This window comes from Cupressus sempervirens, chromosome 1, assembly GCF_028749045.1.
Source record: "Cupressus sempervirens isolate cs-2001-9-10 chromosome 1, ASM2874904v1, whole genome shotgun sequence".
NCBI lineage: Eukaryota > Viridiplantae > Streptophyta > Pinopsida > Cupressales > Cupressaceae > Cupressus > Cupressus sempervirens.
In genome coordinates this window covers 174,060,367-174,122,252 of record NC_143118.1, presented here as the reverse complement: position 1 = coordinate 174,122,252, position 61,886 = coordinate 174,060,367, and the positions used below count along the sequence as shown (strand labels likewise).

General features: G+C 33.7%; 2 pseudogenes; one reads left to right on the top strand and one right to left on the bottom strand.

Moving 5' to 3' along the window:
* The first annotated feature begins 6,232 nt into the window (after positions 1-6,232).
* Positions 6,233-47,641, top strand: LOC149576701 (linoleate 9S-lipoxygenase-like; annotated as a pseudogene).
* LOC149576702 (putative sugar phosphate/phosphate translocator At2g25520 pseudogene) lies at positions 19,429-20,294 on the bottom strand (annotated as a pseudogene).
* Positions 47,642-61,886: the final 14,245 nt, after the last annotated feature.

Sequence of the window (61,886 nt, the reverse complement as noted above, 5' to 3'; positions counted from 1 at the left end):
CTTAGGCTAAATACTATTGTAATCACTTATACTTAATTGGTGATTAGTCTTTTCTATCTAGACAAATTAGATGTAAGTATTTTTCTTTTTAATTTTAACTTTTAATTTTTGTAATGCTTATTTATCAATTTTCAATTTCTAAAATTTCTAAAATTATTTTACTTGAACTTCATTGGCTCATATATTTGGAGTCTTATTGGAATAGATTTTGAGGGAGAATTACCCAATTTTTTAAGATAAATAAAATAAAGCATATTAACTTTTATAATGTGAAAGAGAGATATATTTTAGTTTTAAATATTTATTTTAGTATATATACTTACTTTATATTATTCTTTTTTCTAAAGAGTATTAATATTTTATTATATATAAATGTTATATGAATAATATAATTTTGTTATGTTCTATATAATAAATTTTAATTTAAAAATAATATTAATACTCTTTGATACAACTTAGTTATAATAGTAGCATGTCATTTATATAATTAATGAAAAATTATGTTTAATTATAAATCTTGTACAAAAAATACATAATTGTTTAAATATTCAAAATAGAATGAGGACTTTTTAATCTTTTTAATTTTTTTTTCTTTAATGTTAAAGTACCATCTAAAATGTTAAGGATTAATCAACTATAAAAATGTTAATAAAATTTTATTAAATGTTGTCAATTTCTTAACTTAACTAGTCTATCTAATTAAACTAGTACAACTTAGCAAATACATGCCACTATGTGTCACTTGTTTATTTTACCACATTCAATGACTAAATTGCTCCTAACAGTCTCACAATAAATGATATTTACCAAAAAGAGTAAAATTAGATGAAAAATTTGTTCAATAAATTACATTAAAAAATAATGATTCATAAAATAAATATAAATAAATACTAGTACAAATAACCACTTATTTTTCCTCATTAAAAAGATACACTATTCATTTAGTTGAAAATCAATGAATTTTAAAATATCTATTTTTGAGATATTAATAAATAAATAAAAACTAAGTGTTCAAGAGTTGTTTGCAATGAGGAGTCAACACTACAATAAATTTTATTCTTGATGGCACAAACAACCCTTGCTTAAATATTTTTCAACTTGATTTAATTCTTAGTTTCAGTTTAAACTTAAGAAAAATAATAGTGTCTACATTACAACAACTAGCACTATACATAAATGTTGGGCAAGTGCCTTAAAAGTTGACAGAATATTTGGAGAGACATGTTTCTTACAAAAAAATCCATGTGTATAAGACTTCAACTTTATCAGGCAATATAACTCTTAACTAATTTGATTTATTTATAAATGTAAGGAATGTGCATCTCTACTATATAAATATTAATTATATAAAATTATTAATTTTGATTGGTAGATATTAGAAAGTTTAATCACTAATTAAGAGAAAGTGATTTCAATAGTACTATGTCTAAAACAAGTACTAATAATTATATTTACAAAAAAAATTGTATATATTTTTAAGTATTATTAATCTCTCTCTCTCTCTCTCTCTCTCTCTCTCTCTCTCTCTCTCTCTCTCTCTCTGTGTGTGTGTGTGTGTGTGTGTGTGTGTGTGTGTGTGTGTGTGTGTGTGTGTGTAAACATCCTGAGATACACACATAAATATTTAGATCCTTATAAAATATAATTTGTATGATAGTGTAATTATTATGAAAATAAAACTAAACTTAACCACATTAATAAAAAATGACATGAAATTTATCATTCATATATTATAATATTAATGATATTTAAAATAAGTGAAGAAATAAACCAAAAATATATATTTTATTTTTAAATGGTTGGTAATATCGCTTTTGATTAGAACATTAAACTAGTAGGGAAACAGTGCATGACCCCATCTCCATGGTTTGAGGTTGAGCACCTCCATGATAGGACATGTGTTAATGGATTCTTCTTGCATTACATCTTCCAATCACTCTCCATATCATTCCATTCTCCTTATATTTCCCTGAGCTTCTTATCACTTGATTATCCTTATGTCTCCCAATTTACCGTCTTATCTCTCCATTCTCCCTATGTAGTGCTAAGATCCTTATCACTCCATTCACCTTGTGTCTCTCGAAGCTCCTTGTCACATCATTCACCACCATGGAATAAAATTCATTTTAACTCCCCTTATGTCTCCCTTGACAACAAGCACCTTTTATCTCCCCTATCATCCATGATTATCATTAAATTGTTAAGATATAAAGTTCACACCTCATAATAAAGGGGGACAGGGTGTGTGAATTAGTTGTGAATAAATATGACTAATTCAAAACATATAAATTCATCACCAATAATAACAATAAAAATTCACTATAAGAAGTAACCATGTTCCATAACACATTGATTTTTGTTCTAGAGGAGAACCCTTGATTAGATGCAAAAAACCCAATGGTAATGACACCCACAAAATTATGTACTAATATATGCAAAAGGACATGATCTTGTTAGTAGTAAAATGAAACAAATTTAGTAAAATTATCCTTATTACACATCCCTAGTAGGAGATCTTGAATCTTTTTTAGAAGGTTCCAACCTTATTAGGAGATGATGATAACAAAAGGCTTGAACTATTTGAGAACACTTCTCAAGGGATGAAAGGTTAAGCCACATTTACCTTAGAATTACAAATCTAAGAAATTTGAACTGAGTAATATGCAAGTTACTTTCCAAAATAATTCATTTAAAATCCACTAGGAATTATAGATTCCACATATACCTCTTCTCAAAATATATCATATCTTCTTTGACAATATAAAATTGATTTTTGCATCTATACTTATCATTCCATTCCTTACAAATGAAAAAAATCACTGTCCTCTATGCTTGTATGAATAATTAATTTGGTTAATTCATTAGGACTTACTAATGCATAATTATATGTTAAAGTATACATGCTTTCTTATGAAACTATACAAACATTACATAAAATGTTTCACATGTTAATAGTGTTGCACTAACCACGAGCCTTCCCCTTCAGGATTTGTGACATGGCTCAACTACCTCCTGTATTATATAATTCTAGTGGTTGTATTGGGCATTAATAGGTCAATCTTTTGGTGCAACTATAATTCTAGCTTATAACAAGTGGTGTCAGAGCTTGGTCACAGATTTGAATCCCCTCAAGTAATGTTGAGGGGGGAATTGTTGGACTAACTGCTAGCCTTCCCCTTCGGGATTCATGACATGGCTTAATCACCTCCTATGTTCTAGAAGTCTGGTGGTTGTATTGGGCATTAACATGTCGATCTTTTGGTGTAGTGACAATTCTAGCTTATAAAAAATAGATTGTTAAGTATATTGCACACATCAGCAACCATTCTAGAGTTCATAAAATTACTCACAAATCCAAAAATAAATACACAAAGAATTATAAGGAAGAAACTACAATGGGAGAATTTGTAGAAATATCTAAAAAAGGATGATAAGAAATAAGAGTTAGATATGAAGAACGCAACACAAGGAAATATAACATACAAGAAGGATCGTTAAAAGAAGAACTAGTAGTTGTAATTGCAAAGGTTGGTGTAGTATGAATCAGAGTAGAAAAAGCTATAGAGATGGAAGTGGAAGGATGTGGATCAACTTAAAAAGTGATCGAATTGATGGGCCCAATTTGTAGCAATAAAGGAATAATGGATGGAGAAACTTAAAGACATAGATAGTCATGGAATAAAATATAAATAAACAAAATGATCTTTTATCACTTTTATTAACTACTAACTTGAAGAGTGATTAGAAAATATGTTGGATGAGTTTAAGAATGAAGATGAAATGGAAGGTGAAAATGTGGTAACTTTTGATGATAGAGAAATGTAGATGTATATGGTGAATAGATTTGAAGATGTGCAAAACTTTGAATTTCATTAAAATTGTCCTAGTGTATTGTATGAGAATGATCAAATGAGTACAGATTGGGGTGGAATGATAGAAAATAGACATAGTATCATACAAGTAGAGAGAGATAATAATAATAATTTTGGTTTAGTATGGTAGATAAACTAGAGAAATTGTAGAAGAAACAAAAGAAGTGTATTGATAATTGATTTTGAATGCATCACCTCATGTGATGAAGTGCATAATCTTCTTATCCCCTCAAGAATTTGATGAAGGGGCATTGGATGAAGCATTAGATCTTTCCTCATTGTAAGATAAAAGTCTAAATTTTGTGAGTTTCCTATCCAACAATAATAAGAAGTATGAATAGAAAATTTGTTATGTCTGGTCTCACCAAATAAGTATTTGCTGATGAATACTCAACCATAGGTGAAGTTGACTTCATCAATTAGGAAGAAGTTAAATATTCAAGTGTACCATAAATTAAGAAAATTAAGGGTCAAATTCTGGAAGGTGAACTAATAAAGGAAGAGGAGAGTAATATGTAAAAGAGTGATTGAATTGTTTAAATGGGTGGAATGAGAAGAAAATATTGTGATATGAATAAGAAGACAATGAGGGAGAATAGAGTGTCGATGAGACATGGTAGAGGAATGAAAACCCAATGATGTAAGACAGAAGAGGAGTTGCATGGCTATTAGCCACAAGAAAAATATATGGAGGAATTGGTGCCAACATATGATAAGAGACTTGAGAAATAGTGATGTGGGAATTAAGACTAGACGTTGGTTTCTAGAAAGCCAAAAAATTAAAATGTATCAAGTAGATTAGATGAACAAACTTAGAGATTGAGTAATAGTAAAATTGAACATATAATTTTATCTTTTGTTTTACTACATTAATTGCTCCATCATTGATTAATCAACATACATTATTTTGAGATTGGCCATTCAAATCTTAATTTCCAACATTTTTTTCAAATTGATTTTCCAACCTATAAATTATTCATTAATGAACAACCCAACACATTTTTTGTCTATCATTTTCTATAACAATGTGGATGTTGTATGTATTGTGTTATTTGAATCTATTTGTATGAATCTAGAACATTTGTAACACTTGTATATATTTTTATCTCTCTTACCTTTGTTATGAGTGTGACAACTTACTCTAGTAGAACTTGTAGATTCAAATGCTTTTTCTCTTCTTCTTAACATTGTTTAAATGAAAAATATCAAGCTAGACCACCATATCAAATGGGAGAAAATTACTTCCATCATATTAGACATCAGGTATAAAACACTTAAGTTTGAGTCTCTCATTTTTGTTTTTAGCAACTTGAAAATATTTTTTATAAAATCTTCACTATTATCAAAGATATTTTCTTCTAATTCTTTTTTTAGATATCCTTTTTATTTCTTTAACATATACAATAATTTGTTAGTTAATTGAGTTACAATTGTAATGGTTAGTGTGAATACGTCAATAACAATGCACCTAATATCACTTTAAATGGTGTGAATAAGTTGCTTGTAATTCACTTATTATCACTTTCAACAGTGTGAACAAGATACTAATAGCACACTTAATGTCAATTTATTTTACTCCTCTGGTCAATAATATTCTCATATTATAATTAGCTATACATACAAGAGTTGTATTAATGATTACTATAAGAAATATGACAACAATATTTTAGTTGTCTTACTTGTCTAATCATCGTAGTTGGTCTAAATGACTCCATGATGATAAACTTAGAGTCACTTTATTTAAACATCACCCTCTTCAAGAAATCCCATGCAGTGTAAATAGATATAATTATATACTAGAAATTATCGTTTTTTAATATCAATATATTATCATTGTTCAAAAAATAAAAAATTCACAATAATATTTAAATCTTCCTTTTCGTAAACGTGATTGTTGTTGTGAATACGTCTGTAACGATACACATAATGTGATTTTTTGTCAGCGTCACTTTTTAAACTACGACCCTAATAATAATCGTACTTTTGTAGTTTAGGAAATATGTCGACAATAAAATTGAAGTTTCCATTCTAACAGATGGTGCAAACTAATGAAGAAAAACGACACTTTCTTCTTTGAAATGTAAATATATAATTTATTTGTTTTAATCCATGCTCATATGCAGTGTTAGGAAAAGACCACAATAATAATGTCTAAGTGACCGGCATTTCATTATCATGTGATACAACAGATACCGACCTAATCAAAATCGATATCTTAAATGCCATATTATTGAAAACCCAATCATATAAAAAATAGCTATATAGAGAGCCATAACGATAAAAGAAAACCAATAATATTTCTATTGTTTATCAAAGGCAAATGGTTGAGTTTTGGGCACGAGCGGGTTGGAGAAAGAAAAATGGATTCGGTGATGATACTGGGCAGCAAATGTTTGTTATCAGAAAGGAATGCTAAACCAGGTAGCCATGGATTTCAGTCCTCCAATTTACCTGTGCCAGTTTTACGGAATGATAGAAGAAGTCAAGTTGGCTTTCGTCCTCTCGTGGGATATTGGCAGTAATTGTTCTTTCATTGCATTGCGAAGAGGGTGGATACAATCCCAGGCTCACCTTAATGGTGGGATATTGAGATCTAAGAAAGCAAGTAGGAAGTGTACTTCAAAAACGAGAAGGGCTGAAGCAGAAAGCACCACGCGAGAGTTAGATAGAATGTCTAGGAATAGTTATTCCAGAATATTTATTCTGGAATAGAAAATGGGGGTACTGCATATTGCTATTTTCTGTTTGGTTCAGTCATAATTTGATGGGGAATTTGCAGACTCAAAAATTTATGTTTTTTAAAATAAATAAAATAAGAATAAGAATATGTATTCCAATTCCACCTATTTAGTTACAATTGCAAAATCTCATTTTTGGACTAAAATTGAAATACGTATTCAAAATTTTAAGAATTTACATATGCCTATTCCGCTTGCATTAACTATTATAAAATTAAGGACAAAGTAATATTGGATAAAAGTTGATTGATGGGACCGAAAATTTCTCTCGAGCTTGTCAGCAGCGACCAAGTTTATTCTGGTATTAATCTCTACCCACAAGCTTTGGATTTAGAACTAATTATTATTATTATTAAATTATTAATGGAAAGAGCCTTTGTAATTTAAGTTGCCCCCCTCCACCCGAGGCACTGGCCTTTGTTTTGTTTGAGTATTGCTGCGTTCAAAAAATAAGAACCAACATTGATATACGTAATTTAATTTATTTAACTTTTTATAAAGACAACGCAATGGATAGATATCACAAGGACTCCGTTGAATGATCTTCAAAATTAATTGTTAAAAGAATAGGGTTAGCCAGAAGGATAAATATTTGTCTTCAATCTTTAGAGCTTACACACGAAGGCCACTTGTGCTGACGTGTTGCGTGTAAAGACGGGAATGGGGAAAACTGCCCGGCAACTTTCTTACTTAAGCCACGGGTTTGACGACACAGTCTCAATCAAGTTGAAATGGAACTCTGCCCTTGGATTTCCGGGTGCATTTCGCATTAAAAATATGCACTCCAAGGAGTTCCTTTTAAAATCTCTCACCATAAAAGACCCAGGCCTGGGTGAAATTCATTTCCATTGTAGTTCATGGATTTTCCCCTCTACTCTTCAACCGATTGATCGTGTTTTCTTCGCCAATCAGGTGTGCTGTATCCTGCCATTAGGAAACCCTGTGGGTATTTCAAGGATATAATTCATATGTGTTTGACATAAATGTGTTTGCCAGAGCTTTCTTCCCGAGGAAACACCAGTGGGTTTGAAGAAACTGAGAGAAATCGAGTTGGAGAGCCTGCGACGAGATGGAACGGGAGAAAGGAAGAAGTCTGATTTCATATGCGATTATGATGTATACAACGATATTGGAGAACCAGACAGATCCAGAGCTGCGGAGGAAAGTGCTTGGTGGATCACACGAGTTCCCATATCCGAGGAGATGTAGAACAGGTCGTCCAACAATGGAAATCGGTAATGCATATTCAAAACATTTAAGACTCCAATGGGCTTATAAATATATTTTCTCTACTCGAAATTAATTTTCGTTGGCCATTCTTTTGAAGCTCCCGAATTCGAGGCCCGGACAAAATCGATCTTTATTCCTCCGGACGAAAATCCTCGCCACTCTTCCGACTTTGGAGCTCGCCTCATAAAGAATGTCGTTGGATCGGTTATTACCTAAGTCCGTGACGCCTTCAAATCCTTCGACGAGATCAGCGAGCTATATGAGCGGGGACTGAAAAGCACCTATTATATCCCACAGTTCGATAACATGGATGATGGGGAACGACATACCTCTCATAACTTTCAGCCGCCCACAAGTTTGTGAAGGTAAGATTGAGAAAGGTAGTTTACTAGTCCTATTTTTGGGGATACAATCTATTGGCCTAGTAAACTACCTTTCTCAATAGGACTAGATTGAGAAAGGTAGTTTAAGTGTGGAGATTGAGTTGACTTTTGGTATTGGTTCAGCATGTAGAACATCAAGCATCATCTGTCATGGCTAGACGGTTGCATCGCCCGTGTTGCATGATTGTTGCTTTCAACAAGGTCAATCTGAATGTTGCAATATCAATCTTGCTCTAAACGCCTTCGTCTACTATTCTACCTACTAATTCTTCAAGAGAAGTCTAGATGTGGTGCAGAGGAAACAGGAAATGAATTTCTCATTCTAATTAGGGTATTTCATAAATAGATCCTATTCGTATGGACACTGATTTCCGTGATTCAATATTCAAAGCTCTCCTCTCGGAAGAGGTTTCAAGGTATTTCTAAAAAAATACATCATTGTTGTCGTGTTGGTACAAACTGAAAGTTGCCTGAGAGGAGAGAGACCTGTTGGAAGGAATTTTCAGTAGAATTGTAAAATTTGTAGAGTATGAGGGATATTTATTCTGGCAAGTATTGTAAATTTGATTTTGTTGTTTAAGCGTATGGTGATTTTGGATTAAAATGCTTTCTGTTATGATGAAACGATTTCTGTTATGAATTTCAGTCTTGATCTTCAAGAGAATGACTGTTTTGATCCATTGGGTGCCTATTGTGTTCGGATCCCCTGTTATATACTGGAGATGCATCACACAAGTGGTTTATTACCCAAAAGGATTAGAATGGAGGTTTTCTACTTTTTCACATTATTTTCAAATCGAGGAGTTTTTGAAGTGTTATTTGTTGAGGTTGATGCGTAGCTCCAGAAGTCATGACAAGCTGGACGAGGTTGTCTATTAGGGATGATCTTAAAGTTGTGTGGGATTATAAGATTGCATAAGTTATCATATGTGCTTATTTGACTTCAGATGTTTTCCATTCTGTTTAGCAAATTTAGATTTTTGTTATTTCAATTGCTGCTCTCCAACAAAACTTCAGCATACCTAGAATTCTCAACTTTATACAGACACAAGCTTTAAAAAAAATAATCATCCTCTTTCCTGTATCTGTTTTAAATTTTTGAAATGTGAATCTATCTTTACTGCCCTTCATACAACCTAACTAGGTTCTTGACAGTGGAACCAATATTGACAAGAAAATTGAGGGACATAGACCAAGGTTTCACAGGCCCCAAGTATTTTTTGTATGTTGTAATTATACCCCAGACTTACTTATACAAAGCGAGCAAGGATTTAATCAGGGCAATGCTTTAACTTGTAAACAAAATAATAAAACATAAGGCATTCATAAGACGTAGTACATTATAAATGAGGCTCCAGTATATTTTTATTATTAAATATCATTCATATGTTTTCAATCGATCTGTTTGTCTCCCTATTTAAATCGTCTATCTTTAACTTATCACATATTTTATCTTTTCTTCACATATCTTCTGTTATCTCTTTTTTACCTTATACATTCCCTTCTCTTACATTTTTGTGCTTGCAAGTTTAAATGCTTCTTTTTTGAAATTTATTGTGAATCTCTCTACTTCAATTCATTTCTAGTGATCAACTTTCTGTGTGATTGTGGTATCTATTTTAAAAGTGTTCATTTTCTTTTTAATGCAGCAAAATTCTTTCCATTTCTCAATTTCTGCTCCTTTGTTGTAAAATTTGAATGCATTTATTCCATAGTTATGAATAATTTTAAATGTCTTTCTTTATTTTCTATTAAAGCATACCTCAGTTTTGATGAATTCAGAAACAATATAAACATCTTTACAAAATAGAAACTATATGTCATCGTGAGAGCACATGCCCTCAATCTTCTAATACTCACATTTAGAATCAAGTTCCACAACCTATTACATCTTGACTCTTGAGATCACATTCCTGTCCCAAGCCTAATTCCTGCAACAATCATCTTACCATTCATTGTTCCATGGTCCTGCCCTTACCATTGTCCATCTATTTCCATATCATGTCATTGTTCTGCACACAAACTTATGATCAGTTTTGATTAAGAAACCACATATGTTCCTTTATCTTCGAGTCCACCTTTTACCAAAGTACGATATCTATTTTCAATGAGGGAAGAAACTAATAGTTGGCTGGGTTATATCTATTACGTTCTGCACAAAAGAAACAGATGAAACATAAGTTGGTTTTGTTATATCTACCAGACTATGATATCACTTGTCGTCTTTACTTAGATTTTTTAAGAATAGACATGTTAGTTATATCCATCTATTTGATTTTGCTGAAAAGAAAAGAGAGGGGAACTTCATATTTTGGTTTGTATGCATCTGATTATGAACATTGATTATGCACTGACAGAGTTCTCTAACAATGAGAGTGATTGAGACTGATTCTTAGAAGTTTATATAGCTGTACAATTTTCATAGTACATGAGGATGTACAGTAGATTATGTTGTTGAACTTCATACTGACCTTTATAAGTTTGTCAAGGTGAATGAACTAGATCATCACCATCACACATTGCAACACAAAACACAAATACCTATAGACAATGTGAACACGTGAATTAATGTTTCTTCAGTCCATTACTATTCACTCGATTCATTTCATTGCTTGATCAAAAACGGTTTTACATCCATCTGTCTGATTCTAGACAAAAGAAAAGATAGAGTTTCATAGTTTGGTTACATGAAATCTGATCGTATTGCACTAAAGATTTTTATAACAATGAGACTTATTCTAAGAGAGTTTATACTAAAGTAAATCATTTAACTTTCACAGCCAATGAGGATATATAGTAGATAATCTATTGATGGGTTTCATGATGAGCCTTATAAGTTGGCCACTATTTCAATTCTAGTTTACTGTCATCGTGATTGATATTTCTTGACCTTTTTATTTTTGTGTTTAGAGTGGAACTACTCCTGAAGTGGTGGCACTTTCGGATGAGATGATTGAGGGCAACATGAATGGGAGAATGTCTCTGACTCTGCGATAGGAGCAGATCCTGAGCTAAATCATTTCATGTTGATTTTTAAATAAGTTTTTGAGTTCTTGTATTGCCAAAGTAGGTGGAAATGAAATTGGAGAAATGGAGGAGAACCCTAGTTTCTTAGGTTGCAAGCTTTTTTCTTTAATAGGAAGCCTATTACAAAATGTTGGGGATATGCCGATTAGAAGTCTCCAAGACCTGCAAAGAAGCCATGGTGTTTATAAACAATATGGAAAGTCAGCTCAATTCATTAGCCATAACTCTTCCTCCAGGTATGCCTTCCTCTTCTTTATTTTTCTTTAATGAGTGAATGCGTAGAAGTATTTTAATTCTTGAGGTCAGGTCAAGCATTCTGCAATCTTAATGCATCTCTAAATTCCAAACATTAGATTTTCTACCATGAAGAAATCAACAACAACAAAATTGTGCACCCAAATAACTCATTGAGACTGCACACCTGTAGAGGTTATTTTAAAATAGTCCAATAATACATGTAGAATCTCTTCTCTTATTCTTACAATCCCTACATTTTGATCAACCACTGACAGAATCATACCAAAATACTATTTTAACAAAAGCCTTATTGCACAATCCACTTTCAAATGGATTTATTACTGGGTATGGCCATTAACTGACCATGCAAAAGGATGAACTTCTATAGGAACCTCTACATTAAGAATACATGTATTATTGAAAGAATAAGAGAAGAGATTCTACATGTATTATTGGACTATTTTAAAATAACCTCTACAAGTGTGCAGTCTTGAGGATAAATCCATTAGATTGCATGGTTAGTTAATGGCCATACCCAGTAATAAATCCATTTGAAAGTGGATTGTGCAATAAGGCTTGTGTTAAAATAGTATTTTGGTATGATTCTGTTAGGGGTTGATCAAAATGTAGGGATTGTAAGAATAAGAGAAGAGATTCTACATTAACTAACCATGCAAAAGGACGAACTTCTTTAATGAGTGAATGCATGGAAGTATTTTAATTCTTGAGGTCGGGTCAAGCATTCTGCAATCTTAATGCATCTCTAAATTCCAGACATTAGATTTTCTACCATGAAGAAATCAACAACAAAAAAATTGTGCACCCAAATAACTCATTGAGACTACACACCTGTAGAGGTTATTTTAAAATAGTCCAATAATATATGTAGAATCTCTTCTCTTATTCTTACAATCCCTACATTTTGATCAACTCCTGACAAAATCATACCAAAATACTATTTTAACACAAGCCTTATTGCACAATCCACTTTCAAATGGTTTGTTGCTTGTAGAAACTCGTGATACCAACAGTGTTTGCCAATTCATTTTAAGATATATACTATATTCCTTTAGTCTTCTTCCCTAAACTCTAAACCCCATAAGAATATGTTGGAAATCATTTATCTATTATACTGATTTGAGAGTTCTATCCAACTACTAATTTTATTTTAATTTCTTGTGAAGCCCAAAGATCTCTTTGGCTATGGTATTATAAATTTTGATGTTGCCATGATGTATAGCAGGATGACAATTCATTTTCCTAATGAACAAGAGAACAAGATGCGTTGGTTAACAGAGATTTTCTATGGGTACATATGAACAGAAAGAATGAAATATACATTAGTAATAAAGTTAAAGTAGGATTAATTGAAAGATGGAGGGCTAGTCATTATCTTGAGCCACTTCAAGTAAAAGGAAAAAATAAACTATAATAATAGTTATATATTACCAATATTTACTCACTGTTGCATGAACTTGAAGTATTTTTTTCCACTTCCTTGGCATGAAATCCCTAATGCTAGATGAGCTTGAGCTGAATCAGATCTTTTAATTGAAATAGTGATCAACAATTTAGTCTGCAGAAATGGCTATCTAGTCCTAAACATTTGCAAATGCATAAATCACCTGTTTATATCATAATTTATACATTAGCACATCCTTAAGACTTGATAATCACTTACCCATTCTATAAATTAGAGAAAGAAAGATCCAAGCACTTTGACAGTGCCTTTTATTCCAAATATTCGTAGCATATTGTAATAAAAAATTGTTTCATTAGGTCTTCCCAAGGACGGAGCTTCATAACTCTTTTAATAAAAAATATTTGCATCCCTTCGTCAAATAGAGAAAGTTGAAATTATAGCTATTGAAGACTGTTAAATTTGTTAAAATAGAGCTATTGAAAATTGTGAGTAGCAGGTGCACAATAATGGTTGTTATGTAAATCATAGGTAATTGCAGGTCGAGGGACCATGGAAAAGAAGGGACCCTTGCCCTGTCTTATTCAAGGGTTTGGGCTCATATTGTGACTACCTCACATGCATTTAGTGCATTAAAAGCATAAATATCTCTTCTCTCTCCCAATGCTGAGCCATGGGATTTCACTTTATGCTTATTTTTCTTCCACAAGTAACGCTCATGCAATTAAATTCACAATAAAGTAGGTGCCCACCTTCCTATTTAAGGTTAGGGTTACCATTTCCCTTTTTTTTTTTTGCTTTCTAGGGACTAGTTTGAAATCCCACTTCGAGGTTGAGTATACTCTATCAAGAGAGGAGAGAATCGTAGTCTAGCTTGCAGCTTTTCATCTGCACATAGATTATAGTGTGCTTGTAAGTTGTATTCCAACTGAGCTTGTGGGTGTGTGGATTTGTTATTGCTAGATATGAATGATTTTCTTTTTATGGTAATATTGGATAGGTACTTGACTTTTGTTAGCTTTTTAGTTTTTTAATTTGATCTTGTAAATATCCTGTGTATGAATGTAATGTTGTAAACTATATTTCGTTTGATTAGGCTAATGCCATATGAATGATTTCAAATTTCCTTAGAACTGATTATTGAAGAGAATGTTTGGAAATGATACTACAAAAGATTCCAAACCATACTCTATGAGAGAGAAGAGAATGGTGAGAAATATTGATAGAAAATATTAGACCATACTCTATGAAAGTAAAAAAAAAGACAACATCAAGAATATTTCAAAGATTGCTCTGGTGAGAATATCACCAATTAGGTTTCCAACAACATATCCAAATATCAATAAGATCCAACCATAAACTTTTGAGTTATGACCTCTTCATAGAGACTGTTTATGCTATCATAAAAAATCAGTAAGTTTCATGGTTTGCTATGAAACATGTCCCACATCTCTAAATCAATATATATCAATACATGTCCATATGATGCCTTGTAATTGCCATCATAACCCATGCAATGAGGTTGCAGTTAAAGCTATGGGAATTGATTTCCACACCAACTAATCACATATTCTTGGATGTTACTAAAGATTCTAATTAATTTTGTGAGGTGACATGTCTTTTGAGGTATTCTTGTAAACTGCCCTGCTATGTTGTATGTGATTACTTCATCTATTCTTTGAGAATAAATATCTTTGACAGATTTACTAGAACAATCTACATGTCACCTATTTTTATGAGAACAATATAGGGAGCATAATGTGTCTTTCCTAATATCCTCTTAACTATAAAAACAATGAAATTTTATTTTGGAATTTATCTACAGGTTCCAATGGTTGTTTTAAATAGGCTCAACTCCTATCTACATTTGTGGTTAAAATCATGTAGCTAGAAAAAAATTGGCAAACCCAAATTTTAACAAACTTGGGCAATCTTGGAAACATTAGACAAAAGTAGTTTTTCATTTATTCATATATATAAAAATTCAATACTTATGACTGTCTCAGTTTGATAGTAAATTGTTATTGTGTTTAGGAAGGGTAGAAGTTGTATTGGTTCCAGATATTTTGAGAGATGTAGACTGCAGTATTTGAAGAGTCTCCACATTCATCTGATGGATATTTGAATAATTATTTAACACACATTTTAATAGATTTTGTATTTATCCTACACTCTTTGGAGGTTTGGCAATTGTGCATATTTTCATGTTTAGGTGGCCTTTATTCAAATGCTGAAAGCTCTTATTATGTATTTATCTTATGTTACAACCCTTTCTAAAATTTATATTTTATTCCATGTAATTTCCATTTAACTTTAAAAATTCTTAATTTAACCATTTTCAGTGCCAATTGCAACCTACATGATGGTTGTGATTTGTCATACTAACAACCAAGATGTGACTTGTTTCTCAACATATTGCTGGGTCAGTATTGGAGTCCCCATTTCTTCTTATGGGGATACATATTTCAATATAGTTGGTACAATTTATCAGGTTACAAGTATATTTACAGAAGTTCTTTGTTTGGTATTAATTCAAGTCCTACTTCAGAAAAAATGCTTGACTCTAAATCATGTCACTAGTTTATACTAAATAGCTCCTTCCAGGCATTATCTTTCTGCTGAGAACCCAATTGTTTGGAGTTTGAAACTTTGGCATTCCTTTGTTCTACCATTGTAGTCTTTTCTGAATATATAGTTTTCTTTCCTTAGTGATATACATACATACTTACTAATAATAAATTAATGAGTTGACTGTCTTCATTACTTGAGTAGTTTTTTAAATATATTTTATCTTTGTAGATGGGGAGTTCTAATTTGTGCAAATTTGTAAATCCCTCCACGGGCTATGAAATGCTCAATAACTGTCTCTTTGATAGATTGTCCTCCAATAAAACTCTATTCTATTTTGAAAAATGATTAGCGTAGATGATGAATGAAACTCAAATGGCATTGTCTTGCATGTCCATGGTCTTGTAATATCAAGAAATAGTGAATGTCTTCACTTTTGGTTACAATTTTAGGTGCACCCTGATGTAAGAATGCTAGTATATTTCAATGATAGTTAGTAACAAGTGATGGGTTATACTCCGAGTAGAGTTGGAAGTGGTGATAGGGTAGCTTGAATTTTTTTGGGTTCTATCTAGTAGCATACTTGGTAGAACCTTGATATGTATTGAGGGCTTGCTGAAACATTTGGACACCCTATAGCAGATTTAGGAAAATCTAATATATCATATTTATCAGCAACATATCTAGATCTGCTATACGAGTAACTCCTCAGCGACATCTGATTTCTTGAAGGGTTGGAATTCTGTAAATGTAGGCTATAAGGGAAAGATAGATTTTGAAAGAATCAAAAGACAAATTTTAGATGTGTGTTAAGGATAGATGATAGATCTGTTTTCAAATGAAAAAATGGAGATTATAAAACATAAAATAATTATGCACTGAATGCTATTAAACTTCATCTTCCCACACTTCAATAATTCCATTTATTACTGACATTAGAACACATAGCTTTAGAATTTCAGTTTGAGCTCTTGGTCAATTATTTTCAGCACCAAAATTAGGCCAATGGACAATTGTCTTATTTTAATTTAGATTATTTTAATTGTGATTTGATTTGAAAAATCATTTTACAGGACCCCATGTTGCAGCGGCCATTACCCATGATAGTGCAGTTGAGTTTGGCTAGAAGGGACAGACACTCCACGAATGCTGGTGGTGTATAGAGAGAGCTTTGGACTAGGGTACCGGTGGTGGCCAAGATCTGATTGTTGATGATGAAGGGGATACCACCCTTCTAATTCATGAGGGGTCAAGGTTAAGGAATAGTTTGCTAAAATTGGCAAGATTTCTAATTCTACTTCAACTACCATTCTTGAGTTTTAGATTATTTAGGGATTGATGAAGGATAGTCTCAAGGAAGATCCCCTAAAATATCACAAAATAAAGGATAGGTTGGTTGGTGCATTTGAGGAAACCACTACAGGGGTGCACAGACTGTATCAGATGTAGGCTAGTGCCTCTCTATTGTTCCCTTCCACCAATGGTAATGACTTTGTTATGAAGAGCTAGGTATATATATCTGAATCTATGATCTTTTCTATTTAGATTTAGGTTTTGAAGTGTTTTTAGGTTATGATTGATACAAAAAGTTGGTGTTAGCTTTTATTGATGCAGGAAGTGGGTGTTAGCTTTGATCCAGTTCTGATTTCAGAGAGTTCATTTTGAACTAAATGATATGCAATGCTTTGTTTTATAAATTTTTGAGCTTAGTAGGCATCTAAATATAGATGATATATTGCATGCGAAGAACGTGTGGCTTTATATTTAAACTTGATAACATAGCGTGACTGCGTAGTTTATTTTTCTTGCTAAATTCTAGATATTTATATTTCATGGGTGCCAGCTAACTTGATAATGTGACAGAAAATGCTTCTGGAAACCATTAAGTGTGTCTAAAAGCAATATTATTCAATTGTTATAAGTACAACACTGTCAATTAATTATTTATCATTTACTAATTTGAGGTTTATTCTTTTTCAGTTTTTCCATTGCACAATTTACAACAAGGATTGCAAAGAAACCCATGTTCACTTAGGTATGGATTCTCCATCTTTCATATTTAAGAACCATTTTAGAGAGTGTGAATGGTCACACATGTTAATTGAGTTGTCTGCTCATATTTTAAATTCATTTTGTGTGATTGAAGAGTTGTAAGAATCCTTAAGGCCTTCATATTTAACAAAATATAGGTTGTGTTTATTTGGAAGGAAACTGTGTGATGCTCCAATGTTTATTTGTGAATCTTTGGTACCATTAACTTTTTTGTTCCTCATCTAATTGCAAGACTTAGACATTCTAACATGACCAGTAATTTATCTTCATTATTTCATACTATCAAGGGTTTAATATATTCTGTTGTAGTCAGAGATCCATTATAGAAAATGTGAATATACAAAAGACTATGACATGAAAAAGGATCAATTCCCTGTTTACATTAATAATCAAAATATTGGAAGATGGATTAACTATTGAGAAGTTTCTTGCTAATTACTAATAGTCAAAAGTTTTTAAGAACATGTTCCTTAAAATACCAACACCCAGACCCAAATAGGTGTAAGAGCTACCTGTTAGTGTTTGATTCTTTATTCATGGTCAATGAACAATGATTATTTTTGTTCATCTTGATGACAAAGCAATGCACTGTAATTGTTTTTCATTCTAAAAGTTGCTAAGGTTGAAGCCTTTTCACCTTGGTGGTGAATCCTCTGACAACTTGGAATTTGTTTATTAAATTTGATACAAAAGCATATCGAGGAACCTTTATTAGTGGAGATGGTAGAGTATCTGTTAAGGGACAAATTTGGGTTCACCTTTTTCTAGAGGTTATAGTCAATTGTGATTATTGAGTTGAAGTTTTATGAAGTTCTTAAAGAGCACTGTTGTGCTAATAGTGTTTCTTAACTTTGAGAATATAAAATGGCTTAAATTTATAGAGGATTGAAGACCAAAACTGTGAGGATAAAATAGATAAGCGTAAAATTACTCATCTTCTTCCACCCTAATTCATAATGATCTTTAAATGACTGCCTTCTATACATATCTTCTAGTGATTTTAATTAATTTATTAATATAACATAACCGTGCCTTTGTTGATTTCTTATTGTACCCTGATTCAAAGTGATGTTATTATGTAGGTATCCTATATTTGTGCACATCTAGGGGACTATGGGTTAAAACTTCATGTAGATGTCAAGCTTTCATATTGTGTATGCAATCTACATTAATGCACCTCTAGGTGACTTTGGAGTATAGTTTCTTATAAACATTCAGCTGTTGTTATTTATTGAGATTGTGTCAAGAATTTTCTATAATATTTTGTATAATGTAGTCCCCAATTAGTGAGATCCTACTATCATTGCAGTCCAAATAATAACATCTTGTCAAAGGGCCCTTGGTCTACTAGTGAAGTTGAAAGGCTCACAAGGAGCCCACCAGGGATCCAGTCTTGCTGAGTTCAAGGCCCCCAACATCTAAAAGGGATGAGGCTGAGATCATGCCCTGAGGGAATTTGGCAGGATCAGTTCTTGGTTCTTAACCAAAGAGGCTAGGCGAAAAAAATCTGAATTTCTATCAAATTTTTTTTTAAAAAAATAACATCCTTTTGAGGCATTCTATCAATGTCTATGTTTCCACATTGGGCATACATGTCTACCAAGGCAGTAGCAACAACACAATTTGAAAAAATTAATCCATATTTCATGCTTTGATGGATGCCTATATTGTATTCCAAAGCTCCCATTTTGGGACATATAGTGAAGATGCTGATAAACGATGTCAAGTTTTCCTTTCACCTTTTTAACAGATCTTTACAATTCTTTGAGGCATTTTGTCAAACAGCTCATGCCTTGTCTCTACTTCCCTATTTTGCATATATATCCACCAGGTTAGTTGCAATTGCAACATCTGATAAATTTCTCAGCCCTTGAAGAGTTAGGTCTGTCAAAAAGTAAACATCAAAATTTTGTATCTATGAACCCTCCCATAGGGAAGGTAATCAGCAACCAATCCTTAACCTTAGCTTCATTCATTGTCAAAGCTGATTTATTTCTGATCAGGAGAAAAACTGCAAGTTTAAGGGCAGAGTGACAGAGATAATTGGTGCCAAAGATAAAGTAATCAAAGTGGAAGGTTGAGGTCTCCTTGAGCACATGGAACTCAGGAAACAACCATGGGATGGTAAAAAATAGAAGAAATCAAGGAGCGACATAAAAGAATGTGCTGATGGGATTGAGGGTTATGCCCTTTGATGTAAGAAGGGTCTACATCAAAACCAATCTTGTAGCCTAAAAAATAACTACGCCTAACATAAGCATCACACCTCATGAATTAAACTTGGCCTCTCCATAGGCTATAATAGCTACCCCGACAGAAATCCCAATCATGTTTGCCATGGTATTGGACTTGAAAGGATCCCTATTTAACCCAACCCTAATAGAATACACAACCACAGGCATCCTGGCTTTTATCATCTGGATAAATGACACAAATAGAAAAATGTAGGCCAAATTTTAGAACCAAAGACTCATTGAATACAAGGCTCCAATGGGCACAACGGTGGACAAATAGACCTCCTTGGACATCTAAATTGACTCAACAAGTTTTTTGAACATGACCAACTAAATAGCCAGAGCCGAACAGAATTCCATGAGGATCATTTCAAACTAATAGGGGAAGGCCAGTTATTCATCTTCTTATCCAAAATGTATTTTTTATATACAATCACAGTGAAACTCAAGAAGATCCAGATGCCCACATAGGTATAGCTCAGTATAAACATTGTTGCTCACATACTCGCCCCCTTTCCTGATCACTTGCCCATCTTCACAAAATGGGTATTCTACTCCTCATTCTTAGAGGCCAAATAGGCAAAAACCCCAAATGCTTAAAATTTCAAAAATGGATCTACAAAATAATGTATATGGATCAGTTAGCTTACATACCTCAACCTGTGTAGAAAAATTAATAGATCTACAACTTCCAGTAAGAAAATAGGCATAAAGTTTAGCATGTAATTTTTCTCAATCAAGCAAGTGAAGATTTGATGCACAGGTTTTTGAACAAAATATCTCAATCTCATGTGACCTAAGCAACAGAGATAGCCTAGTAGTTTATCTTGATGATCTACTAATTTTTGGTAATATCTCATTAGATTAATATAATGGTTTGAGATTGCATATGGCTCAAGCTTGCCTTAGATTTCATAGAGCCTGTATGGTTAGTGCCAATGAGACCTCGTGTGAATTTGACACCCATTTTTATAAATTTTTTGGGAGTTCATAATTGACTGTGATGAATACAGTACTGAGCTTTCAACTCGCTATTTTAAAATTTGCTCCTCCACATTGTATTTTGCAATTTTTGTAATACCATCTTCTCATCTTGTCAGATTATTTTGATCCCTTTAATAATTAATTTAATAATATGAAAATATAAATCACTATGTTGTGCAGTTATAATAGTTGGTGAGGCTGATAAGCTATCTCACAGTACTGCATTTGGAGTACAAATACAACATAGAAAAATTGCTTGCTCAGACTTTGGTTTGTGTTTCCCCATTTTCTTGCTAACATTGCTTCACTCATATTTCAATTTGCAATTTTGGAGGCTTATATGTCTGGTGAATTCTTACATGGTTTAGACCATTCTGCTCCACTCTAACTAATGTAGAACACTTACAGTCCTTATCTTTATCTAGTGGAAGTAATAAAAACTAATTTTAATGAAGATATAATAGAATTCTATTCTCATATAAGCTTGAGGCTGCATATTCTCTTTTTAGAAATAGACATGAATAAGAATTACAGTCCTATGTAAACTCGGTGAAGATTCACTAAGAGAGAGTCAAGAATAGGGGTTGATTAAAATAATGCAATACATCAAATTTGAGTTAGGCTGCTGTTTGAAATTCTTTAAAAAAAAAGATTCTAATTAGTTGGAAATTATGGATTGCAAGGACTCTTCACAACAGACGTGAATGAAACATTCTATGCTCTTGAAATGATATATTTAAATATCTAAAATACAATAAGTAACTGTAAAAGGTTGCACAAGATTAAAATATTCTTGGCATTTTCATTATGAGATTTGTGTTTCAATTTATATCCAAGTAGATAAAGCATTGGGCTTTTTGTGAGGACTGGGAGAATGGCAACCCTTAACAGATTTGTCTATTATTCTTGGCCTAGGTAATTGATATTTGCAATCAAATCAATTGGATCGCCAGTCTTCTGATTGTGAGTTATTGTCATTCGTCTACCACAACCATAACCATAGCAAATTATTATACAAATCTTGTAAGTCATAAATCAATAAGAAGTGGCCATAAAAGTGTGAAATTGTCAATACAATCATTTCTGGCTATATAGGGAACTTGTTTCAAAAGTTCTAGCATAATGAGGTAGAGTGCTTCTAGAAGTAACTGTGTGAATATCTTTAGCATCAATATTTTTGGTTACACTCTACAATCCATAAATAGAAAGAGGAAAAAATGATAGACAATTTAAAGATTTATCAGTATTTCATTTATTTTCATTGCATTAAGTGTCGAACATCTGCAATTCCTGTTGTTTGGTTTCCAAACGATAGATTTATACTGATTTCTTTAGCTTTGACTGGTCTGTACTATTCCCTAAAATGCGAACTTAAAAAGTAAAGAAATTAATTCGCAAGAATGAAGGAGGAATCTTCACCAATTATCTCTGCCTGCATTTGAAATAAAAGATTCATTGAGAGATAATGCTTGTCAGAGATTATCCAAGTTCAAAAGGCCCAAAAACAAATAGCTTGTCATAACATCAGTTTCAAATTCCCTCAAAATAGTTACATTAAACTTTCCTCTAGCTTAAGGAGAGAGTCTCATGTTGCATATATATTGCATGCCTCGAATTTTTTAACCTCTTATAGGCCATAGAACCCACTATGATTGAGTGGTCTGTACTATTCCCTAAAATGTGAACTTAAAAAGTAAAGAAATTAATCCGCAAGAATGAAGGAGGAATGTTCACCAATTATCTCTGCCTGCATCTGAAATAAAAGATTCATCTGAGCCATAATCAATCATCATGAGAGATAATGCTTGTCAGAGATTATCCAAGGTCAGAATGCCCAAAAAAAAATAGCTTGTCATAACATCAGTTTCAAATTCCCTCAAAATAGTTACATTAAACTTTCCTCTAGCTTAAGGAGAGAGTCTCATGTTGCATATATATTGCATGCCTCAAATTTTTTAACCTCTTATAGGCCATACACCCCACCATGATTGAGTCCATGTTTTCATTTCATTTTCAAAGCACTAGTATCTTTGGTTGCATCTTCAAGATAAATTGCTATAATTTACAAAATTTCAAAGCTTTGATGCTATCATATGAGTTAGAGTTTATGAAACTCATCTTAGGTATTATTGGTGAACTATGCAAAATTTCTTGCTTAAAATCGTAACTAAGCAAAGAAAAGTTCACACATGCCATGCTAGTCTAAGTTTGTTCTTAATGGTCCTCATCCATGGACCACTTTCAGGCTATCCCAAAAAGCTGGCATATTGGTGCCTCTTGTCATCCCCACAAATTGGCATCTTTGACTGCTATTCTTTAAGCCTTCCCTGCTATTCCTTTCCTACAAATTCCATGCAATATAATAGAGAAAAATCAACATCATTTATGAACCTTAAACAGGTTAGTAGCAGTAGGAGCATCAAGAGCATTGAAAGGGTCATCCAAAAGATAAATATAAGCATCCTGGTACAGAGCACAGGCAAGTTATGTATGTTGTTTCTGATCACCACTCAAATTAACACCTCGCTTCCCGATTTCAGTTAGATCACTGAAGGGAAGATTTTCCAGATCCTTCTCTAATGAGATATTTTTTATCACCTCTTTATATTTTTTCTTGTTCAGGGACCTCCCAAATAGTATGTTGTCCTGCATTTGTTCTACTTTGAACCCATGCAGTCTGAGAAACATATGCAAGAGTGCCACAGACTCACAACTGTGGAAGCAAGAGATCAGAACAATGAAAAAAAGGAAAGTGCATTAATAAATAGCTTGCCATTAGGCAAGAGTTTACAACACAACAGTAAATTGTATTTGCAGCTTCTACATATCTCTGCACATAGTTTGTCAGCATCCTTCAAACCATGAATAAAAGTTTGGCAATCATCGAGCAAGGTTTTCTAGGCGAAAGTCTCACCTGATAATCAATTGGTCTATTGTGAACTTGGATACAATATAACATTTTTGGTTCTCTTCTTACATGGGCTCTAGGAGATTACGCTTCCACTTGCTTATTATTGTTGAAGAAAACCAATTAGTGTGAGAGTGAGCCTCAACATGAAGATTGCGTGTCGCTGTTATAGTCTTTGATTTTTATACAGTATTCAATTGCACTTGTATGGGATATTTGTGCTTCAGCATATGTCACTTTAATTTGCAAGCTAGGATTTATCACTCACAAGCTCTCAATCAGGACCAACATCATAAACCAAACTAACAGCTGCCTGATCTTAAAATGTCGACCACGCAATACCTTGTCTTGTCTGATTTATAGTAGCCTTTGTTGTTTTATACTTCCTACCTTTGTCCCGATTAGTTAAGAATTTGATGGGCTTACTAGAAGTAGATATATTGTTCATTTGAGATGCACCTGAAGATGGTGTTGGTATGGTTGTAGGTGCCTGTGAAGACATATCTAAAAGTTGCTTTGAAAGTTTCAGTTTCTTCAAAGTTGTTTGATCAAAAATTCCTTGTGATAGGTACTTGAGAAATACGTATGCTTCTTTTACCTATCTATATATCAGTAGATTGACCACCCTTAGAATTTGTTTTAACAAATATAGTTTTACCACACCGCCAGGCTGAGTGTGACTGTACCTTTTGCTCCCACTGACTGTAATATTGCTGCCTTATTTCTGTGATATCCCCTTTCTCTTTGATTTTCTACATGGTTTCTAAATCACATGAATAATAGTAATATACTTTTGATGTCAATCAGTCTCTTATGCATCATTTGTGATATTTACTACATTTAGACTGTCTTTAAGGTTTACTTCACTGTAATCTGTTAACTCCATAACAATGCTTTTGCTTCTTTACCTTATCCTTGACCTGTATGACTTGAATAATTTCTCATCTGTTATATATGTTATGATAATATTTTCAGTCTTCTATTTATAGTGAGTTGTATGCCCTAAAGAAATCCTGATTCATGTAAACTTGTCACATTTTGATTTTATTTTACACGACTCTAGTATATCTCCATGAATGCACAAACTTTAAAATCAAACTCTTATATGTAGCTTTAACTCATCTTTGGCTTTAGTGCTTTTGGATTTTCGGTCTCCTCTACTCTTAGCCCCTTTCTGATATTCTCGTAAGGCCAGGGGGGTTTGAGAAACTGACAGGATAACTGATAAATATATAAATTCTCATAAGCTGAAGGGAGATCTACAAGCGTGTTTTGTTCTGGAACAATTTCTGTCTGAAGGGGGACTGATATAGATTCCATGTCATTAGAGTGTGCTTGTTGGTATTCTGAATTAAGACTTTCATCGTCAGACCCCTGATGTATTCCTTCCCATAAAGGAGAAGAAACATGGTGTGTCTTATGTGAGGGCTACTTGCTATTAAGATAATCAAGGGTTTTGGTAGTAATAATTAAAAATTAGTGTATTGATTGAAAATTATAGAAAGAAAGAGACAATTTAAATTATTAGCCAATATGCTAACTATTCCATTAAATTTATATCATAAATACCACATAAAACATAGAAGCTTACATTAATGTGGTAAAATAACAAAAACAACATAATTTTTCTTTTCTTTACCATTCTAAAAACAGAGTATACTATGTCAAAATAGAGAATTCAGTTTTCCTTTCATGCTGATCATTGAGTGGGTTAGATTGTTCAATTATTTAGTGTAATATCCCTTTCTCTATTATTGATTTCTCTCTGCTTTAATAAATTCTACAGGTTTGAATGTGAATGAATAGGTTTGGTTTAATTATATTATATATTAGATGATACATAATCATCTCTAGATTCTTTCTCTTTAACAAATAGCATGACCTGGAAAATTGTTGAATAATTAAATTGTTGAATAATTAACTTGCCTTTCCAGTCTTTTTGTATTTTCCTTCAGATTATCATCAAATTTACACTTAGTCTGAGACAACTTAAATCTACAGATGTTTTCATATGATATGACACATTTATTTTGTAGTTTCTTGTAAAGTTAGCATAATATGAAAGCCAATAGTTTTAATGGAGGAAGTTCGTTAAACCATAATTAGATTTTTAATATGCATATACATACAAAGGATATGATAGTTAACAATAAACATTATGTTTCTATGGCATTTGAGCTGTTCGAACACTATTAGAAAAAGGAAGTTTTTGCTTTCTTGCAGAAATAATCTGAGCTCAACTTAGCTTATTGGTAGGCTCAACATACTGTGGATTTATACAACATCTATAGGAATAAGGATTTTTCCACATAATTTGAGCTCAATATGCTTTGTCAAATAGCTTTTGATATTAGGAAAGATTTAGTAATAGAGATATGAATCTAGGTCCTCCTCTCATAGGTGCACCCTAAATTATTTTAGAACACTATTTTCTGGAATATGGTGAAGAGTATTTCATTCCAAGTCATCACAATCCCTTTGGACTTGATTCTTGCTTGAGTTCATAGTTTATATTGGTCTCAATGTCTTATTCATGTTGAAAATAAACTGACAATAAAAATGATAAATGTTGATTTTGAAATTTGAAGACATTGAATGTTAGTGGAAATATCATATTATTAAGAGATAATATTTTCTCTTCTGATCTTATTAACTTTGTGGAGAATGCATCTGGAGTGAATCCATTTTGGGTATTTTATATTATGAATCTCTAATAAATTTATGACTAAATAGTAGTCTTATAGACATGTTTTTTCATGTTAACTATACTTATTTATCATTGTGAATTGGATTTTTACTCACTTATTTGGGACTTATAGACTCTTATCATTATTGATAATTATTTGTTTGCTTTAATCACTAGTTTCTTATTCTTGGGGACCACTCCCTTTATATTATAAGGTTAGAAAATTTATGAAAGCTGAGGAAAGATCTCATTTACAAAAATAGTTCATAGGTGGAAAACATACTCAAACAAGTTATTGGTAATAAGTGATGGCATCATGATACCTTATAATTGTTTTTTTATATTTGTTTATGCAGGTTCACCAATTTCAAAATGAAGCTTCAGAGAAGGACCTAAAAATTGTTTTGTTTCATTGTTCACAAGGCCTTGGACAACACAAGCTATATCAAGGGAAGATGTTAGCCATTAGTCATGAACACGAGGCAAGTTCTTTTTAATCTTAGAATGTTTTATCAACACCTTTTGTCCCTGCACTTTTTAATAACAATAGCTTACTTGATTCTTATTGTTGATTGTCTTTTGGAAGATGTTATCTGCCATGAGACATAATTGATTTGTATGCTATTACTTAGTAAACCACCATGCATCTCCATTTTGAAGAAATCTACAACAAATGCTTTGGGATTTCTATTTGCTTATTTGTGTACTATAAATGCTCATTGTCTTTTAGCATGATACATTAGTGAGTTGTTGTAAATGCTTATTTATTCTTAGCACGATACTTTAGTGAGTAAATCCTAGGGTTTATTTTTATCTCTATTTTAATAGCATATTTGGTGACATTGTCATAATATATGACTTTGTTGATCATCATTAGTATTAACTATAAACATGGTTGATTGTCATTCAAGGCTGTGCACTTATATAGTCCATCAAACAATAATATTTTGCAATTGCCAATGGTATTATTAATCATAACACCTCTATTGTACTATCATGTCACTTTATACACCACAATTTCCTTTCATGAGATATCAATAATATTCATTATATTAATGTTTCTTTTATTGCGCATCGCTTCTTTTGATTTGAGACTGCTCAATGAGTGCATTAACTCCTATAGCTGCACATTACCACTATAACAGCATGTTGCCCTAGTGCTATCATCACTGATGCAGTAATGACTTCATTGTATTTCATAAGCTTACTGCTATAGCATTTCATACCATATTTCTCAAACTTATATTTAGATTGATCTTTGGTTAGACCCATAGTTCTTTTTGGTGTGGTGATTTGGGGAGCATCTATTCTTGATTCTGATTGGGTCTTGATCGAGATGGTTCATTTACCTTCTCAAACACAAATACTCGTACCTTTTACCATTCCTCTATGGACATTTTTAGCTTGGTGGGGACAACTAAGGCTTGTTCCTGGTATACCTAGGCCGCTATTTTATAGAGCTCGACTGAGATTGACATCAATCATCTTTCGCCATACCAATTCTCCTTGGATGCTCCCACCCATCTCCTCCCTTCTTGGCAGGAGTTGAATGGACACATTAGACTCAACATTTTCAAGTAGCACATCTCCAAGACTTGGATGAGCCCTCTTGGTGGTTACGCCCTTAGACTGCCTCTACTCACAACACTTTCTGGTGATCTGTGATGGCATTACTATTCATCCCTCTTACTTGAGTCGACATTGGAGCCATGCCTTGCACATCACCCTGGGGCCTTTTAGAGTTGGATCACTTTGACTTGGTTGCCAAAATGATCACCACCTGACCAGAGAGGAACGAGTGTGTCACCTTTGCACCATATCCAAGATAGAGATTGAGACCCACTTTATCTTTAGGTGCTTCCATCTACTATGAGATTAGAGGAAGTTTCCATTGCCTATTGCAGCTTCATGAATCCAATCTTACTAAATTGTATTTTTTGTTGAGTATCTCATCGACCTCCCTATTTTATATTTTTAATTTTGCTAATAAGCATAGAGGATCTTATAGTAACTTGCTTGAGTCTACAGTCCATAAATTCTATTTCTCTTCTTCAGGGTTAGAGGTAAAAGTAATTAAATGTGGTATGCTTTAAGATTTTAGTGTAGCAAAATATTAGTTGAATTGATTTTCTTGGGTGTTCTCTTAGGATGAACTGTTGTGGGGAGCTAGGTGGATATATAAAGCAATAAAAAGTGACAAATATTTGATCTACATTCAAGAAAATGGCTAGAGTTTTGGAACTCATGGATCATACAATATATTTGGGTAATTCAATAAACATGTTGGAACCAGAGTGATTTTATTGAAGGTACAAAAACTTGAAGTCGTGGGTATTAATATATTTCAAGTTTTCATTGTCAGTATTTTTCTGTCTTATATTATTTAAACTAAAACTAAGTAGATGCTATACTAAAAATTGTTTTCATGGATTGACTACAATTGGGTATGCATTGTTTTGTGTAGGAATTCTTGATCAGGAAAGTCTTTTCAAGACTACAAATATCACATTGATAACTTTATCTTCTCTACTGTGCCTGGAACATCAGCCTTTGGAACTAAATACACACCAGGTTAGTTAAAAATTTCTTTATCTAACTGAATGGATTCTACTATTATGATAGAGACCCAAAAACCAAAAACTAGTGTTTATGGCCTATCAAAACCATTCACATACATCAGCCTCCAAATAGGAATGGCAATGCTCGACTTAAACTAACAAGTTTTTGATATAAACTGTTCATAGTTTTAAGTCCTTGTGCATCCAGAGAGATTTGATCAAGCTCGCAAAAAAAACCTATATTATAATGGCATCCATTTGCAAATATTGAACTCTAAAATTTGTCTTTGACAAAGATTCACTTTTCTGTAGTTAGTGATGAATCCAAACAAGAAACACAATCCACGTCTTTCTTCATCCATACATTATTCTTTTGTAGTCTTCTATTTTTTTAATTTTTTTCTAGTATGCACTCTTTTGTCTTTTTGTCCCTCTGTTTTCATCTTCCCACACACTTATTAGTTTGTAGGCACTGGGTTATCTTCCCTCTTACTGCACCCTTCTTCGCTATTTTCTTCCTCCTTACATCTCCTTGTCCTTACCCACAACCCACTTCTCTTTCTTGTTCACAACAACCTCCCTAATTTTCGATGCTCTTCCCTCTTTTATTAAAACTGAATGCAGCTCCCTCTTTTTAAAAAAATTCTTCCATTCGACGTTCCTAAGGAGATTCAACTTCTACTTGATGCGTATTTTCATGTTCAGAATTGGAGTTGAATGGTCTTTCTAAAGAGATTCAACTTCTACTTGATGCGTATTGTCATATTTAGAATTGGACTTGAATGGTCTTCTTAGAATGCAATGATTTACAATTGATTTAATAAATTAGTTACTTTTAATGGCTTTCATTCTTCACATAAGAGGTAATGACAAATGGTTGACATGCTTGCCTTTGCTACACATGTACACCAAATTAGCTGCAGTTAAAATCTCTCTGTTGTTGTATTTACATACCCATTTTCAAAGCCTCAAGTCAACACATGTAGAGAACATACCTGTAAAGTTTTGGATTATCTTATTGGAAAGAATGCTTTTGAGATGGGGGGGGGGAGGGTGAATCAGAAGAACTAAACTTTTAACTGTTTCAAAACCTTAATAACATATTTTTGAAATGAACATGTATGCATATAAATATCAAGCAATCATAAGAAATCAATATGCATCACCACATAACACTTAAGATTTGGTAACCCAGAAACCCTCCAGAAATAAGAAGGTAAAATTGGGGTGGGGATGATACCCACAAAATCACTGTAGTAATAATGTTTAACCACTTTTGATGGTCTGCCCTATTAAAGGCCTGCCCTGTCAAAGGCTTTTACACTGTATCAATAGTGACCTGGTTAAAGGATTTACAAACTCTTTACATGAAGTGTCACCCTGTAAAAAGATTTAGTCACCTAGTTAAAGGATCAATAAAATAGCTGCTAAGCTAACCTATCATCATAGGATTTCCTTTCTAATACAATGGTTAAAGAGCATTAGGTATGATAAACCTGATGGCTTACAATCCTTCGATTGCTGAATACAAGCACTTGATCTGCTCTCTCTAATCTTGATCCTCTGTGATCTAATTCTCTTCTCTTTGATATTAGACTTCCTTATACACTTTTTCCATGCTTTCTATATTCAATCTGATTTCGTCTTCCTTATAAAGACACTCAAAAACTTAGGGTTAGGTATGGATCTATGATCCATATTTAATCTCTGATTTTTTGCTTATTTCTTGCACATCTCTTGTTGGTTGCATGCCTTCTCCATTTTTCTTATTGGCTGCATGAATATTGCATAGGAAATATAAATGATTTGATCTTATCACTTAGATCCTTCAAGATTTGTCTTATGTCGGCTAGAAAAATGGTTTACATTTGAGTTTGTGAAGTCTCAAACTCATATGCTGATTCTGAGTTACTCGACACTTACTGCTTTCTGATGCTCGACACCTACTGTAGCTCAGCTTCTGTATATGTTACTATCTTGCTTGGCATCCTTTAAGACTTGACACCTGAATAATGCTCAGTACTTAGATCATGCTCGGTACCTGTACTTACTCAGCACCTGATCTTCACTCGGCACCTAAAGATCACTCAGCACCTGATGAATTTTGTGACTCGGCACATGCTGTGGCTCGGCATACACAGTGTACTCGGCTTCAATGTGAAAGGTGGTTAAGTGTGTTGGCACTCAAATGTCAAAACAATTTTTAGACTAACAATCTCCCCCTTTGACATGAGTGTCAAAAACACTTAACTAAGAAATATTTATCTGATGTTATGAGTACGCTTTCTGATCTGCTTGATATGTATACAGAGGTTTATCAAAAATGTGTAACTTAATAAAAAATGTGACTCCCCTTGAGTTGATCATGCTAATGTCTTGTGCCATTATGCTTAATGTTCTCTTTAATATATCTTCAACATATTATCTCCCCCTTAGAGTATTATCTCCCCCTTTTTGATACTTATGTTAAAGGGTCCTAAATAGTAATGCCATGTTTGGCCAAAAATGTCTTGTTTACCTCAAGGAGTATTTGGAGAGCTGCATCCCAATTATTTAAAGCAATATCCAATGACTTTTGTTGGATTGCAAGCTCTGCTGCGAGATCAACTAGCCCTTCATGTGTAGAAATATTAGGATCCTTCTTTAGGACTATTTTTGCATACATTTGCTCCTTGTGCAAGACTTCTAAGTGAGGAGTAATGGAGGCTTGAATTTGCATCAGCTTTTCTTTGATAGTGGCCTCTTCTGCTGATAATGCAGCTAATTCCCTTTGTGTGTGTAATGTATGAGAAAATTGCTTTTCACTTTGTGTAGGATCTGAGGGTAGTTGAATGCTGGAGAGTTTTAATTTATTCTCAAGGTTCAAATTTTTTTTATTTATTTCATGTGTGAACCTGGAAAAATCACACAATTTATTGTAAAGGGAAAATATGTTCCCTAATATACTTTTTACATTTTCCAATTTCTTGGCTAGGTCAACCTGTCCCAAAATTATGTTGTTAGCTATTTTTTGGTTGACTTTTCCTATAAACTTCTTTTCTGAACATACCGTTAGTTTTACATTAGTATCATGGTCTTCATTATTTACTTGGTCAACTATATCAGATAATTGCTCAAGTATTGGCCTGTTTTCATCTGGAGGTTGAAGACTAAAAGCATCCATGAATATATATTTTATTTCATTCATTGTCTGCTTGTATTTGTAGTCTTTTCTCATTTCCTCTTGTCTCCTCCTCTTATCCAATGCACTCTGTATTTCATTCATCTTTTCCTCATTGAGAGTGCTTGAATCATAATAGGGTATTCTGATTTCTTCATCAAGCTTAGGAATACCATAATGGATGGTCCTGGCTACCCTTGTAGAACTTGAACGTGGAGTACTGACATGTAAAGTTATCTTTTCAGTACTCTGCTCATGACTGGGTTTGGTGGGAGTTGTTGTTTTCAATAATTTAACCAAAGTTTGTATTGCAGACTCCTCTTTATTTTGGGTTTCTTCCTTCTCCTCTTCTTCTTGCTTGTCTCCTTTTTGTTGAGTTACTACTGCTGGAGGTGTACTCACTGTCTGAGCTATTGTCCCTGTGATTACCTCTGTTGTTGCACTCAGCTCCTAATGAATTTGAGTGACTAATCTTGGTGGTGACGGAGGTGGTAGAAATGTAAGCCCAGTAGTTTGAATGACTTGAGGTGGTTGTTGTGATGGCACCTTGACCTCTTTGAGTTTATCTTCTGACTTTTGAAGATTATCCGCACTGACCAATATGGGATTTGTACACAATTGTGCTTGTAGATTTGTTTGGTCAAGGATCTTAGTAAGATCCATTGCAATTAATGGATTGATGTTTTGACATGTAGTATCAACAACATCCTTAATCTTTATGATTTCTGTAGGTGTGGTAGGTGAGTGAGGCGAGCTAGGAGGTGAAAGATGTGTGCTTTGCACATTCTGTTGTTCATCAGTTCCTTTGTCTTCATCTTTTCTTTCCTCCTCTCTTTCTTTCTTATTTTCCTCTTCTTCAACCTTTTTCTCTTCTTCAGTTTTCTTTTCTCTCCTCTTTCTTCTTTCTTCTTTCTTTGGGTTTCGCAACAGATTCTTCTTTGTATATTTCTTCAAGAACATCTTCAAATGTTTTGTACAAGTTTTTCCATACTCTTGTTTTTCTTTGCACAACTTCTTCAATTTTATTTTGCAGGATGGAGAATGCCCTATATTTAGGTGTAAACCTTTTGTTGTGCCTTTTGACTACTTGAGTTACCTGTTCTTTTGTCAAATCAGGCAGTAGGTTTGCTAGGGTTGATTCCCTCATCTCTTTCTCCATCATTTCGCATAAATGCCATTTGTCTTCTATAATTTTAGACAATTCTTTTGGCAACTGTCCATCTAGTTCAAGAGGTGTATACTTGAACTGTGCCATAAATGCATAGACTGATTCTTCTATGCTATTTTGTTCCTCTTTACTCAACTTATTGAAATCAATCTTTTTCATTTCATTTGTCTCCATTCTTAATCTTCTTACATAATATATCAATTGAAGATTTAGGAGGACTTACATCTTCAGTCTGATCTTCTTCATCAGTATCAGGTTGGGCCACATATCTTTTCCTTTTCTTTGGCTCTTCTTATGCCTTTGTGTTTTTCTTCTTTGTGGCTTCCTCTTTAGCCTTCTGGGTAGAGGCCCTTGTTGTAGCTCTAGTTGTTGGCTTCTTTGGTGTTTGTACAACATCTTTCTTTGGTGGGGGCTGAGAAGTAGGAGAGGTCTTTGTTTTCCTTTTAATGACTCTGCCTCTGATGGGTGCTTCCTTGGTTTTTGTTTCCTCGACACTCTCATCTTTTTCTTCTCCTTGTCTTTGAGGTAGTTCAAGCAGCTCTTGTTCTGGCTCACCTTCTTCTTATCCTTCACTAATCTCTTCTTCTTCACCTGCTGAACTTGATTCTTCAACACCAAATTTCTTCTTTATCTATTTTACCAACTTGTCCTTTTTCTTTACTGCTGAGGCTGTCTTGAGTTCTATAACAACTCTTGATTTTACAATGTCATATGTCCCAAATGCCTTGGCAGATTTGTCCATTTCCTCTGCAAGTAAAGCTATGATGGCTGTAGAAGCTTGGTCAACATCAAGCTCATATCCTAATGGTCTAAGCCATCTTGTCCTTGGAAGGACTTCTTGAATGTAGATGTAATCAATATCAACAAGAAAACATATGTCATTCATATGCTTTTCTACCAGTGAGACTGGTATCCTCATTATGTTCTTCATTGCATTTTTGAAATCCTCAAAATAGATAGACATTTGATCGTCAAAGCTATCTGCCATTTTTGCAATGAAATCATTAATTTGATCAACAATGGTTTTATTTTGACTCCATTTGACTTTGCCAAATGAAGGGAATTCCTTCATTACATAGAAGAACATACAAACCAACACTGAACCAAATTTGCACTGTGCTCCCTTGGATTTTCTAATAGCTCCAAGATTTTCATTAATCTGTTGCAACAAGAGCTCTACAAGATCATAAGTGTGATCTTTCTTTACAAGTTTATGTGCGACATCTACTACTATGCATGGTACACTATTTAACCTGCTGGATTGGTAAAACTTATGTGATATGATCCTTATAGAAAAATTTAAAAGGGGATCAGTTATGGTATCTATAGTCATGCCTCTATTGTTCCACTTTGCTCCTTTGTTCTTCTCAATTGTTTCCTTCTTTTCGCTTCTCAAGGTTTTTGGCTGATCTAGGGTTGGAAAGCTAGTAACCCTATGAACCATCTTCTTGGTAATCTTGACTTTCCCTTGTTCTAACCAGAATGATCCATCATGGATTCTGCTGAGTATAATGCCTATCCACTCATTTTTGAATACTATTGGAAAAACTAGGGCTTTGGTTAAACCCTTCTTTTCTATGATAGAAAAATCATCTTTCAGAATACCATTATCACAGAGTTTGTCATAGGCATTAAAGATTTCCAAATCTCCTATGGCCCCTATTTTACAATTATAGCATTTTTGCACATCCTGAACCATGACAACTTTTTCAGGGATGGCGGATAGGGCACCAGCGGGATCATTTTTGTATGCAACCTCTGGTATTGGTCTAAACTCAGGTTGCTTTACTTCGTTGTTGACAAGTTGAATTTCATGACTCATTTTCTCTTGGGTCATTTTTGAGCTTGTCGCCATTTTTATCCGAACTAGGGTTTCAACAATTTAAAGAAAAACTTTTCAAACTGTAAAACTTGACACTTGAAGGAAATGCCTGGATAGATACTTTGATCGCTTGGGTAGATGCCGAATTGCTGCAAATCACTCGTTGAAAGCTTGAAAATCGCTCAGACGTGCTCAAAATAACCGCTCTTCGTTTGAATGGCTCAAGAATGAATGTAATTTTACTTTTAAATGACTAAAGAAACTTTTGCATTTAATGCATTTTGGTACCTACACCTATCACTCGGCTTCCAAATGTTTTTCAACTCGGCATCTATTCGACAACTATGCTTACTCGACATCTACTAACTTTGCTGATTAACTCGACATCCAAAGCAGTTTTACCCGGTATTCAAAGACGACTCGACATCATTGTTTGAATTTTAGTCTTAGCATCTTATCTTATGCTTAATTCTTCTTTTCAGTGCTTCTTTGTCTTGGGACTGATGTATGATATATCTTTGTATATTAGTCCCATATATCTCCCTTATGCTTAGTTTGATGAAGTGTGATTACTTACCCGTTAGGTGAAGTGATCTCTTTTCTTGATGTATTGTACTCATCTCTCTTCTTCCAAGTCTTATTCATTTGTCATCTTATGACATCAATCTTTTCTTTTCCTTTGTTGGCTTCAATATTTGGTGCTTTGGACCTTGTAGGACAGTTCTTGCTGGTATGACCAGTTTTCAAACAACTAAAACATGTAATTTGGCTCAACCATCTTTTATAGTTTCCTTTGAAATGTGTTCTTATGCAATTTTGGGGTGTATGTCCATATTCCTAACAATAGTGACAACTGTACCTGGTGTTATAATCCCAATGGTAGTGGCTTTCATTCCCTTTTTTCTGGTTGATTTGATGTCCTCATGGGCTTTGATCTGCATTCAAATGCCCTATGTCCATATTTCTTGCAGTTATGACAATGTCCATCAAATCTTTGTGTTCTTGGGGTTTTGGATTTACAATCTTGTGTCATATGTCCTTGCATTTTGCACTTGTGATAGTAACTCTTGCTTTTATGTGTGTTTGGCTGATTGATTCTTCTACTCCTGCAAATATTAGCAGTATGTCCCTTTTTATTACAGTAATGACAAGTGGGTTTAGAATCCTTACCTTTGTCACTTCTTTTCTCAACACTCTTTGATGATTCACCAACTTCAGTGCTGTTGTATCTAAGTCCTGACATATCATGCATTGATCTTGGCATTTCAGCAACCGTTTAAAGTACTTTATGGCTTCACTTGACTTGTTGAGATTTTCTACTATCTCCTTTTCTTTGTTCAGTTCATTTTGTAATTGTTCATTTTGTATCCTCAGAGTAGAGATCTCAATATCTTTCATATTAAGTTCATGATGAAGGTTCATCATTTGAGCAAGTGTATCCATCTGCATGTTTGAGATCCTTGTTAATGGAGTACTCTTTTCTTCCAGTCTGTTTGCAAGATTTCTTTTCTCATCTTCCATCATGACTCTATCCTCAACTGCTCTTTTCTTTTGTTCAGTGATTTCACATAACATTATGGTCTGTGATTCATGTTCCATCTTGAGAGATCTTATCTCATTTGCTTGAGCTTCATTTTTCTCCATTAGTTCTGTTATTGCTGCATCAAATTCTTTAGTGTCTCCATTGGCAAACACTTGTGTGGTATCAATTTCCTTGTAGTGTATGTCATTTTCAGTTGTGGCTATCTCCTTCTTTTTAAAGGTTTTCTTAATTCCACTCTTGCTTCCTCTACCTTTTGTAGAGCAAGATGCACATCTATCACCTGGTTTTCAATGATCTTTCCAAGTTTGAAAAATTCCATCCTTAGATCTTTTCCTCCAAGCTGTTAGGCTTCTCTTTGAGAGAAACTATACTCTGGTACCAATTGTTGGATTATCTTATTGGAAAGAATGCTTCTGAGAGGGGAGGGGGGGGGGGGGGGGGGGGGTGAATCAGAACAACTAGACTTTTAACTATTTCAAAACCTTAATAACATATTTTTGAAATGAACATGTATGCATCACCACATAACATTTAAGATTTGTTAACCCAGAAACCCTCCAGAAATAAGAAGGTAAAACTGGGGTGGGGATGATACCTACACAATCACTGCAGTAATAATGTTTAACCACTTCTGATGGTTTTCCCTGTTAAAGGCCTGCCCTGTCAAAGGCGTTTACACTGTATCAATAGTGACCTGGTTAAAGGATTTACAACACTTTATATGAAGTGTCACCCTGTAAAAGGATTTAGTCACCTAGTTAAAGGATCGATAAAATAGCGGCTAAGCTAAACTATCATCATAGGATTTCCTTTCTAATACAATGGTTAAAGAGTATTAGGTATGATAAACCTGATGGCTTACAATCCTTTGATTGCTGAATACAGGCACTTGATCTGCTCTTTCTAATCTTGATCCTTTGTGATCTGATTCTCTTCTCTCTGATATTAGACTTCCTTATACACTCTTTCCATGCTCTCTATATTCAATCTGATTTCGTCTTCCTTATAAAGACACTCAAAAACTTAGGGTTAGGTATGGATCTACGATCCATATTTAATCTCTAATTTTTGGCTTATTTCTTGCACATCTCTTATTGGTTGCATGCCTTCTCCATTTCTCTTATTGGCTGCATGAAGATTGCATAGGAAATATAAATGATTTGATCTTATCACTTAGATCCTTCGAGATTTGTCTTATGTCGGCTAGAAAAATGGTTTACATCTGAGTTTGTGAAGTCTCAAACTCATATGTTGATTCTGAGTTACTCGGCAGTTATTGCTTCCTGATGCTCGACACCTACTATAACTCGGCTTCTGTATATGTTCCTATCTTGCTCGGCATTCTTTAAGACTCGACACCTTAATAATGCTTGGTACTTGTACTTACTCGGCACTTGAAGACTGCTCGGCTCCTGAAGATCACTCGGCACCTGATGAATTTTTTGACTCGGCACATGCTGTGGCTTGACATACACAGTGTACTCGGCTTCAATGTGAAAGGTGGTTAAGTGTGTTGGCACTCAAATGTCAAAACCATTTTTAGACTAACATAAAGTTTTTTAAATTAGAAATCAAATCTTCTTTAAATTATCAAAAGCTTGTAATCAACATTTGAAACCATGCTTTATCTAGTTTACAATTAAAAAAGTTTTAAGTCCCATCTAATTTGTTCAACCATTTGTGTGATGAGCGAGCAACCTTGAGTGTGAGATTTGAATGTGCCAAACCTAGCACTCTCTATCCACATGCAGGTCTAGCTCACCACCAATGTTCCTACTCATTGAATTAATTTGTTTTGTTCCCTTCTTGTAGGCCATATCTGCAAAACTATAAACTTCTAATTTTCCTTATTTTAAAAGGTGCTAGCTCAATGGACGAGCACCTACATTAAAAGTAGGGGATGGTGGTTCAAATCCATCATGCCTTAACATGAATGAATGAATTATATTTTAATTTATATTAAATAATATGATTTTTTAAATTTATTAGTTTATACCATCTTCTATATAATCATCTTAAGAAAGACAATAAATGAGATTAAAGACAATAGTTTCTATAAAGACAAAATTAAGATTGTCTCTAAGAGACAATAATAGTGTTGTTCTTTATTGTCTTTATAAGACAATAATTTATGATAATATTTTAAGATACTCACTTAAAGACAATACATAAGACAATACATAACTTTTTTTTGTCTCAAATTACAACAATTCACTTAAAAATTGTCTCCAATAATATCTTAAAACCCCCCTTCATGTTGTAGTGTATATTTTGTGCAAAAGTTACGAGCATGCATGGAGAAGTGATGAGGAATTTTCACGTCAAGCACTTGCAGGCGTAAATCCAATTGTGATTGAGTGTTTATAGGTAGCACAAATTCTCATTAATCTAGCTCAATTAGTCTCTTCTCTCTTCTTTCTTATTATAGAAAACATTTTACTGCTTTGTGACAGAAATTTCCTCCATCCATTATTTTAGATGAAAAGACATATGGTCCCCAGAGGAGCGCTATCACAACCCAACACATAGAAGAGAAACTTGAGAGCCTTTTAGCGGATCAAGTAATTTCTCGATTTAAAAGTGCCCTTGTTTTATAGAGGTTATTAAACTGTAATAGATATTTGATGTGAAAATTATAGGCTATTGCATTGTAAAGATTGTTTGTTGTTGGCTACTATGATTTTTACATGCGCTACGTCGACCATATCGATAAGCTTTCGGATGATGTTAAAACATATGCAAGCCACACAATTTACTTTCTCATGTAGGATAGAACCCTAAAGCTAGTGGCCATAGAGTTGTGTCTCCCACCCATTGATGATAATGTAGTTGTAAGAAAGGTCTTTATACTGGGCAAGGACATAACAGAGGAAGGAGCGATGTGGCAACTTGCCAAAGCCCATACGAAAGTCAATGATGCAGGATACCATTAGCTCGTCAGCCATTGGGAAGCATTATTACCATCTAGACTTTGTTAAAACGAAACAAGATTACTGAAGGCAAAGATAAAAAAAATACACAAAAATAAAATTGATTTTATTTCCTTACTGCCTTTGCTGAAATACATTACATAAGGCTTCTATTTATAGAGGTTTGAGAACTCTCTCTAGAATATACCAAACATTTTACCCATGCTATAATATTAAATATGGAATTAAATATGGATGGCTTAAGTTGTGGCTGGAGCAGCTGATTGTCTCCTATTTATTATGGATGGCTAAGAGTGTGGGTTGGACGGTGGACTATCTGCTGTGCAATTACTTTGGACGGTGGGTGGTTGCAAAAATTAATACCAACAACACTCCCCCTTAATTTTTGTCATTAACAAATTTTACATCAGTAATACCCAATTTCTCCCACAAATATTCAAAGTTATTCTTTGGCAATGCCTTAGGGAAAATATTTTCCAATTGATCTTTAGATTTGCAAAACTCGAGGTAGATTTCTCCATTGTTGACCAATTCTCTGATGAAGTGGTACCTTGTATCAATATGTTTGCTCCTCTTATGAAATACATGATTTTTAGATAATGCTATTGCTCATTTGTTATCATAAAGAATTGGTGTTGATTCCTCCTGATGATGGTGAAGATCAAACAAAATTCGACCCTTCCATACTACTTGACATGTTGTGGAAGTGACAGCTACATATTCTGCTTCAGCTGATGAGATCGTCACTATAGGTTGCTTCTTTGATGCCCATGATAGGGCTCATGATCCAAGGTGAAAGATATATCTGGAAGTGCTCTTCCTATCATCAATGCTACCTACAAAATCATTGTTAGTATAACCAATCAAACAAAATTTGTTAGTTTTGGAATATAGGATTCCATATCCTATTGTTCCTGCAATATATCTTAATATTCTTTTTCCAACTTGCCAGTGAGAATTTTGTGGTGACTCCATGAACCTTGAGATCAAACTGGCACCATACATGATGTCTAGCCTTGTAGCTATCATATACATTAAACTTCCAACAAGTCTTTTAAACATAGTTGGATCAAAATTTGAGTCCTCTTCCTTGCTAAGTTTTGTTCCTATTGCAACTAGAGTTGATGTTGGATTGCAATTCATCATTTTAAATCTCTTCAAAACATCCTTTATATACTTGGATTGACAAATGAAGATACCTTTGTCACATTGAATAACTTCAATACCTAAGAAATATCTCATCAACCCCAAATTTGTCATTTCAAATTCTTTCATCATTTTTGACTTGAACATGTGTATTGATAGATTTCCAATGAATATCAAGTCATCAACATACAAACATACAATCAAAATCTGGCCTTCCTTATTAGTCTTAACATACAATGTGGCTAATTGTTACTTCTATTGAATTGATTACTTATCATGTATGAATCAATCCTCTTATACCAAGTCTTAGGAGCTTGTTTCAAACCATAAAGTGCCTTATTTAGTTTATATACCTTGTTTTCATGCCCACAAACCTCATAACCAGGTGGTTGTTTAACATATACCTCTTCATCAAGAAAACCATTCAAAAAAGCTGATTTTACAACCATTTGATTCACTTTCCAATCATTTTGTGCAACTATTGCTAAAATAGTTCAAACCGTGTCAAGTCTAGCAACTGGAGCAAATGTTTCATTATAATCAACTCCATATTGTTGTGAAAAAACTTTATCAACTAGTCTTTCCTTATGCTTAACAATTTCACCTTTTGCATCAAATTTAGTTTTGTAGACCCATTTGACTCGTATACATTCTTTTCCTTTAGGTAAATACATTAATTCCCATGTGTTATTTCTTTCAATAGAGTCAATTTCTTCATCCATTTCTTTGATCCATTTATCTTCTTTAATTGCTTCATCAAAATACAATGGATCACAAGAAAATAAAGCAAAATTTGAGTAAATGTCTACATTCTCTTCTTCTTGATCATATATCTCTTTTAACCTTCTTGTCTTCTTACCTTTGTAACTTGGTGTTGAGAATGTAGAATCTGATTTATCACTTACATTTGAACCTAGAGATGAGGCCCCTTGCACAAAGTTCCTTGGTGGAGTATTGGGTGTTGATTGAGTCCTTTGTTCCTTCAATTCATCATCACTTTGTAATATTGGTGATCCTCTTATGACTTGTTTGTTATCATTTTCATTCCATGAATCTTCTTCTTCAAATTTAACATCCCTGCTAATGATTAATTTCTTTGAAACAAGGTTATACAATCTATAAGCCTTTGATTCTTCACTATAACCAATAAAGATGCATTTTTCACTTTTATCATCCAATTTCTTTCTCAATTCAGATGGCACTAATGAATAAACAACATATTCAAAAAATCTTAAAATGAGATACATTATGTTTCTTTCTATTCCATGCTTCGTGTGGAATTGTGTTATTAATACTCTTTGTAGGACTCTTGTTCAAGATGTATATAGCACATGCTACTGCTTCTGCCCAAAACTCACTGGATAGATTTTTGGCCTTCAACATACTCTTTGCCATTTCCATTATGATTTTGTTCTTCCTCTCTACTACACCATTTTGTTGTGGTGTGTACCTTGTGGTAAACTGCTTCTTAATTCCATGAGATCTACAAAATTCTAGAAACTCATTAGAACTGAATTCACCACCTCTATCAGATCGTAATACTTTGATGTAGAGTCCACTTTTTTTTTTCAGCCAAAGTTTTATACTCCTTAAATTTTTCAAAAGCTTCACTCTTTTGTTTGAGAAAGCATATCCAAATCTTCCTACTAAAATCATCAATAAATGTTAGGAAATATATACTTCCTCCTAAAGATGGAGTTTGCATAAGTCCACATATATCAGTGTGAACTAATTCCAATTGTGCTCTTGTTCTATATGAACCTCCTACTGCAAAGCTTTCTCTATGTTGTTTTGCCAAAATACAACATTCACATGAACTTGGTGGTTTCAATATCTAATGCAATCCTTTCACCATATTTTTCTTTTCTAACAAGCTCAAAGCATCAAAATGAAGATGACCATACCTCAAATGTCATAGCCACAACTGATCTGAGTATACTATCTTAAAACTAACTTCTTTTCCTCTTTGAATGCAATGAATCTAGAGGGGGAACATTCGATTTTGTGTCATGTTGACTCTTGCAATTAACCTGCCATCAGGATTTCTATCCAAGATTATGCAAACATCATTATCAAAAGAAACTTTATAACCCTTTTGTACTAGTTGACCAACACTCATGAGATTGTGTTTTAATCCATGCACAAAATACACATCAGGAATCTATCTTTTTCCTCCATTTTTTGTCGAGACATTTATAACACCTTTTCCCATTACAAAGACTTCACTATCATTTCCTAGCTTTACTTCAGATTTTACCAAATCATCCAAGCTAGCAAACAAATTTTTATTTCCAGTCATATGGTTACTACATCTACTATCTAGAAACCATATATCACTAGAACTTTCTTGAGCAACATTACAAGTTATAAATAAACTTCCTAAATTGTTATCAGATACATCTGAGTAATTAGCACCACTCTTTTCAATCTTGTCTTGTTTCTTTCTATATTCACTTGCAATATGACCAAATCTCTTACAATAATGACACTGAATTTGAGATTTATCAAACCTTGATGATGGGTGTTGGAATGAACTTTACCATGTCCTCTATTCGAACTTTGAATGGATTGATTTGTTCTTTCTTATTGATTTGGACTTTCGCATCCATCTATGCTTCTACCTCTTTCTCTTCCTCTGCCAAAAGATACTTGTGATCTAAAAGCATTCTCCAAAGAAGAATTGTTATTTCTATTTATTCTTGATTCATGAGATAAAAGTGAACCCATTAACTCATCAATAGACAGTACTATCAGATCCTTAGATTCTTCAATGGCAACAACAATGACATCAAATTTTCTAGGCAAGCAACAAAGTATCTTTTCAACAACTTTTTGATCTATCAAATCATCACCATGTGATCTAATTTGATTAACCACATTCATTACGTAATTTAGAAATTGATCAACTGAGTTTGAATCCTTCATACACAACTTTTCAAAATCACACCTTAAAGTTTGCAATTTAGCAATCTCAACTTTTGATGTTGCTTGATATTCTGTTTCTAAAATATCCTATACAATTTTAGACTTTTTAGCTGGACGTTAGGGAAAATTGATTCATCTAAAGATTGTTGAATTAGAAAAAATGCTTTAGCATCCTTTTTCCTATTATCTTGTAATTTATCTTTTTCATCTTGTGTTAATGTAGACTCAACTTGTGGTTCATTAAAACCCTGTTCAATAAAATCCCATATGTCTTGAGAACAAAATAATGTTTTTATTTTTATAGCTCGAAATTCATAATTTTTACCAAAAAATATTGAAATTTGTGGTTGACCTATACTACTTTTTGAAGCCATATTAATTCTCACAGTTACAATTACACCTTACAATTTTAAATTTTGTTTTAAAAAGAAAATCCACCAAACAAGTCTAAGCCAATGACATATAACTTAAACAAACAACAATAAAATATTATTTTTCCCTTTTAACAATTTTTGCTCATTAGACTTCACTTCATGAAATCAGCTCATACCTTCTTGAAACATTATCTGATATCTTTTTTTTCTCTCAATCTTCATAGCCACTAATCTTTGACTTTAGAAGCTGCTGATGATTTGCAATAAAGAAAACATTAGAAGCTCCATTCACTGCTACAGTAGTTGTGCATATCAACAAATAATTCTTTTCTTCCCAAGCCTAGCTCTTCATGCTCTGATACTTATTTGAAGACAAAGATAAAAAAATACACAAAAATAAAATTGATTTTATTTCCTTACTGCCTTTGCTGAAATACATTACATAAGACCTCTATTTATAGAATTTTGAAAACTCTCTCTAGAATACCCCAAACATTTTACACATGCTATAATATTAAATATGAAATTAAATGAGCTGGTGATTGTCTCCTATTTATTATGGATGGCTAAGAGTGTGGGCTAGACAGTGGACTGTCAGTTGTGCAATTACTTTGGACGGTGGGTAGTTGCAGAAATTAATACTGCTCACAATTACGACTGCTTTTTGTACAAGGCATTGATTGCTATATTTTTGTAGCGAGCAAGGTTAGGTAATTTTCTTCTTTCCTAAGCGACTGTAGGCTAAGAATGCATTGCCTCATCGAGCCCTTCATTATAGCAACCCACAAACAACTAAGAAAAATGCACCCAGTCTACAAATTATGGATCCCCCATTACCTCGGCACCATGAACATCAATCAGGCTGTCCGTCAGGCTTTGATAAATGCATCAGGTGTTATTGAAGAAGGCTTTACTCCTAGCAGATATTGTATGGAAATGTCATCTAAAGCATACAAAGAGTGGAAATTTAATGAGCAGGGATTGGAAGATGGCCTACTTAATATTAAAAAATAGAAAAGCAAAAGAAACATGGTGACAGTGGATAACACAATTATTTCATTGATCTGGTTGCACACTGAAATCCAATTACATAGTCTCTACAAATAGAGGATTCCAGCTACAAAACTAGTAGAGGAAAATTCTAGGCTTTTGACAAGTGGATGGTTGCATGAGCTGTAAGACTTAGTCCACAAGGAGATGTGGATTTTATTCACATGGTTTTTTGACTATTTCTAACATCCTCCCTTAATTTCTACCTCTAATGATAATTTATGGGAGAAATTACAATAAAAAATATAGATAGGATAGGTCCCGGCATTCAGCCTTGTGAGGTGCCCATTTACAACATAGAAATTTTTAGTTTCCCCTATCACAATCACTATGAAAATTTCATTTTTCTTGTTAAGTGGTTTTAGCTTACCACAAACTCTTCGAAAAAAAATGCTTTAGGATCTTTCACCCAAACAAGTGGTTTTAGTTTACCACAAACTCTTCAGAAAAAATGCTTTAGGATCTTTCACCCAAACAAGTGGTTTTTGTTTACCACAAACCCTTCAAGACTTTTAGGTTTTTCACCTAAATAAGTGGTTTTGGCTTACCACAAACCATTCAATAGATTTACTTAAACAAGTGGTTTTGGATTACCACAAACCCTTCAAACTTCACAAAACCATTGATCCAATGATAGGTAAACCAACTCTAAACTTTTCTCTAGCATACTAATATTGAGTCAATATGAAAAATAATCCATCTACCGAGTCACATGGGTACCCAGCCGCTGTGCTCGCTAGTTCTCTAGGAATATTTTTCAGATACATGGTTCATCAATATAGTAAAAAACTTTTGAAGTGTCGGGTACAATCGATAGTACACCTCTTGCTACAACCATCACTATTGTGATCTTCATATTGCAAACATTGACTTCAACGATTAGCCTTTCTTTTCATTTGACAACAACATATCTTCTCTAGCTTGCTCCAACTTGCATTTTCACAACTCCTTTTCTCTATCAGTTTGGTGAAGTTCCCCAATTTCTTTATTTACTAACCTCCATAAAGCCTTTTCTCTTAGAGCATTCTTGACTACAATCTTCCAATTTGCAAAACCACTTCCATCAAAGATAGGCAAAACTTCATTTGAAGAACCCATGTTAGCAAAAAAATCAGCCTTCAAACAAATCTAGCAATATTCCAGCAGCATAACAGCCCTGCAACCAAATATTACTTCAAAAAAAAATTAGCCCTGCAAACAAACCATTTCCAACAATATATTTCCTTCAACAAAACCCTCTAGCAATATTTCTAGCTGAATTTCTAAATAAATCTCCAGCTGAACTTGGCTAAACCTTGCTTTGATAATATCAAGACACAACAACGCTTGGCATGATAAACAATAGGACCCAACAGCACAGCCCAAAAATCTAACAGCTATGATACCATATTGAAAAATAGAAAAGCAAAAGAAACATGGTGACAGGGGATAACAAAATTATTTCATTGATCTGGCTGCACACTGAAATCCAATTACATAGTGTCTATAAATAGAGGATTCCAGCTAGAAAACCAGTAAAGGAAAATTCTAGGCTTTTGACAAGTGGATGGCTGCATGAGCTGTAAGACTTAGTCCACAAGAAGATGTGGATTTTATTCACATGGTTTTTTTTTTACTATTTCTAACACTTAAAAGGAAAGTGATACATGACCCACTGCAATTCAGTTTTGCTATTTGATCAATGGTTGTTATTTAATGTGTAGAAATTTCAAGGTCTATCAAAGCCACGGCAAAGTTGATGATGCTAAGAAGATGATTAAGGTTAATCTTGCATGTTTTTGATTTGTCTATTCTAATTAAGTGGGCTAATGAAATGGATCCATACATTTAACATACACTGTGCAGGGGGATGGCAGTCCAAGATTCAGAAGCTCCAAATGGCTTGCAGCTTGTGATCGAGGATTACCCATATGCTGCAGATGGCATTGAAATATGGTTTTCCTTAAAAGGATGGGTTTTAGACTACTTGTCTCTATATTACAAGGACGGTGCCTCGGTTAAAAGTGACAAAGAGTCGCAGGTTTGGTGGGATGAAATAGTAAATGTGGGACATGGAGACCTGAAAGACGATCCATCTAGATGGTACAAGATGGAGTCTTTATAAGAAGTAGTTCAAGTAATGACAACTATCATCTGGATTGCATGTGCTCACCACGCTGCAGTCAACTTTGCATAGTACTCCTATGGAGGACACGTGCTCAACTTACCCACCATGAGTAGGCATTTGATTCCAGAAAAAGGAACACCAGAATATGAAGAACTTCTTAAGAACCCGGATGATTTTTTACTCAAGACAGTGTCTAGTCCTAGACAGGCCTCCCTTGTCATGGGTGTACTCGAAGTTTTATCAAAGCATTCAGAATATGAGGTATACGTGGGACAGCTGCAGGGATCTACTAAGGACAGAGTAGATGATCGACGTGTCAAAGAAGCATTCTTGAAATTTTCAAGAAACATGACAAAGATCGAGGAAATTATAAGGGACAAGAATAAGATAAGGGAACAATATAAAAATAGGGCTGGGCCTACAAAAGTTCCTTATAACGTACTCTATACCAGAACGAGTAATTTACTGAAATCGGGTTGTCTCACAGTTGGCGGGGTACCCAATAGCATCTCCATCTGATATGATAAACGCACCTAATATGCTCCAACCCTCATATTGTATTGAAACTATCGTCTTCTTTAGTTGGTTTTGTTAGAAGACGTAATTTTTTCCACCAAAGAAAGGAGCAGTTTGTTAGAGCTCGGAGTAAATAATCACCTTCAGTTCTTCATCGAACTAGAGTTCAAAGTCATGCTTTGTTCCTATTGATATTCTAATGATAATTGATATGTAGTACTGTTAAAATGTTAATTGATATGTATGCCGTCCCTTAACTATGTGAACAACAACCACCAAAAGAAAACAGTATTTATTAGAGGTAAATTAGAGTTTTTAATGTTATTTTCTACCATCGATGGTACCGAGCCTTTTAATAAAAGCAATGTTATAATGCTCTATCACAGAATTCTAAAGAACAGGCCACCATCAAAAATATTTACAACTTTGTACTCTTTATTAATTTATAATTATTTTAAAGTTCATATTTTAGTTAACTATAAGTTAATTAATTATTATTTTACTAAAGTAATTATTTAAAAACTAATAATCTAATTCAAAACCTCTAAAAGTGTATGCTTAGATAAATATTAGGGTAGGTATTGTCTTTCTTTCTATTTCGGATTAGAGGCCGAAATCAAGATTATTTATTATTATGTGTTGTAATTAATTATTTTTATATTATTTAGACTTCAATCCAAGACCTCCCAAATTAGAAGCTAACAATTTACCAGTTTAAGAGCAACCCAGTTTTGAGCTTTAAAAGGGATAGTCACTAGTTGAATTTTTAATTGTTTTATGGTCTTGTAGTCACCCGCTCATTTCTAATCCTTCAAATTTCATAAATCTGACACCTAAGTGCCAAATTATGACATGTTAATGAAAGGTTTCAAGATGCATGTTAACACATATTTTTTATTGGAACATTAACCTTTAAAACTTTTATAGGTTAAGAAATGGGATTCAAAACACATATTTTCATTCGATTTCTTAACCTCCCCATTCAAAAAGAATAAGAGTAAAGAAAAGTGCTTCAACTATGCATTTTGAGAACCAAACCTTAACCTCCCAAAACTAGAACGGTTGAGAATAAAACCCAGAACACATTTTTTAGAGATGATCCTTAACCTCTTTTCCCAAGTATAAGAGGTTAAGAATCCAAAGGTTAATGAACCTCATTAAAAGTTAGTTATTTAGATGTCTGTGACAAAATGGGAAAAATTTCAAACATCCATAGCGAGACCAAATTTATAAATTCTACTAAGAATTTGATTGACCACTAGATGACGTGAATTTCATTATTTAGAGGGAGGTCATATCTCTAGGAAAATGAATTGATTGCAAGTTGTTCTAGATAACTGATATGATAAAATGAGAAGGCATGTAAATTAATTTCCAAATGCCTCAACCTTAGTGGCTTTGTATATCAATGGAAAGCTTTAGAATTAGTTTGAAGATGAAGTGGATCATTATTGAGTGATGGTTGTCAATATCTGTTGATCTCTCAAGCTATGTTGTCGATTAGTGTCCAAACACTTAGTCATTTGCAAGTCTTTTACTAGGAAAGATTACAAGGTCACCAATGTGATCGAGTTATCTAGTAAAGGTCGAGAACATAATACTTATATAGGGAAAGACAATGATTGTTGAGCATTCAGTAGATACCGAGTAGATATGTGAGCTGAGAAATATAGTACGAGTCAAAAAATATAATGAAGACTAATCATATTGAAAAGTTAGTAAGAGCCAAGAAAATAGACATATAGAAGTTGAGTAACAACATAAAGGTTTATGCATGATTGAGCATTAGAGCATTCAAGTGCCGAGTAATTCAGTTTTGAGATGAGAGTTTGTAATCACACAAAATCTTATGTAAACCAATTTGGCCAAAATTTATATGATATTTAATATCTGGAGAGCCAGATCAGATGTTGTGTATGCATCATTATAGAAGGTAATAATCCAAAGGTGGACAATTCAACTAATCAGAAAATGAGATGTAATTGACATAAGTTGATGAAGTTTCAATCATTGATCAAGATCTAAAAACTTCACACAATGTCTATTTAAGGAGGATTCTAACCCTACAATCATATAGACACAAAGATAGAGAAGGAGTAGAAATATTTCAAGTGTTGTGAGTTGTTATCAAGATGTGAATGTGCATGTGAAGGAGTAAGACAAAGTTTCAAAGACAAATCTAGTAGAGAGAAATTAGAGCAGTGAAGGATTGAACAAAATTATTAGATTATAATAATTAGATCAGTAATACAACAAGGAGGAGACCCAATATTAGCTTGCAGAGCATACTAAGGTTTAGGTATTGAATCAATTACTTGTTAATTGAAATAGTGTAAATCTCTTAACAGAGTGGTCCTAACAGGCCTATGTAAATCTCCTAACAGAGTCCTTACTTCAATATGAGTATAAGATCCTTTAGCAAGGTGAGACCTAATAGTCTCTTCATCTTTTAACAAGGCATACCATATCTTATGATCAAGCATTGTAACATTAACATGTTCACTTTTTTGTTGCAATAGTAAAGATTTGCGGGTTTCAACCTCACCCTAGTTTTACCTTCATTTTGAAGTGTTTATGGATTACCAAATCATTGTGTTATGTGTTGAATTCTCATGGATGTGATGCATTTTATTTATGTTACAATATTTCAGTTTTATTAATAGATCTATGAGATGAATTAGGTTTGAATTTACAATATTGTTTTTGAGCCTGATTCACCCCCCACCCCCCAACCCCTTTTCAATTACTTGTTTCCCATATACTTATCCCAAAAATTGGTATCAAAGCCTTGATCTGTTGTAGGGAAGCCTAATAGCTTGAGAAGATAAGATCATGAACATGGAAGTGTACAAGATGGGAAAGACCATTGAGAATTAGATGATTAAAATGCAAATTATGTTGCAACAACTAGAGATAGTAGAAGAGGAGTTAAGGAAAACCCTAAAGAGAAGAAGAGAGTTACCTATTTAGCTAAATGACACTCAATACACAGAAGTTGACACAAATGGACTTTTGGATAGTAGAAATAGTGGTAACAATAATGGATCAATGACAAATTTGCTAGAGAAGAATAGTGCCCTAGTGAAAGAAGTAAAAGATCTTAAGACATAACAAGAAATTCAATTTGTTACACTCTATGAAGTAATTGAACAAAAGAGGAAAGGAATCAAAGACAAGCTCATGGTTGAAGAAGAGAAAAAAAAGATGACTAGAAGACTTGAAGAGACATCATTAGAAGCTCAAAAGCTCATAGATAATCATCTTGACATGATAAATCAATTGGTAATTACAAATCAAGAAGAAGACTAGGAGATCACAAATCTAAGGCTACAAAATGAGCAATTGAAAAATGAGTTAAGTCATGAAAAGGAACTCATAGAAAGGATGAAAAAACCAAATGAAACGATCAAGCACTTTGTGCAAGAATTTTTTTTAGGGAAAAATTCACCCAAGACCAAGAAGCTCAACAACTAGCGCAATAGACCAAATGAAGTATGATCAGAATAACAATATGATATTCGATTGATTGTACAATATACTAGAGGTGCATGTATATAAAGGCCTCTAAGATGCATCTAGAATGTGTCTAGAATGAACTAGAGGCTAAGCATGACAACTAAGCACATGTCCTCCATTGTGCATGAATATGTGTGCATCAATGAGAGGATATGTATGAAAAGGTGTCTCTCATGTAGAGATATTGTAGACACCATGTGCTTAAATTAGATGCTAACTCCTATGTTGTAGACACCATGTGCTAAATTGGAGTTGCTTAGTTTTGTGTTGTCAACATGACAACTCATATGATTATGCAAACTCCTAGCTATCTAACCTAATAAATAATAAAATGCATTTATTCTAAGTAAACCTAAGTAAAGTGTAAATAATAATTATTTACACTAACACCCCCCCACCCTTAAGTGCAACTTAGGGGAATGCACTTAAGCTCACAAAAGCTATGATGAAATGCATAAGAGATCCCAGCTACTAGGCCATGTTAGGTACCCATGTATAAATGCAATGAAAACTCTTTGCAAATGGAGAAAGAGGAAAAACATCATGGGAAAAACCCTCCCCCAAAAAGAGAGATATGTACAATAAAGAAAGATGCATGAATGGATGGAGTAATCAAGACCCCCCATTATGACATGCATCATGCATATACAATAGAGAATCCCTCAATGAAATCCCACCCTTAGTGAAGGATCCCCCGATGATAAGTACTTGAAGAAAAAAGAAAATACAATGCCTACAAACAACTTTCTCCATTTAGGAAGAAGAAACACCAAATAGAGGTGGAAGCACTGCGGATAGGAAGATGGAAGAGGGATCAAGATGTAATATGCTATGGATGCTACCTCTGAAGTCTACTTAGATGTCAACAAGTCCTTGATGAATGTAGATGCCACAAAAAAATATGGTGGATGCCCACAGGAAGGTGGCAAACAAGGTAATATGTCCATGAATGATGCTGAATCAACCTCCAAAGATGATGGAGCATCTATATAGGAAGATGGAGGAAGATAAGAAATATTGCCTCCCCTCAATGATGGATGCACACCGTATGATAGAAGCTCCTTGATGACTGAAGAAGCTACACCATGAAAGTTGAATGATGTTCCACCATGTAGGAAGAAATGTTGCCATAGGTGTAGTAGAAAATACTCCCCAACTGATAGGAAGAATCCTCAGAAAATATGATGTCTAAGGAAATTGGAATAGAATCTCCAAAGACTGATATGACTCCTCATAAATGAAAGAGTTATTCTCCATCTATTGTAAAGAAATGTCCACAAGTATGTTGGAACAATCAAGTGGTTGAGGGTCAGAGTGTGCCCTTGCAATGAATGAACAAGTCTCCTCAAAAAAGAGAAGATTGATATCATCGATGATGTCTCCCACATCTTCAATGTGAGACTCCATGAACAACCTTGCAATGTCTGGAAGGAAGTCATCCCATGACGCTAAAGTAGGAAGACATGGTAAATCCTCCTGCACTGAATCAGAAGCATCTATTGCTGGAATTGGATCAATAGAATTAATAGGAGCGTCAAGAGGTGGGATCTCATCTGGAGTTTGAGGAATCATAACTGAAGTGACTAAATATACAATGTCTTTTAGAAAGGAGGAATACTTGGGATCTCCATATTCTTTCCAAAGAGCCATCCAAATATCATAAGGTTCAATGAGCTTTCTAATGACATGAAAGCAATCAAAACTTATACTAAAATTAATGATATCTAAAAGTCTATTAACAGGTGGCTATTCTTCTATGGAAGAGATCAGTTTGTTGGAACATAAATAAGGAAATACTTCCTTATGCTCTCTTTTCAGATGATCAATGTGTGAAGCACTCCATTTTTTATAGTTCCTCTTTGTCAACCTTGGTCTAAGGCCACCCTAACATGGGGAACAAAACTCCATGAGACAATGAATGTATACACCCCCCAAAATGTAGAAATAATCAACCAACCTCCCCTAATGTATGATATGGCACTTTATATGTAGTGCAGTTAAAAGAGGCCACTTTGTCAATTTTGACCTTAGTAGGCTTCTGATTTTCAGTTTACATCCTCCTTGGATAGTTCAAATTTGAAACTTTACAATGTAGCTCAAAAATATAATAATTTTGTAGCAATACAAAGCAAAGAAAAGACCTATTTCTGAAAGTGATATTTTAAGCCACACAAGCCTGTAATTTGATTGCAAATCTGGAAAGTAGATGAAAAAATACATACTTTCAAAAATAACAGAACCTGATTTAGAGTCGAGATGAGTCCATACTAAACATTTGAAGTTACAAAATATAGAATTAGATAGTATAGTCACCAAAAATTGCAATTTCTAACAAATTCATGCACCAAAACCAAAAAAGAAAAACACCACTAAACATTTGAGGAAATTCTAGCCAAAAAAAAGTAAAATTACACTTGATTTGAAGCTCGGATGACTATGATATGGCATCCCAAAGTCAGACTGTCAAATAAAAAATGAATCTAGAGAGGGGTCTGATCAACAAAACATGAGGTTAAATTTGACTATCAAACAACCATCATAGTTGTTCAATTTAGCCTAGAAATGATGGTTAGACAACCGTAAATTTTAACATAGAAAAATGATGATGTCAGTAGAAAATGGGCCCCCTTGGTGACGTGGCAATGACATCACAATGACATTAGCAATCGTACAAATGGTACGGCTTGTGACATGTCTATGCTTGATTTGGTAGCTGACTGGAATGGTACAAATAATCTGTATGGATCTTGAATGGAGTGTTGATGATGAACACCAAGTTGGCATCTGAGGTGGCAGAGGGGTGCAAAGTTTTCTGAGGTGTCCCACTCTACAAGTGTCACATGCTGCAAGGTTGTGACTATGTTGCTGCATTGCAAAGGGCCTAGTATGGTTGAAAAATTGGCAGACTACATTTTATGGGTGCTAGAAATGTATGCAACAGTCATTGAGGGTGTTGGAGTTACCATCACTGGAGAAAGAATATTGTCAAGGAAGTTTTATAGCACAGTGGCCGGAGGAAGTATGAGTGGGGTCTATTAAGTTGTGGGGAGTTAGTACCACATTTTCTATGGGAATGAACTCCAAATTATATAATAGGCAAAGCCCACAAGGGTTAAATAAATCAAGCTACTAGTGATGTAAGGTATGGTGTCGAGAATTCAAATGGCCACTACTGGGTGAAGCCATATTTATGAGCTCTACTAGAATTTGCAAAGTTGATGTCAGAAATGATATGAACCACCAATGGAATATTTTGCCTACAGGGGTTAGGATTTCACCACTTGGCTCTTGCAAAAAAAAATTCTCTGCAAGCCCTACTGGCCTAAATTTTTTTGGAAAAATTATAGAGAAAAATAAAATAAAGATCTAAAAAAAATTGAATGTGCAGATCCAATAGATCATACCATGCTTGCAAGTTGAGCCTTCGAGTGCCAGTTTGCAAAAAAAAATAGCCTCAGAATTGACTATGGCACAATTTAGGTGAATTTATAGTCGATTTTCACTGAATCGATGCTTCAAAAGCAATGGTGAGGTTTTCTTTGGCTCTAGACACTCCCAATATCTATGGATACTTCAGATCTGAGTCAAGGTGTCCTTAGAGAGGTGAAGCAAGAACAGTCTCCAATGGCTATGAAATGACACTCATATGGCTCTGATACCATGTAAGAATTTGCCTTAGGGAAAAATTCACCCAAGACCAAGAAGCTCAACAACTAGCACAATAGACCAAATAAAGTATGATCAGAATAACAATATGATATTTGATTGATTGTATAGCACACTAGAGGTGCCTGTATATAAAGGCCTCTAAGATGCATCTAGAATGTGTCTAGAATGAATTAGGAGATAAGCATGACAACTAAGCACACATCCTCCATTGCATGAATATACATACAATAATGAGAGGATAAGTATGACAAGGTGTCTCTCATGTAGGGATGTTGGAGACACCATGTGCTAAATTAGAGTTTCTTACTCCTATGTTGTCAACATGTCAACTCAAAAGTATGGATATACAGCTTATGAGTGCATACTTAAGAAGAAATCACACTAGTTTCCTGAGAAACAAATTCATACAACAAAGAAAGGTAATACCTATGATATGGATTACAACACATGGTACAATAGTCATTATTGTGGACAATATGGACACATTCTAGAAAATTGTGTAAAAATGCATTTCAGAGGAAATTACAAGAATTAGTTAAATGGAGAGATAGTATGTTTTAGTTTTCTCAGAGTTGGACACATTAGTAAGAACTAAAAAACTAGGACACTATCACTAACTAATGAAAATGACAAGCCTAAAGGGAAGATGACATGGATAGAGATAGTAAGAGATGGAAGTAGTAGAGCACATGAAACTAATATGATAGATTAGGTGATCAAACCACATTTCACTAAAAAAAAAGGTATTTAGGAACTATATACTTAAAGTTACATTTTACATAAGTTCCTAGCATAAAATTCATGAAAAATTATATCTACAAAAATATAGAGATGCATTAAGATCTTTTAGAAATAGAAAATCAAAAAATATAGAGCATCAATGGTATAAGTCTATATTGACCAAGCCTTATAGTATAGATCGAGTGATCAGGAAGGATAACATATTAATTGAGTGAATTGGTTATGACCAAGTGCATAACATTGAACAAAGCTATAATAAAGACTGAGCTAGTTTCCACACACTATATAAGTAGGAGGACATTAATTATAGACATTATGTTTTTAAAGTTGATGATGAGGTTATGGTTTATTTGAAGAGGGGTAGATTTCCTATTGGAACATACAATAATCTAAAAATTAACAAGTTTATACCTTGTAAGATCTTGAGGAAGTTTGACAGTGGTAATGCTTATAAAGTTGAGTGACCTGATTATATAGATATATATCCTATATTAAATGTTGCTAATTTGCATAGGTATCATGATTCAGATGATGAAGTGATTATACGAGATAATTATCCTAGGAAGAAGATCAAAGAGATTGAATAAATATTAGACCATAGAGTTGGTAAAAGAACAAGAGGGAAATGTTACTATGAATGTCTGGTGAAGTGGAAGAACATACTAGTTGAAGATGCTACATGGATTTCTCAATTTGAGGTTGGTTCAACTCAAGGTGTGACATCTAAATGATTCATGAGAATCATTTATTTCAACCCCAATTTTATAATGTAGGAGAATCATGGGTTGCATTGTAGTCTTTCTCATCTTTTCTCATTCTCCATGTTATTACCAAGTTCTAGTGGTTGTCAAGTTGTAGTTATTATCGAGTTGTTCAATGTTAACTAAATTTGTTCATTGTTGGCTAGGTTTTTTAGTATTGTCCAAGCTGCCTAGTATTCACTAAGTGCTTTGGTGGTCAAGTGTCTCTTCATTTTCCAAGTGAACTTGATATTTTCTTCAATGCCCAGTTCCTTCTTTGAATGATTTTTTCTGTGATTGGTTCTTAGTTTGAGGCGACTTATGTATTTAATTGGGATAATGAATTTAATCAAAGATCTTTTCTTTGGATGTAAATGTAAACCTTTTTAAGGTCGACATTTCTATCATGTAATGATCTAGAATCTTTTGTAAATCATTTTGGCAAGTATAAATAAGGGTTGTTTAGGTTTAGGTTAAGTATCACATAGAGAGTCTGGATGGGGACATGTAGTAGAAGAGCTAAAGTATAAATTAATTATGATCAATTAAATATGTTTACATAAGTTTCTTGACCTCATTCAACAGATGCTTAAGTGATTCAGCTCACACTTCAAGACCAATCAGGATACTACTTTACCTATAGGTATGCAATGTTAAAGAAAGAATATTAAATTATAAATTATGCACTCATCCCCAGATAACGTTCTAGTTTATTGCGTTGTCTCTCAGAAGTAAAAGATGGAGAAGTTGAGTTAAAAATTTAGAGAGTTTTGAACTTAGAATTTTCAAAAGCTTCAATAAGAAATGAGCCCTCAACAAGTTTAATTTTTTCCAAGCATCTTGTAGACTAGAGTTTCTATTAAGATAATAAACACATTAACATGAAGCATATGAAAATCCTCTAGAAACACAACATTTCACACCTAGATCAAGAAGGAAAGAGTTTCATGGAACATGATAGGTATGCTCAAAATATCTACCCTATGGTCAAACCTAGTTCAAACCCAACTTTTAGTAATAAAACACATATCTAACTTTTAATTGGTACATAGATTCCCACATTACACAAATGTAGTTCATCTAACCAAATATCATGTTTTATTTTTAGTCCAAGACAACATTTTTTTCTTGGTTTTACAACAATCACTAAACAAAACTTCTTTTACAATATTTTTTTTGCTTCATGATTATTTGTTCGTATGGTGCGATGCTTGGTGTTGGTTTCCAGATCAGTCTATTTTAGACCTTCAGGTTATTTTTTTCCCTTTATGCTTTATATGGTGATGGCTTAGTCCATCATAACTTTTTAGTTACCTCTGGTTTTGTGTTGACCTAGCATGGTTATTGTTAGAGTAATAAAGCTTTTTCTTATTAATTAAATCATTTTGATTTAATAATTAAGTTACTTATTATCTTGAGATTACTTAAGCTAAAATTTGGGCATATAATAATTAATTGTTTTATTAATTATTATCATGCAACCTAGGTTAGTTACCTATTAGGGTTTTGCTCTCCTTTTATAAGGATTGTTTTCTTTTTAATTATTCACTTTCTTTTTATCAATAGCCTGCATAGCTTTCTCTTCTCTTTCTATGATAGGTGTTTGCATACAAGTGATTCTTGGGAATTCTGGTATTGAGCTTTCATCGACTTCAACATGGTATTAGAGATTCAAATTTTCATGCCCATATTCTATTTTTGAGAGGTTTGGCTTGCTTTTTAGATTTATATTTTCTCTTTGAGATCTTAGTTTTCAGAAGTATTTTATACTAGATCTAGGGGACCTATATTTTGAAGCACTTTGAGCCCAAAGAGAAATCAATGTTGAGCTCATAGTGCTTGAAAATCCCTTATTTCTATATAAAATATGTTTAGTTCATATATTGTTGAAATGTGATGTTGGAATATTCAAATGGGAAGAGTACTTTTAAGAGGGGGGGTGAATCAGAAGTAATGCATTTTATCCATTAAAACTTTTAACTAAAAGCAAACTGCATGCATGTAAACATATCAAATAAACATGAAGTAAACACATGACACCAGAATTTTGGTAACCCAAAAACCCTCCAAGAATAAGAAGGTAAAACTAGGGTGGGGATGATACTCACAAAATCACTACAACAATAATTTGTTTGACCACTTCTGATGGCGTGCCCTATTAAAGGCCTACCCTATTAAAGGCTTTACACTATGTCAATAGTAACCTGGTTAGAGAATTTACAAACACTTTACATGAAGTGTCACCCTATTAAATGATTTAGTCACCTCTTCAAAGGATCTACAAAATAACTATTAAGCTAACCTATCAACATATGGTTTTAACAATCTAATACAATTGCTAGAGAGTATTATAAATCTTTGACTTGATTGCTTAAAATCTTCAATTGCTGATTTCAGGCACTAGTTCTACTCATTCTAATCTTGATCCTCTGAGATATGATATTTGATCATAGCCCTTGTCTTGTTCTGATCAACTGGATGTGTAATTCCTGCTCAATTCACTAAGTTTTTGGTCCCCCTACTATTTGTCCTGTTCTGCAATTTTGCTATCTGCTTAGCAACTTCCTTAACTTCTATTTAGCAACATAAAATTTTGGGGTCTAAGCCTTCTTATAAAGACTTTGTAGACTTAGGGTTAGGTATCGATCTATGATCCATATTGAATCTTGAATTCTCACTCATTCCTTGCACTTTTCTCATTAGTTGCATGCCTTTTCCATTTTTCTTATTGGTTGCATGCTGATTGCATAGGAAATATAAAAGATTCGTTCTTATCCTTATTATCCTTTGAAATCCTTCTATGTCAGCTCAAAAAAAGACAATTTACATCTTAGTTTGTGAAGCTACAAACTCATATGCTGATTTTATGTTACTCGGCACAAACTAGATTATTGGTGCTTGGCACATGTTTGATCTTGGTTTGCTCGACACCTATATAGTTTTGGCTCACTCAGCACATGAAGCATTCTAACTTGCTCAGTGTCAACTATGACTCAACACCTATATATCACTCAACACCTGTATGATGCTGGGCACCTGAAGACACTCAGCACCTATTGGAATTCTGGCTCGTCACATACTGTAGCTTGGCATACATAGTGAACACGACTTCAATGTAGAAAGTGGTTAAGTGTGTTGACACTCAATTGTCAAAACCATTTTAAGACCAACATGTGAGGCAAAAATAATATTTTTACCTAGGCTATTAGACCTGGGCATGAATAATTTTTTTCATTTTTAAATTATCAACTTTTTGGTTAACAAATGTGTGCACTTTTTAAAAATAGGGCATGTTATTTGGTAAAGGATTTTTTTTGGAAAAAAGAGAATTTTTTTCCAAGCTATTGCATGTTTCATGTGGCTTTCTAAGGATAGATATCGGGCTCTAGTTCATGCATTGGAATCTCTATCAAATTTTGTGCCACACCCATGCTTGATCTCCTTTTATGCCTTGGGTTTTGTTGTCATTGGATGTGACTCTTTTATTTTAAAAATTTCCTTAATATTTGTTCACTGACATTTTGGGACCTTTTTAGTGCCTTCAGCGACTTGGACATGCATGAAACCTTTTTCAAAATATGCTTTGTCCTTTCTTGACTATTATGCTCACCTTGGGCTTCACTTGCATTCAATCTTGTGTTGAAGCACCTAGTTTCTTGGCCACCTAGTTGAGCTCAATGCTCCATTTTTTCATGCCCCACTCATTGCACAAGTCAACATATTTTGAAAAGACGCTATTTTTTTTGTCTTTGCATCACATGGTACTTCCTCTACCACATATACTAGCTAACAATGCATGCATACCCATTAACTAAGCCTTTCATTGATTTCTAAGGTGGGACATTGGGTTGTTTTGTAGGGGAACAATTTTTCATATAAAAGTGAATTATTTATTCACATTGTGCCTATTTTATCATGCATGCAATTTACCCTTCAGGGGAGAGGACCCAGTACTTGAATGCATTCCAATAGTTGTGATTGGAATTGTTCACTTAACACCTATACTTATTGACTTAATGTCTAATTTTTTTGACAAAATTGTACCAATACTTGTGACTTTAAAGTTTTTAGTACAATGCTAACTACCCAAAATTGAATAAACTGTACCGTTAGTTATAAAAATTAACCAATGACGTGATGCTACATCAGTTGTTCAACTATGAGTACCCTTTATGCATGACCATTGGTCCCACATTATTTTTTGGGCTATTTTGGACAACTTGGCAAAAAGCATGCTAATGTGGCATCATGATAGGTGATGTGGACTTGAAACCTTAGTTTCAAGTAGATGATTCACCAAGTAAGCTATTGTAAAAAATTGGAAACGATTTGAAATTTTTACGTAGGGATTTGATAAGCATGAAGTTAGGGTGTTCAAGTACTGGATCCTCTCCCCTAGTCATGAAGGGGGAACTTCATTTTTTTATGCCATTTTTTGAAGACATTATGTGATTGTGTGAGCCCCGCATTGATGTCACGGTTAACTTTGTCAATGCGTGCCTTTTCTTGGTGAAGTGGGAATGTTGTTTTTTGTCAAGGGGTCCATAAACCCTTTGTATATACATGTCTCATGCTCTTCAATTCACAAGAGACAAGCTCCACGTTTCCATCATTGGTCTTCAATGCCCTTTTCTTGTGATCCCAAATTCAACTCATTTGATTGCACACATTTCCTTTTTATGTGATCTAGAGACTTGGCACTTATTTTTTGGTTTTTTCTTTTGTATTCTAAACTTGTGATCATAAAACCTTTGCACTACTCTTTGATAGGTGTGATGAATAGTTTTTTTCTAGGGCCTTGTTATTTGGTGGTTGTTAGTTTACCTTTAGCATTTTTTGGCAATATCTCCTATTATTGGGTAGTCTTTTGATTAGTGGGTCCTTGTTTGAAGTGTCCAAGAGAACCTATTTTGAGGAGCACATAATTTTGCATTTGATATGTTATGTGGGAATATTTTTCCATGAAGACATATTTTTAGGCATGTTTGACTTTATTTGGCACATCCTTATTACTGCCACCAGATTTATTTTACAAGAGTGGCCCATTTTGTTTACTAGTGACTTTGACATTTTTCATTGGGGCTTTTCTAGGAAAATTTTCCTTTATTGGCAAGTAGCTTTTTCTGACATGGGAGGTCCTTTTTTAGGGATTTTTTTCCTCAATGGTCATTTGACTATTGAATTTATGCTAATCACTTGTTGACATCAACACTGCTATCACTTATTCTAACTCTATTTTAACCTAACTTTGAATTTTTCCTCATATCTTGGCCATACCTAAACTTTTTTTTTTTGAAAACAAGATATTGTTGGAAATTTGGTTCCTAGTCAATCATAGTAGTACATGTAATTTTTAACTTTGATTTTTTAAATGGATTTTTCTATTGTTAAACTCAAGAGTTCTATGTTCCACTCTAGGAGACATATCTTGAGCATTCAATCTCTACTTTGAGAACTCCATATATCATTGGAAAGGTCATTTGGAGATCTTTCCAATGATGTTGGTTGTTTTTGTAGATTTTGCTCCAAGCACATTCTATTCATTTTTTTGTATTTTTGAATTTTGGTGGATATCTTTCTTG